Source organism: Tachysurus vachellii, chromosome 8 (genome assembly GCF_030014155.1).
Source record: "Tachysurus vachellii isolate PV-2020 chromosome 8, HZAU_Pvac_v1, whole genome shotgun sequence".
Lineage (NCBI taxonomy): Eukaryota > Metazoa > Chordata > Actinopteri > Siluriformes > Bagridae > Tachysurus > Tachysurus vachellii.
In genome coordinates this window covers 9,211,753-9,283,841 of record NC_083467.1, presented here as the reverse complement: position 1 = coordinate 9,283,841, position 72,089 = coordinate 9,211,753, and the positions used below count along the sequence as shown (strand labels likewise).

The window sequence follows — 72,089 nt, the reverse complement described above, 5'->3', positions numbered from 1 at the left end:
ACACCAAACTGGGGTGAACTGACCTGACCCAAAATGTTCCCAAAGTGATTCTTTTCCTATAATATCATATATAAATAAATATCATGTATAAAATCCCATGGTGTGTTATTCCAGTTATACCACAGCAAATTGCCAACGATTACAAGCACTTATGTTTAATATAATGGAAAGTCTGTGAGACAGGTAACTTCCTGTTATCACTTATTACAGCTATAAATAGTCGCTCATTCACCAGCTTCTGTTTTTTCCCCGTCTCTCGAAGTTAATAAGACTAAGAAATACAACACAGCTTGTAATGTCACTGATAAAAAAACAGAAACTCTCCTCACTAAATCTAAATAATAGTCTGTATGTGCAGTGATTGTTTTTTCTGTCTTCTATCTTACCAGTGCCCATTAGTCAGACACACTATTATGTAGCCAGAGGTGTGTGTGTGTGTGTGTGTGTGTGTGTGTGTGGTTGCGAGACCATTACACAAAATGGACATTATAACCTCAAAGTGGTTGTACCGTTGACCTAAAAAGAACACCATTACTGAACACTGCTATACAGACATAATATTGAAACAGGGAGTATTATGCTAGGCTGTAGAATTTTCTTTAAAACTCTTGATTCCATGCAGACCAGAATGAGTCAGAAAGATGAATGTCATTGATTAGCATGGCCTGTAAGACTATTAACGTGAGTACAGTATAGCGAGTGCCTCCATGTTCACTGTTCTTGTGAGAGTGACATCAGAGACATTCTGCTCCTTCTGGCCTCACTGATAATTAGCCTGAATGCATAGACTCCTCGCAGCCACACAAGTTTAGTCAGTCATCTTTAATCATGATTTTGCAGTAACGATTTGATTGAGCACACACATATTCAAATCAACAAAAGCAATCCAGGCAGAAAATTGAGATAAAGGAACTTAGTCTAAATTGGGGTCATAACAAGGTACAATTAGTATGATATAGCCCATTGCATCTGCCTTAATTGCATGTGTGTGGGAAATAATTGTTTGGAAATGGTCACAGTACCATCAAAACTGCAAACACGCGAGCTGTATAAATGTCGCTGAGGAAGTCAGAGTTTAAAATCCTAAGATTTATGAGAGTTTTTACTGAAGCGTTTTAGCTGTTGTTGCTCGTCCTCCTTAATATTCAGCGCGCTATGCATTCTGTGATGCTTTCATGCTCACCACAATTGTTCAGAGTGGTTATCTGAGTTACCCTTTCCGTCTGCTCAAGCCAGTCTGACCATTCTATGTTGACCTCTATTGGCAGAACTTCCTGGATGTTTTACTTTATTGCACCGTTCTGAGTAAACTAGAGAGATTGTCTTGTGTGAAAATCCCAAGAGATCAACAGTTATAGAAATACTCAAAAAAAAAAAAAAAAACCCTCTGTCACCAGCAATCATGGCAAAGTTTAAGTCAGTTAGATCACATTTTACACCAATCTGGTGGTTGATGTGAACATTATTTGTAGCTGCTGGCTCTATCTGCATGATTTTATGCATTGCACTGCTGCCACATGATCGACTGATTAGATAATTGCATATAAGTGACTTGTAATGTATGTCCTTGGTGCTGTGGTAGGGCCTGCTGAAGGTGGCTATTGATAATGCTCGTGCCCAGGAGAAGCAAGTGCAACTTGAGAAAACTGAGCTGAAGATGGAGCTGTTTAGGGAGAGGGAACTTCGAGAGACTTTGGAGAAGCAGCTGGCCATGGAACAGAAGAACAGAGGTACATATTTTCAGATTCACACACAAACAAATGCATGCATAAGGAGGCTGTGTGTGTATCTGTATCCAGATTTAAGTGGGCATGGCCAAAACTATGGAGTATATCATATATGAACACCATATGAATCTCAGTTCTTATCCTTGCTTGAACCTTGCACTATTTTCTAATTAATTTAATTGCTTTACTACAATGTAAGTATTCAAATATACTACAAACTTGTAATTTAAATATAATATATACAGTATATAAATGTCCCCACCCCTGACCAGGTAGTAACTAAAGATGAAGGATTGAACTTTGTTTGTCTTTGGCCTAAAAGCTTTATATCTGGCCACCTGCATGAAAATAAAAACCTTTAGACAACTTGACAACTTTTTTTGTCATAGTGAATCCCAGTCCCAATACCCATCTCTGTCAGCAGGGGTGTGAGGATAAAATAGACCCAAATGCAGGATAGCTAAAATAAACAGGGTTTATTAACTACAAAAATACAGAACAGGAACACAGACTCAAGACAAGACGACAACGACAGACAACAGAGGATTCCGCGCTGCTCAAGGCAATACGGCTCAACTAAATACTAATAACAATTAGACACACGAGGAAGAGGTGTGCAGAGGCGGGCAGGAAGAGACAAGGGCGGGGCAGACACATGAACACAGAACATCAACAAAAGCACATGGCCAAAGTCCGGGCTGAGTCTCTAGTCTAAACTAGTTTTAACCAGTTTAGAACACATTATCCGTTTGTTTCTAATAATGTATTCATATTCTGTTACATCCCTAATGCATATTAGGTATAATACACCCTAAAATATTCTGTCTTCTAATCACTTGGCTCTTGGCATTAGAGTTAGTTCCATTGTGCTTTACCATGACCGTAATTCATTACCATTTAATAAGAAACAAATATCAGGAGAGTATCAGACGTGAGACCTGACAATTCCATAACACCCTGCAAATCATGTTCATGTTACTGTCTTCCTGTGTATCTGAGCACGCAGGGCTCCTGCATGCTTGTGAGCACATTTCATATTAATGTAATTATAAATAAATATGTGGAAAGTGGTTCGTGTTGTAAACGTTTCTAAATGTAGCACATCATTTCTCAAGGGAGAACGACGACATTGTTCATGGTTCAGCTAATAAATTACAGCCATCCTTGATGAAAAAAAAAAAAAGAATGCTCTTTACATTCTACACTGCCTCAAGATATATCCTCAGCTTTACTCTCTATCTCTGTAGTAACACATCCAATTATAAGTATATACTATGATCTTCATGTTCTTTTGTACACAAAAATGCCACTGAGTGCAGCTTAATCCTCATGTCGGGTGCGTTCACTTACCATAATGAATCACATGGAATTTAATAAGGCAGTTTCTCATAAGCATCCTAGTAATTGTGCTGAAGCCCAGCAGCCGTCTGCTATTTTATAATGTCAGAGACTGCTATTCCTTCTTTCGAGAAAGTTTCGCTCTCATTGGCATTCTAACCCAGGTTAATCCAGGTTATCGCTGCCTCAATTATGTCGCTAATGACACAGTCCATTTTCACTCAACGAGAACATGGCGGCTCGCTCCCTCGACGTTCCTGCGAACAATACAGCCACGAATAAGTTCAGAATCCTAAGTTGTGCACTATACTGTATGTTGTACAACTGCAGCCACTGAGTACCTTTAACCGTACTATATATCTGTATGTGTGTCTTTAGCAATCATTCAGAAGCGTTTGAAGAAGGAGAAGAAAGCGAAGAGGAAACTGCAGGAGGCGCTGGAATATGAGTGTAAGCGGCGGGAACAGGCAGAGCAGTCTCTCAAACAGAGCTCGACTACAGAGAGTCTCCGGTCCCTGAATGGTGAGTCCTCACACCACGTTTCAGTGCCATCTGAACGGCTGCTACTTTATTTTGGCATTCATTGCTAATGAGCGACTTTGTTCAAGCTGAAAAGAAAAATTTATATTAGTGCAAGGCTCTGTAATGAAGTATAATAAGTGTGACAGGTTTAATGACAACTCAGTTTGGCCTATTATCCTAGTTTGGTGTGACATTTGCTTGGAGAAGGAAGCTGTTAACTGTAAATGTGTTTCTTTTTTAAAAAGGGCTTTTCATAAAAATGAGATCTGTTCATAGAAATTGAGCTACTAGCAGTGCTACATTGTGTAACAATAGGTTTAACAAGTAAAGGCTCTGCTTGATTATACCAAATTATACAAATAGGTTAAATGTACTGAAGAATTGTTGGAATAAAAGCTCTAACTCAAACCGTTACGTTTCTACTGTAATCGTCATGGCTCATTCATGTAAATGAGCAGATTTGAAATCTTAATATTCCCAGATGTCACCATCATCCTGATAGAAATATTTGTAGCACAATATTTTATGTAACTTCATCAACCTGACTGAATGATAGAAGGACTTCAAAACAAACGCTTTCTCGGCCATATAATCGTTTGACACATTAGTCCCAAATCTGGTTTGTTCTGACGTGATTGAGTGCTTGCTGTCAGAATCCCATGTGAGGATTGATTTTGACTTGTACTTGAGACGTGCTCTTGAAAGCATTATGGCTGTGTCCTCGACTCCAATATAGCTCAGTAAAGAGGCCACGATTTATGCACCATAAAAGACTCCTGATGTATCACAAAAGCATCACGTTTGAGGTCTTAGCTGAAGAACGAGACACAGGTTTGGTTTAACATGTGCAAAAAACCTGGCGCGCTGGTTTGTATTCACAACATCCCTCACCTAGTCAGTGGTTTAAACTCGTATTGTGCCATATGCAACGCCGCCTATATGCCCTCCATCCATCATGAGAAACGCTGTTCAAAAAACTTTCCTAATTAAGTGCAGATGTCATGGATGTTTAATCGTCATTATCCTTTCATTTTGCCAGACTCGTTGACCCAGGAGATAGAGACTGACCGCAGCAGTGGCAGAACAGATGCTGAAAGGACAATACAAGGTACATGTTTTTGAGGAGACAATAAATCTCTCTCTATGAGTCTTAGTTTCAGCCTGCTGTTCAAGCATGCAGCCTACCATCTGGGCCACAGCTCTCACAGTTCAAGAGGAAGGTCAAGATCACTGGGATTCATCAAGAGAACACTTTGTGTTAAAAAAAAAAAGAAAAGAAAAGAAAATCAGTTTCCCTTTCCCAGACAAATGTGTATGCTAATTGCATAAAGTATGCAGTAAAATGTCAGCATCATCCAAAAAAAAAAAAAAAAAGCCAATTTCATTGAGCTGTTCAACAATCACCAGTGACGCATTTAACTCCATTTTTATTTACTTACCAACACAAACACATGGGAATTTGGTGCATATTCAAATAAATACAACTTAAAAGTATTAAACTGGAATTAGTTCAAGGTCATACCATCTGAGGAATAAAAATAATATAGATTTTTTTTTTTTTTTTTTTTTAAAAAGCTACACAGCTTTTAGTGATGAAAAATAGATCAAATTTTTATCAATTCATTTCAGAAACTTATTCCTGGTCAGGGTTTTGATGGATCCAGACCCTATCCTGGGAACAATGGGTGTTAATATGGGTGTAATACATGATAGATGGGACACTAATTCATACCTAGGGGCAATTCAGGATAATCAGTCCACCTAGTGGCATGCTTTTAGCAGCTCAGAATCATCTTTCCAGTTAAATATAATTTATAGATTGTTGTCCAATTTTTGTTCAATTTATCAATTTTTTTGCAAAGTTAAAAAAAAGTCTAATTTTTTTGTTAAAGTTTTCCTGCTAAACATACAGAAGTATTAATAAATCTGATTTTCATCATACTCACATATGTATGTTTGTAAATTAACCAGCATGTTGATAGCACTGTTGATGTATATTTAGTGAGTCTCAAAGAACACGATAACAGACAGAGTGAGAGAAGTAAAAACAGCGAAACAGCGCCTGCTATTTAGCCTGTGCTTAATCTTCCGGTAATGAAACTCAGCCGCTGCAAAGCATCAGAGCATCAGTTACCATAGACACAGACTTAGACTGACTCTAGAGGCTGACACTTCCTCTTTTTATAGGGTTTTTATTTCATTTCCTAATTAAACGGTTGATCTTATTTGCCTAATACATGGATTTGTGTACATTCAAGTCGTTAATATAAAATGTCTGTAAAAGAGTGACTATAAAACTGTTTCTTAAAGTTGTGTATATAGTTAAAAATAATGTAATCGTACTATTTGGCCCAACTGAGGTTAAAGTCAGTGAACTCACATAAGACTTGTACACAATATAGCAATACATCATTTTTTCATCTCTAGCTTGATAACTGAGGCCCAGTAATAAAAGAGTACAGTATATGAACATGAATAAGCTTGAATTATAAATATGAGCACATTTGTAGCCTAGAACAAAAAACAGCCACTAAAAATAAAAGAGCGCAAAATAAAGATCGCTGCAATAATCCTGGCAGGAAGCTTGTGAAGTTTCTCGAGGTGAAAGCGAGAAACATAGAAGTGGAAGTGTGGAACTGTTTACAGTAGTGTTTGCTGTATAATTAAGTATTAATAATTACACTCAGTTAAGCTTTCCAGGAAGTGAAGTAAAGAAAACATTATCAACTGAATACTTTGGTCTTACATGCCATGCACAATGGCTGTAGTATTTCTTTAGTATTCCCAGTTTCCTTTTAGACCAAAGAAGTGTGTAAGGTGTAACTCAACTCAATACACAACTCAAGCCACAATCTCTGCTCCATGTGTCAGATGTCCATATTGCTTTTGAGTTGCACTGCAGTAATAAGGCATATCTTTAATCTTTAATCTTGTAGCGGAAGCTACGCCAGTAGATTTCTCTGGAACTTGGTAGGTTGGGCTCCTTCTGTTCCAAAGGTAGCCAGACAAATCTTTGTACTGTAAATAAAAATGACTTTTATTTATTTATTATTTATTTAACAGCGTACAGCTCATCAGACATATCTAAGTTCGAAACTAAACCCGTTCTTCCATGAACACGTGTAAGAGTCAGGCGTAAATTTATTTAGCAGAACAGTGTGTCAGAGAAAATGGAGATTGATGCTGCAGTGTAACTAATGACTAGCAGATGACATTTCTTCTAAAGAGGCATGGCAGACTGCATTATAGGCACACTTTTTTACGAGATGGATCAAAGTTATGCTCCGGGTGAATACAGCTTACCTTTCAAATTGTATATTCGTTTAATTGAGAATCATAAACCTTTTTTTTTTTTTTTTTTTTTTTTTTTTTTTAGGAGAATGTAAGGAAAGCACACAGACACATTTTTACCAGAGTTATAAAGCATGGTTTATCTGTAGTATTTGTGATTTTGGTCTCTTGCTACAGTGCTACAGAAGATATCTGAAAGTCTTCTTGAATAAAGCAGCAATCAGACCAAACATGAACTGACCATGAATAAAATTTACCCAATGGAAATTGATCAGACTGAACATGAAAGAAATGTTTTTCGCTGTACTCAAGGTCAAAGGATACAGGATTCACAATATACTTTCACTTTTTGGAAACTTTCCTACAAGTACAACTTTAGCTTAGTGAATGTTGACCTGCAAATTCTTTCTTCTTCTTTTGTTCTCCAATTGAAAACAAGAAGACATTAAAATAGTTATAGGAGCTGTTAATTAACACTCACACCAGACTTTCGCCTGCTATTTTTCTCTCTTGTTTGGCACATCTTTACAAAAAAAAAAATGTTAACCACATATATTTTCAGCATCACAATATCACACCTGCCAGAACGAATACAGTGTTGATGCATGCAACCCAAAATTATGTGATCTGTTATGCTACAAATAAACAAACAAATAAATAAATAAATAAATAAATAATTGAAATTGATATATTTTATCACTGTATTCCAGAAAATATGAAAACATGTGCTAAAATGTTCGTATCAGTAATACATCAGTTAGACCAGGTTTTGCTGTATAAGCCTTTTTTTTCTATCTGTTTGCTAAGATTTCCTTGTTAGCATTGTTGACACCTCTGCCTTTCTAATGTGACAGTATGTTTTGCCAGGCCACAAATGCAGTAGGTCTGGGAGAATAAATAATTTATATTAGTTATATGCAAATGAACTAATTAGCATACGTCTCATTTCAAAAACTAAACGGCAAGAGGATGTCAAACGAAGCCCTAATACTAAGTCTATTTGTGATGTTTTGTGTTGTACACAGTGAACTGTATGGATGTGGATTTCACCTTTTTAAGTGGTACATGCTAAAGCATTTAAACTCAAATAAGTGCACCCAGCAGAGGCATGAGAACAGCACCCTTATCACTGTGTCTGGTCTCAATTTCCCTTTGAAAATAGTCCGTGGAAATTGCTATGAAATGTGGGAAATGGCATTTTAATACCCAGTCACGAGTAAAAGCCCCATAACCCAGTTTGATTAGCCTACTTAAAAGATATTTTTGTGAAGGAAGGATTCAATGAAAGGAGTCTTTTAACCCCACTAAATCAAAGCTCACTGCACTGATAAGTGCAGCCTGAATACATTTTTTCTAGAACTTAAAGTCATGCACGTTATCATTTTCCCTTTTTTATGTTCAGGATTCATCATATTTATACTTAAATTGTTATATTTAGAAGGTGACCCGTTAAAGGCAAGTAATAAAACCCAAGGGTGGTGTTTTTAACAGAATAACATTTGCTTAATAATTTTGTGTGCCCTCTCGGGTAAAAACTTGGGTACATCTTGATTTAGTATTCAGTGGGAAATTAAAGTTCCCTCTTCCTGAAGAATCAGCTTTGATAAACGTGTGATGAATGTGTGTTTAACCAGAGTTGCATTTGTGTGGGGTGTCTGTTGTTTCTGCCACAGAGTCTCTGTATCTATAGTGCAAAAAAATATTTAAATAAGTATATGCATAGATAGATAGTATATATTAATATAGTACAGATAGATACAGCTGAACGGCCAATTTTAAGAGTGAAAAAAAAATTTTTGTTGGACGTTGTTATAAATGGGTTAGATTTTTTTTCACTCTTAAAGTTGGCCGTTCAGCTGTATCTCTCTCTACTATATTAATATATACTATCCATCTATGCATATACTTATTTAAATAAAAAAATAAGAAATAAAAAAAATATATGTTATATATATATATATATATATATATATATATATATATATATATATATATATATATATATATATAAACATATTTTTTTAAAATAAGTATATGCATAGATACCCATTTATAACAACGTCCAACAAAAATGCAAAAATATGTCCCATAATTTCAGAGAACTAATTATTTCTATTTGTCTTTTGTCACACCCTGTAATTCTGCTACATTAACATGGTCTAAAAAAAAAAAAAAAAAAATATATATATATATATATATATATATATATATATATATATATATATATATATTCACATTTTTTAATTTTTGTTGGACTTTGTTATAAATGGGTATCTATGCATATACTTATTTTAAAAAAATATGTTTTTTATATATAACATATATTTTTTTATTTCTTATTTTGTTATTTAAATAAGTATATGCATAGATAGATAGTATATATTAATATAGTATAGAGAGATACAGCTGAACGGCCAACTTTAAGAGTGAAAAAAAATCTAACCCATTTATAACAACGTCCAACAAAAATGCAAAAACGTGTCCCATAATTTCACCTCTTCACTGTTCGGAAAAAAAATAATAATGAGGGCATAATTTCAGAGAACTAATTATTTCTATTTGTCTTTTGTCACACTCTGTAATTCTGCTACATTAACGCGGTCTGTGTTTATTAATTGCTTTTCCAGCGTTTTGAATCCATTCCAAGAATAAGCTTGCCTGTTTTCCTTGGCCTTGTGCTTCTGGGAGAGCATCTTGCCACTAATTCCTAGCGATAACGCACATAATATCTACTCAGTATCTCTCCCGATTCTCGCTTCCTGCCTCTTGATGTGTGCTGCAAGTTTACACGACCCTGTGATTAGAGATAAAGTTCTTTGTTGCAAGATTAAACATCAAAACAGTTAAAGTGAAATTAAAATTAAATGAATGAGTGTCACTGAAGCAAAAAAGGCCATAATTAATGGTTCCCTTAATTGTCTTCATAAAATATTTGCATGGGCATAATTTGCATAATTTACATGTATTAATTAATCTTTCAAAGGCATTTTATGCTGAGAGAAGCCAAAAATTTCCTTTGTTTTATTTAGCATCTGATGAAATATTTATCCTCTTTAATGAACTTTTTCGTCTTGATTTGAATATAAAAATGCCAAAGTTTTAGCAGATTTTAATGAGGAGTTTCTTTTATAAAACAACATTCCAGCCATATGATTTTGTCCACTCGATCAGACAGACTTTTTTTTTGTTTTGTTTTGTTTTGTTTAATCTGTCGTATGCATCGTAGTTTACCTTCACACTGCTGAAACTAGTATTAAGTTAACTGATATATTGCAGTTAGTTCCCTGGGAAAATATTGTCCTCCCAGGCTGATATATTTCTTCAAAATATCATTTCTTCTTTTTTTATTCATGTTTTCTGACATGATTGTATTTACTATAATACTGTTATAGGTTTTCTTCAACGCCGTTAGTTATAAACCACATTTATTCATTAAAGCATGACATGAAGACACATCCTAGTAAAAACATTGCAAGTTTGCTGTTGCACGTAAGAGATTTTTCACTGTGTTTAATTTTTTCAGGATTGAGAGAATTAAAGCATAAAATATCACACTGATAGGCACCTCAAAACTTCCACAACAGTGCCCATTCCTTTTTTATTATTATTAAAACAAGCATATTTTTTATGTTATTTTTTTGTATCTTATTTCATGCCTGCAGCAGATATATTTCTACATTCTACTCCCATATTCATTCAGCTATATTTAATAAATTAATGGTCTAAAGCTTTAAGTCCAGAATGAATAAATGCTAAACAGTTCCCATTTATCCACAGCCCCTACTCCCACACCATCAGGGCTGTAGAGCGCAGCACAATTCACACAGTAATGACTTTTACAGTGCTAGTTGAATGGTGAGGGTCAGAGTGCACTACGTTAGAGACTCGGGTCTTCTTGCTGTAATTAGCCCTACTGTTTGTCTGTCTGTGTATCGTGGCTTTGTTGTTGCTCACACAGTACACCACATAGCCAGGCCACAATTAATCAAAGTTCACAGGGTTTCCGAGCTTATATTAATCAACCTTTCTTGTAGCGGACACCAGATTATTAGCGAGAAGCAGAAAAGTCAAAATGTTGGGATGATTTATGAGCGCATGGTTTACAGTCCGAAAACAGACGATTTTATTTGTGCAGCGCCCCGGCTCACGTTCTGTATTTTAACTTAACACGTTTTGTTTAAAATAGGTCACCCTTGAGGATATTTGAATGCTGTGTGAAACGCCTATTCTCGTTCCATAACGGCAAATGTTTTGTTCACTCTTGTGCTTTCTCAGTCTGTCACCGCTTTATGTATTTTGGGCCCTTTTTTCTGTTTTGAAACTGAATTATTTAGCTTACACTGCCAAAAACGAGGGAACGTTGCTCAAAGACAGAAACGGTGCGTCTCACGAACACGGGAAATGTTCGAGTAATAAACGTCAAACAAGCTCCTGAGCCATGCCTAACAGATGCTTTTACCAACAGAAGCAGTGAGCGGCCGCTGTTCACTCAGGCATGCGCCCGCTGCGAATGTTCCCTGCAAATGGACAATGCTCATTAGATTGCAGGTGCCGAGAGATAGCGGCTAAGAAGAACGGCTGCCTTTTTCAATAAACACCTTCTCCACCCAGGAAGTGTCATTTATAAACCATTTTACATCATGAGTGCAATATAACGGTCGCCTGAGCGTGTTCGGTGAAATGTCTTAAACATATATGACAGTGTAGAAAAGTCTTACTGCAGTGTAGGAATAGTGATTTTTGTGTAACACATCACCAGAGTCCTACTGTAGATCTGACAGACTTTTATGTGAAAAAAAAATTATATTAAAACTAAACGTTTAATTACATTTTGCTGTTATACAATTTGTCTATGTTCAAGTCTGGATCAATTCAATACAATTTTTTAATGTCTATTATTTGTATAGCAGTTTTACAGGGATATAAACTTTAACACTGAACACTAAAAATTCTAACAAATTGTACACTTTAACATTTAAATATGACATGAGGCTCAAGTATAATAAATATACAAATAGAAATATAGGGCTAACATTTATGAATTATACAGTATAGTAAGTTTAGATATTTCTTTGAGACAATGTCCATTGTTAAAAGCTCTATATAAATAAAATGGAACTGAATTAATTATGTTTTTTAATTAAAATTAATTCAATTGAAAAGGTTATTTTTTACTCAAACTATTTTAGTCTCATGTACAGTATAAATACTCCACCCACAGGCCACAGAGTGTCCAGTATATTTTGTACAATAGTCTAAAGTAGCTCTGAGGTTTGTGTTTGTAATATAGTTAGAGAAGCAGTATGAGGAAACATTGTGAGAGATATGATAGATAGATATTATGATAGTGAGGAGTCACCGTCTGTCAACACCACAGATTTGGTACATTACAGCATAATGAAGTTATAGTAGTGATAGAATGATATGATTGATATTATAGTCAATTATGCAGAGTTACAATGCAGAGTATAATGAGTTTTATCAGTAGTTTTACAACCCTCAAGTTCATCTTCAGCACTAAAATTACACTAAAATTCATAATAGTTATTCTGTTCTGCAGCTGATCTGTATTTCTGTATTAAATTTCTCTCCTAACTGTATAGTTATTTTTATATTTTTATGGCCCAGGCAGTTGAAATAATATTTCCATTGCAGGTCATACTCTCAGTCTAAATATTTAGAATAATATTTTATTGAAAAAAAAAAAAAAAAAAAAAATATATATATATATATATATATATATATATATATATATATACACACACACACACACACACACACACACACGGGCAGGAATTAAGGCAAACATGCTAACCATGTTCTAATACACTATATAATATATATTTAGTTTGCTAGTGATTTGATATATATATATATATATATATATATATATATATATATATATATATATCCCAACATCACACTCAGCAAACTAAAAATCATGATTTTATATAGTGTATTAGAACATGGTTAGCATGTTTGCCTTAATTCCTGCCCGTGTGTGTGTGTGTGTGTGTGTGTGTGTGTGTGTGTGGAGTTTCTTCCTGTACTTTGGGGTTCCCTCAGGCACTCAGATTCCCTTCCCCAGTCCAAAGACATGCTCTAAATTGTCTGTAGTGTGTGAACTGGTGTGTGAGTGTGTGTCCAATTGTGCCATGTGATGGATTGGCAGCGTTTCCAAGGAGTCCCCCACCTGGTGTCTCCCACCTTGAGGGACTTGGTGTAGGCTCTCAGTTTCTGCAGTCCTGCAGGATGGACAATGCTTTTTACTGAACAATGGCTTTTTACTGTTTTTACTGAGAATGAATAATTTACTCACTCATCTCTATTCTCTTTTCTGTTTCTGTATTTCTTTACCTACAGATGGAAGACTATTTTTGAAAACTACCGTGATGTACTGATGCGACGAAGCGGAGGACTTAGGAAAGCTTTCATATGAAGATTTGAGAGACGTCATATGAATTGTGCCCTCTCCAAGGGGCTTTTTAGTTACAAAAACAGGTCAATCTTATGACAGAGGCTCCATGGAAGTGACTGAGTTTGTCCCGCAGCCTAAAGGAGGGCCGAGGCAGAATGTAGAATTAGGGTTCTTCTTCTCCAGTATCAACAATATATCATGACAGATTATGGATGGGGTTAAACATGTCAGCTGTTCTGAAGGCAACAATTTGAGCACAGTAAACTGTACCATGAGGTACACATGGTGATTATATTTACAAAAGAAAAAAATCCACAGCACTGAAGATTTTTATACTGTATTTAAAACCAGCGAGAAAGCTTTGAAAAAGAAATTCAGATCCAGGGGTTTTTGTTTTGTAATGAAAAATGTTAAAACCTTAATGTCATATGTTAAAATTCCTAGCTTGGAGAAAAAAACAGCCTCTGAAAATGTGAATTTGAATATATGTTGATCGGTAGTAATGACTAATCTTTGCTTTAAATGTTTTCTAAATTAGAAAAAGAAAAAAATACAATCAATTTTCATTTTTATCATTGTTGTACATACATGAACAAGAATTAGGTTAACCTGCTCACTTTGTTATGTGTATATAAAGTTAAAAAAAAAAAAAAAAAAAAAAAAAAAAAGGAGGTATTGTGTATGCAGTAGATCTATTAGGAAAAACAATACCAACATTTATATTGACTTTATAGATTTGTTTCTGAGCCATTGTTCTTTCTGATAGCTGCCATTACGCTGAGGAAGCATGCAGGCATGTAAATGTTTGTCCTGAATTCCTGTTACTCAATAAATACTTAACTGTGCTGAACAACTACACATGTCTATGGCTTGTTTCTCTTACACATTTATACAGCTGACTAAAACAAAACAACGAGTACAAACCTGGATCCTTGTTAATGTTTAAAATGTCTACTTGTTTAAAATCTCTAATGGACATGAATGTTGTCCAAATGATGAGAAACCAAACCTTTGTTCAAGCCTTAGTTACTTTTATAAGAGAAGGTGGGCTTTCTCTGAAAATATTTTTGGAGAAGAATAGAACAACAATAGTGACGTGACGTGATATGCAGCTAAGTATGGTGACCCATACTCAGAATTTGTTCTCTGCGTTTAACCAATCCAAAGTGCACACACACAGCAGTGAACACACACACCATGAACACACACCCGGAGCAGTAATAATGTATGTGATGTATGTATCGCACCTCCAGCACTTGGGGATTGATTCCTATCTCTTATCCTCTGCATGGAGTACTGTATATATGTCCTCCCACTGCTTTTGGAGGGTTTCCTCCAGGTACTCTGGTTTCCTCACCCAGTCCAAAGACATGTTTTAGGCTGATTGGCATCTCTAAATTGTGTGAATGAGTTTGTGATAGTACCATGTGATAGACTGGCACCCAATCCAGGGTATACCCACCTTATGACCTGTGCCGTTGGGACAGACTCTGGGTTTCCTGAGACCCTGTGTTGGACCCTTTGTAGGACCCTTTGTAGGACCTTGTGACCCTGTGCATGTCCTGTGTAGGATAAAAGCTACAGTAAATGGATAGATGGAAATAGATATGATAAAGATAAAGTCGCTCCATTATTAAGGAGCTAAAAAAAATTCACAGCAGAATGCATGCTTTATAGCAAGCTTTTTAAAGTCACCACCATGAACTGTTGCCATGAATAACATACAGAGAGCACATTGCAGTTTTATTGTAGGGCTTTACTCAAGATGCCATTTTTTCTGAAGGTAATTTATAAATAATTCAAGTCTTTTTTTTTTAATACCATGCATTATTTATTGTCTTGATATTTAGTAATACCAGTGTCTCAATGAGAAACAGTGAGTTTTTGATAAAATGTGTGAGGCTAACCTATGCATCAGCAACATTAAAAATGATCCACAACCGGTAAAAAATCCAAACATACATCTGAGAGGTAGAACACAAACGTTGGTCTCTGACAGACTTTAACCTTTCATCATCAGAGGCAGGCTCCATGACTGATGTTAATTCAATTTAAATCAATTTTATTTGTATAGAGCTTTTAACAATGAATGTTGTCTAAAAGCAGCTTTACAGCCAATAAGAATGAGAAATATAGTACAAAAAGTTTATTACACAGAGATTAATATTAGACAAAAGTAGTATTTTCCCTTAATGAACAAGCCTGGAGTGACTGAGGTGACTGTGGTGAGGAAAAACTCCCTTAGATGGAAGAGGAAAAAACCTTAAGAGGAACCAGACTCTAAAGGGAACCCATCCTCATTTGGGTGACACTGGAGGGTGGGATTATGAGTAATGTCCTTTATACAGTACGACATGTTATTTTATGAAGAGACGCCATTCAAGGGATGACACACTGTACATTTAATCTACACATTTTGGAAATGTTGTAATGCTGAGCAGAAGGTCATGTGTTCAAATCCCTAGACTACTAAGCTGCACCCTTAACCCTCTCCTGCTCAGTTATATACATATAAATGTATGTTGCGCTGGATGTGGGTGTCTGCCAGGTACCATAAATGTAAAAGCATTCTCTGGGTTTTTTTTGTGTATCACTATTGTGTGATCAGTCCAAAAAAAATATCCTGGTTTAGAGTTTTCCCCTTTTTTATTTTGAAAGTTTTTAAAAGTTGTAATTCAAATACTATTTGTAGTTGTATTAACCTGCATTTCACAGGAAGTCTTGTAGGTCTCACATGGAGACGGTTTTATATCATTTTACCTCAAAACAAAAGATGTTTTCTCCCTACTGCATATGTCCTTTATTCCTCTGAGACAGCCTGAGCAGCTCCTACATTCTGTCTGATGAAACCATGTATCCTCATGACTAGGTTCCATCATCTTTCTTGCTTGAATTTCAAGTGTATGCAATGATGAAGTTTATAACAAAAGCCTTGCAAAATCACCTGCCAATTATAATCAACAAGGGATTTCAAGACATATACAGTAAGACATGCTGTAGGAAAAAAAAAGTGTTTGGTTGATGTGCTTAATTGAATTTATTAACAGGTGAAGTATAAATCATTCTCCTTCTCTAAGTAGACACGTATTAGTGACAAATCTGAAATCTTCTTAACTTTTCTCTGCACTTTCTGTCATTTATATTTATAAAGCAGGGGCTTTAATAAGGTCAGAGCCACATGCAGAACCTGAAATGTGGTTCCTACTGTTTGACACCATAATATAGACTCAGATGTTAGTTATATTATTCCTATGTGAACAGTGGGGGAAAATTCTATATATTATTCAAAATGAGCAAATGATATCTTCTAAACAGATACAGGATGTACACGGTTATCATTTGTTTCCTTGCCAAATAAGGTTCACAGGGCAATTTTGTGCACATGGTGTTTTTGTGTCATGGTGGGCATAAGCAAGTGGGATTAAAAAAGACCCAAATCCTATACATGTCTTTAGTTGAGAGCAGCTGAATTTTGAGAGAGAATTAGAGAAAATTTTTGAAACAGTGCTAGATTTCAAGGTTATAAAAAATATAGATAGATAGATAGATAGATAGATAGATAGATAGATAGATAGATAGATAGATAGATAGATAGACAAACAGACAGACAGACAGACAGATAGATAGATAGATAGATAGATAGATAGATAGATAGATAGATAGATAGATAGATAGATAGATAGATAGACAAATTCATAGATATACTGTATAGACAGACAGACAGACAGACAGATAGATAGATAGATAGATAGATAGATAGATAGATAGATAGATAGATAGATAGATAGATAGATAGATAGATAGACAAATTCATAGATATACTGTATAGACAGACAGACAGACAGATAGACAGACAGACAGACAGATAGATAGATAGATAGATAGATAGATAGATAGATAGATAGATAGATAGATAGATAGATAGATAGATAGATAGATAGATAGATAGATAGATAGATGTTTTTTCTTTTTTCCACAACATTTCCAGTAATGATATTTGTTAAATAAAATGTAAACATTTGATTACAAGAAGTTTTGTCTTTGGGCTACAAGTCTGTATTAAAACAGGATAAGGTTTCCCTTGGGTTTATACTGCAGTAAACTAAACTTGCGAAGATCGTAGTTGTTTACATCGCTGCTTTAAAAAATACAACATGGTAGTTCATGGCAAAAAATAAAAAAAGAAGTGTGTTAATATAGTGACAGAAAAACAAATCATATTTGCTGTACAGTATGTATAGTGTCATTATGAATAGATCTCTCTGTGCTTCAGCTTTAACATCAACAATTAAAGCCTTCAATTTATTGTAATCCAATGTAAATGAATAATTACTTGTGTATGCTAATGGAAGGGTGTAAATTTTTGCATGCAATGAAAGAAAAGTTGTGTATAATATTACATAAGCAGCCTGCGCATATTTTAATCTGAAGGGCAATCAAAATTGTTCATGGTTGAGTTGTAAAACACGTGTTATTGAACAATGACAATATCTAGTAGAATAAAACCATTCAAGCTTGGCATTGTGTGCATGCAGTAATACACCAGACAGTACTGAGAAATGATACCTTTCATTCTCTCTGCCTCAATAGGCACAATATTCCAAAGAAATAACTTCCTCTGAAAGACAGCTTTGTTACACCAGCGTCTGTTTTTTTTTTTTTTTTTTTTTTTTAATTTTCTGGCATGAATTTTCAGCTAATTCTAAATGATGGCTTTTGATTTATAACAAGGCTCAGACTTAAAGCTCATTAAAACACGGCAAGAAGTCAGAAGAGGAAGAAGAAGCTACACTTTATTTGTCACATTCACATTTACACAGTAAAATCCAAATTATTTTCTTCACATATCCCAGATTGTTAGGAAATTTTGGTACTTTTTTGTACTTTATTTACTCCTTGTTGTTTGTTTGTTAGTTTGTTTGTATGAAACTTTAAAAAAAGGGAATAAGAATCGATATTGTGTGCACAAACCTCTCCTGTAAGCACTTTTGATGGCAATGTGTTGACACTGCAGTACCTTTTCCTCCCATTTGCATAATTTTAAAAAGCATGGCTGTAACAGAGATGAATAATTGACTGATCGTTGCATAATTAAATACAGCATTGTATAAATTCAAGGTCTTGGATGTTTCAGGCTTTTTTTGATCTTGTTAAAAATAAGGTTAAAGTTTCAATCAACCTTGAAAAAAACGACATATATAGTGGCAATCAATAGATGACTGTAACCTCATATTGCCAAGTCTGACCCATCTCATGAGCATAAAATGTTTCTAGCTCAGGCATGTGAAACTTGAACTGAGAGGATTTTAGGCAATAATGAAGCCACAAAAGGACTGTCCATCACACTCTTATAGTTTCCGCCTTCTTCCCCTCTACATTGTTAAGTCTACAGTCGAGGCAGACTCAGTATTCATAACACAAGTCTCTTATATTTTTTACAGACTGTGCGTTTCTACACTTTAAGTCCTCTCAGACAGAAACCATAGCACACTGCTACATGTTCTGTTCTGCTCCAGCTGTGCAAATGGGTTTGACCCTGAAGCTAAAATTTTAATGCCAATGCTCATGCTGTAATAAATTCATTTCTGTTCTGAATCATGATTATGAGGCACAAACAGAAAAATATCCAGTGTACATTAGTCACAGCGTGTAATGCAAGTTCATGGGAAGTGTGTGCTTGGCTGCTCTTGGACCTTATAAAGACAATCATTTCACACAAGTGTTATATTTCCAGTCTTTAATTGATTCTGCTCTGTCTGCTTTTGTTTCAAGTCAGTACAGATGACTCTACAGATAAGACCTCTGATGTTCAGTGAGACCTTCAGCCAACATCTCATACAAGAGTTAAATATAACTGAATATAAAGTGAATAGAAGTGAACTCCCAGTCTCTTTCAGATTAGTCCTAGCTTTCAGTAAGTTCTCTCTCTGTTTCATCTAAATGATCACAAAGGAATATAAAAAAAGTGGTATGATTTAACCCTACAAACCCTAAAGTTCATTCTTTTCCAATATACATCTCTCTCTCTCTCACTCATTTTCTACCGCTTATCCGATTCCAATATACAACATGTACTAAAATGTTTCATTTCGCCAATCATAAAGCTAATTATTAAAGAATGATATTTTAACCTTTTTATAGATATATTTAATGTTGTGCAAAATCCATGAGACAAGATATTATACATTGATATGAACTGATACGAACAGATATTCACTTTAGGGTTCACTGTTTTAAAAATCTTTTAATTCTAGCTGTCCATATACCCATATCCAGAGCAACTTACATTATTTATCTCGTTTTTATACAAGGGTACAATTGAAGGTTAAGGGCTATGCACAAAGTAGACACTTTTTGGACCTGGGATTCAATCTCACAATTCCCATCAATGGTTCAACACCTTAACCACTAAGCTACCACATCTCCACTGTTTCTACATCCCTGACTGTTGCATAGTACTGACAGTTGAGACTCCTTTCAAAACTTCAAACTAAAACATGCTTTTAAAGACAAACATGGCTGCTCTGGACTATACATCTTATAGCCCAAGCACCTTGTCACGTTCACAAATTCCAGACTTCTAATCATGCACTCCTGTCATTAATCATCACTATATATTGGACTCTCTCTCTCTCTCTCTCTCTCTCTCTCTCTCTCTCTCTCTCTCTCTCTCTCTCTCTCGCTCTCTCTCTCTCTCTCATACACTTGCTGCAAAGTAAATGCTCAGTTTGTTTGTGTATCTGACTTTAAGCTTGCTATTTCTGTTAACTTTATTCTGGTTTTGACCTTGGTAGTTTCCTGGTGTTTGTGTTTTGACTTTTCCTGTATGGAGAAGGAAATTACCCACTGGTCAACTCATTGTCACTACCTGGTCAACTCATCGTGACCTCATCTTTTGTGGAAAGCCCAGAGGACATACCCCCATTTACTATGCCATGGCCTGACGGTAGATTTCAGTAAGGAGGAAGTCAGCAGGATTTACTAGTTGTGGTAACTGGGGATGTGGTTAAGGTTAAGGTGTTGGGCTACCAATCGGAAGGTTGTGAGTTCGATTCCTACATCCACCAAACTGCCACTGCTGGGCCCCTGAGCAAGGCCCTTAACCCTCAATTGCTCAGTTGTATAAAAATGAGATAAAATGTACAGTAAGTCACTCTGAATAAGGGCATCTGCTAAATGTTGTAAATGTAAATGGTAAAACCAAACCAAACTCAAATACTGGTACCATCAGCCTCTAGTCCCTGCAGCTCTCGAGCAATTCCAGGTAGGTTATCACCCCCTCTGGCCACAATGAATACTGTGTGGTGTTTTATGGACTATCTTTGGTCTTTTAGTGTCTTACAACTACATACTGAGGGACATGCTGGAGAAATACATCTTTGCTTACATCTACAACATCCTGATCTACTCCCCCTCCTACGAAACTCAAGTGTTTCACATCCGCCAGGTCCTCCAGCCTGTACCTCATTCAGCACCATCAACCCTGATGGAGTCACCTAAACCTGGGTAAAGACCTGAGCTTCTTTTCTGACTAATGCTCTGGTACTTCTAAATTCTAGGGTACACTGTCAGTGACTGGGGCCCTCAGTTCACCGCTCAAGTGTTGACCAGCTTTATGGAAAACTGGGATAAAGCTGCATGATAACATTTAAGGGGGAGGACCAGAAAATGCAGGTCAGCCTTCAAACTGAACTTTCCAGATCACAAAATGGCCCCACACACACACACACACACACACACACACACACACACACACATACAGACAGTAAATGCTCAATGCTTGTTTGTGCATCTTACTTTACCAAACCTAATATTTCTGTGATTGCTGTTATCATTTTGACCTTGTTAATTTCCTGGTTTTTGCCCAGTTCATTCTGTTTGATGGATGTTTCTTTGCATCGATCAATCGTATCCATATCAGCCTTCACACACGCATAGTTAGACACTATGTGTGTAAAAAAATGTTTATTTGGGGGTCTGCATACAAACTTCTGTGCATTTAAACCATTCAGAATGAAGAATGTACCAGCAATATACTGCATTTTTTATAATGACTTACTCTATAGAAAAAGTAATCCAGTGCCACTGAAACAACAGGACGTGCTTGATTTAATATTCTCTACATGGACTGCACTTTTCTAAAACTCCTCTTTTTCATCTGATCATCTTCCATATGAGCTGGCGTTAATGTTATTAGGTGGCGCTTTGTGAATTACACTTAATGGTTCAGCCTTGTGTGACATTCACCATACTATTAAACTGAATAACATGCAAAACTATCAAAGACTTTCCAAATGTCTGACTTTCTGTTCCTCATCTGAGCATCTTAGTGTCGGCGAGGAAGGAAATCGGTATGGCTTGATTGAACACAAGATAGACTTAATGTCATCTAATCAGAAAGACCATTATGTATTAGTGAGAGCACCAAACAGAATTATCTGACAAGGGGCAGGCCACATTATCTAAATTAACATTTTGCAAGCATGAACATGCCAGGCCGCAGTGGAAAATGAAAGGCTACAGGAGTGCGGCCTGCATTTAGACATTCGGGCAGTAATTATTAATTTATGCTTGTCTGTGGTCTTAATGAAAATGAAAGCCAGGAGAAGAGAACAGGGAGGGATAATGTGCCGTGAAATTGAGTTTCATTTGTTCAGGGGCCACCTTTTAACTTTTCCTTTCTTCCCAGGAAATGAAACCAACCAGAGTTCTTGTGTGTTTTTCCTCCCACCCCTCCACCCCCACCCCTTGTCATCTGGCCCAGACTCAGACAATCTTGACCTTTGCAGTATCTGTAAATATCCTGTCTCCTGCCATAATCTACTTTATAGAGCCAGAGTTCAATGATTACTATTGCTTCTTCAATAACCACTGAACATGTGAGCCCTTTGTGTTCTATTTAATGATCACACGGAGAACCGAGCCAGTTAAAGATTGGAGAATGTTGAGAACTGCACTAAAGAAGGGTTCAACAAGGGTGCAATCACACCTTGTACGAATATAATAGGTTATTTATCTTTTTAAAACTGGATACGCTGTGATCCCCAAATTGCATTAAATACATTGCTATAAAAATAAATTGTCACTGAGTCATTTCTTAGAAAGCAACCTCTTCACAGAAAAAAAGTGAAAATGGAGCATTGGATTTGTCTTCATTTCATGGCTCTGTCAGAAGGAAAGCATGGAAAGATATTCTGCAAGAAAACACACACACACGCACACACACAAAGCCGCATACACACCCGTACATGTGTACACACACATACACGCAAGCTATTAACCTTCCACCAGCTCATCAACTTTATTTTGCAATCTTCCTTCAGAACCATTAGAATACCCTGAAGAAATGACTTTCCAATTAAAGGGGATCCAGCAGAAGAACGCCTTTTTATCTCCAACTCCTGGTGTTCTTTATTCCAATCATTGAAATTGGAATTGATTTTTCAATTTAGCCACTGACTGCTATGGACACACCAAATAGGGAGCCCAAATAGAGTTGCATTTTGAAATATTTGTCATGGTATTGCATCCCTCATAAATTCACAATGGCTGTGCTCACCTTAATGTGTTTTCTATGATGCCAAAACAAATGATAGATTTTAGCTCAGTGTAGTAGAAGAAATTTGAATTGTTTTTTTTTTGCCCTCTTTGAAGGGTAGACTGGCCTTATTTAGCTTCGACAAGTATGAAATTAGGAACTTATAAAGTATATCAGTTAAAATAAATAACCACACACTGTGTATATCTTATGTGCTTCATGTGTTTCAAATGTGTTTCAGATAGTATTTCTTCATTCTAGGAGATCCTAAATTGTAAAGAAATCCTTATTGTCAACTAATATCAAATCAAAGTCCCAGTTAACTGTTTGACTGCTAAGACAAAGACTGTGTGTATGATTTTTACAGGCCTCAGATTCTGTGCACTCCTGCCTCTAACAAGCCCAGCCATCAGCACTGTAAGGTCCACATGCCTTGGTCTGGAGGAAACAGTTGTCTTCTTCAATTACTATCGGAATCAAATGTACTTGTTTTTCTCCAGCCGGGCCTGAGAAGTCCTCAGCTGCTTTATAATGAGCATTTATTGTTTCCCCAGCTACGGATACCACTTTTTATAGGGTCAGGTTCAAGGCGAAATGATTTTTTTCTGTGCTGTTCAACAGGAGCGTTTAGAGCAGAAAGGAGTAGGTCTCGACTGATGGTTCACTCTCAGCTTCATGACAGCTGTGCTAGCTTTTTTACCTCTCTCTGGGTCTACTGAGCTGTTTAATATAGTTGTGCTACAGGAATACAAGATTAATGGACACAAAGCATGGGTGGCACTTGTGAGGAGATGCAGGACAGACCAGGCCGGCAGCCATCTGTTTGTCTTACCATTAACAGCTCTGTTAATGGTGAACATGCAGACCAGACCACAGTACCTCGGTACCATCAGAGGAAACTGTGTGTTCTTCTGACAACATACAAGAGTACACTTCGAGGATCTTCACCTCTGTCCCTCTGAACAGTTTTTTTTCTGATCACTGTAAAAAAGGACATACCATATTTGTGTGAATATGGTATGAAGGGGTGTGGTTAAATGTGCTGCTGAGATTGAAGTACAGACTTTGCGCAGTGCAGCACAGCACCGTTTTCATAATGACACAAATGGATTTCGTGTACAAATTTTATATTGATTTTTAGTGCTGCAATAGAATTTTAATTTGAATGCCAACCGTCAAAAATCCCCAATCATTGTGTAGGCTAAATACACAGCGATCACTCTAATACAGAGTGAAAAGCATTAAAGAGTAAATGTGCTTGAAGTAAAATAGGAAACGTAGACAGAATGACACATTCACAACGATGTCACAGCAAAAGAGCAGATTCTTTCTCATCAGCATGGATTCCCAGGAAAGTGCTATAAAATATAAGATTCAGGCTATATTGTGCAGTCCATATGCTTGATACATCATTAATACATCATATAAGCTAGGTGTAATAGTTTAATTCCACAACACAGTATAACAAATACTAACTTTCTCAACGTTTTTTCTCAATCGATCTGAACTCTCATGGGTCACTGCATAGACTACTAATTGTCTGATTACATTACTGTATGCCTGGATATACTGTATATGCAGTTTACACTTCACTTAAGCCCAGGTAAAATTGAACAAGTGTGTTACAAGTGTGTGTCACAGCTATTTTGGATTTAAACGCTAATTAAAATAGAAATTCACATTCTGCACAAATACAGCTTTCAGCAGGAATTTGCCTTAATAGCCACAGCTGACTTAGTATTTTGGTGACATGGCAAATGTCTTATGGTAAAATAAGGATGACTACTTTAAATAGTCAACATGCACAGGACTGTTATAAGAAATAGGAAGACTATTAACTTTGTGCTTAAGTTCAGCAAAATATCGTCTTCTCCCCGGATCTGTACTAAGAGGGCTGAGAAAATGCCACCGCCTCTGCAAATTTTGAATGTCACAACCAGTTTTGTGCCACTCCACCCATTCCGATGCAGTGCATTCATTAATTTATGAGCACAAAAAATAGCAACTGGCAAACGCTAAAAAAGCTGGCTTGCGCCCAACCAAAATAGCAATATGCATTAACCATCAAATTACTCTTTTGTGTGCACTAAAATAGAACCCTCAGTCTCTTACTGCTTGTTTCTTTTTCGTTGTCTTCCTCCATATCGCTCCCCAATTGTATTTTTTACCTCTCAGTCAAGTGGGGCTGGTAAAAGTCCAGAACAGTTGCAGCATGTTTAGAGGGATGAAGCCACGAGTAAAGAGTGATTAAGACGTTCTCTTGAGGCAAAACAGATCATTCACATAGACAAGATGCCATGTAATCAAATTAAGCTGAAAATGTAGAAAAAAACCCTTCAGGTTCTTTATGCATTTGAAATGAAACAGAAATGTCCTCAGAACTTCATCAAATATTGGCCTCTGCTCAAATGTTGCACGGTATCTATCCCACTACTCGGTTGCGTGTGCCTGACAGGCTGTAATCAGTGTGAAGGTTTAATAGGCCTCAAAACTTTAGGGTTATTATTCGGAAATAACTGCCTCAGTCTTTGCTTTTGTGCTTATTCTCATTCTGCCAAACCGTCTAATGTTAAACAACAACCTTGTTTTTCTCTAACGGTGTCGACATCTGTAAAGCAAAATGAAGTTTCCTCTCTGAGTATCAATCTTGTAATTGAGCTCTCAGAGCTAGCTACGTGACATGCACACACAACCATGCTCTCTGCTCTCAGATCCCTAGACAGCATTCCCCTGTGCTGTCTTGCTGAAGAGCTGTTCTTTGCGTTCTCCTCCTCCAGCCACAGCACTCTCGCTCTTTAGGCTTCGACCTGGGACCCTAGTGGGGCAGCTATATGATTTGCCTTTCAATTATTCTGAATAACAGGGAATCTCTGTATAACAAACCATGACAAGGACATGCAGTCAAGTTGTAGATTGGCTTTTAATTGTTTTTCTCAGTGGTGATTTCAATAGGAGTAACTCAGAAGCAAGGGAAAAGAGCGTTAAGCTTCAGAGAGGTATAAATCAGCCTTGAGAAAGTGAGATATATGGAGTATCCATTTCATCTTAACACAGATGTCTTGTTGAGGCAGGAGTAGGGCGATATTTTCGAAATGTTAGCTTTTGCGTCTTATCTCAGATGTAATCCGAGCCCTTGTTCTGCCGTCGCGATCCAACGGATCATGTGGATAGTTAAGTGAGGTTAAATTAAATATTAACCTGATCTGATCATAGCCCCCTGTCTACACACTGCTGCACAATTAAAACCAGAACACCTAACACTCTTTCCCTGCTGGACGCAGTCAGGAACACGCTACTTTATGAACCAAGAATAAATCTTGGCCTAATCTATTGAGAACCTGACAAAAGGAGCCCAAAGTTTCAAGGCACTTAGCTGAGTAGTGTAGAAAAGGGTCTTACATTATTTATACCCTTTAATGGTGCCGCAATCCTTAGCGTGTGAATCAGCAACAACATAATGCGCTAAAACAGCCACAGCTGTAATCAAAGCCATACATTCTCATCCTTGTCCTCCTGTGCTAACTGGTGTGGGTCAGTGGGAGTCATCTTTGCATTGAGCACTTTCTTGATGAGAGATTCTACCTTTTAATAAAGATTAAGCATTTCGAGGTAGAGTGTGTTTTGCTGCCTAGATAAGATTTCTGAGTGCAAGCTACTGTGAGTAAATACTGGGACCATAGGGACTGCACAGAGCATTAACACTGTAGCTTTAACACTGTAAATAAGCACTAATGAAGGGTAAAAAGCAGTGCTTTTTTCCAGTTGCTTTCATGGAAAGTATTTGATGAAAAAAAGACAGTGGAAAGAATGTTTTCCCCTCACAATAACCAGGCATGGCAACACTATTGAGACCTAAGTAGAAGGTTAGATTTAATATTTGGATAGAAGAAGACAAGGACAGTGTAGTAAAAAGTAAAAAGTGACTAGCATACAGTAAGTAGGACCATCTCGGAGATACACAACGCTGTTCATTGGGCTCAGACCGGTTTGCTTACAAGCCGTGCAATTTACAAGAGGAAAGTGATGACTCTTTAGGGAACTGAGCCCGAAATACAACCAGGAGCTCAATGACATCTTAAATGTTCACCATTGAAAAGACAATTGTTAATCAGTCATAAAGCTCCCGTGTTAATCTGAAAAGGAAGTCTTTAAGAAAAGGAGTTCACAATCAGCCACTGTGATTAGAGCGAATTTTGTGATTGTATGCACATCTGTACTGTGCGATAATGCGTTAACAATGTGTATTTGACATTTACTGCTCCATCAGATTTTTATATATACTTACTCACCAGTTTATTAGGTATAGAAATCTAGTAACTAATAAACTGGCAGCCGAGTGTATGCTTCTCACTTTAATGCTCATGAACAGTAGAATTCCATTATAAATCCCACGGCGCTGTGAAGACATATAGCATCTGCGAAGCAAAGAAATAACACCGTTTCCATTCCATTTAACTCACTGCAGAAGCAGAGGAGCAATATCCTAGAGAACAAATACGACGTGGCCCTCTCTGATCATCACTTGATAGTGCGGTGACAAGCAAACTCTATTAAGCTGTCTTCAAATATGCAAAATGATATGATTTTACAATGATTACATATTCACTTCCCAGCTGGCTGGCTCCATGCAACTCCATTTGTCATTGACTATTGTGTCCAATTATATGATTAGCTTTGAACACTCCGGCACTTGGAGAGCTCTTGTGTGTTCCAGTGCACTGACTGATTCACAAACAAAGTCATTACAACACGTATTCACACATATCAAATAACAAACAGATGGCCATTGTGCGCGCCGCCTGATTTATTTGCAGCATGAGCTGCTGAAAAAATGCTAGTTTTTTGTCGGGCTTTGTTTAGTGCTGACTGGTTTTATATCCAGAGAGGAGCATCTGGCTGCCGAGGCGGTTAAATCAACTCAAATGAAAGACAATCTTGTTTTCATTAATTTTTCTATGACAAAAGCACTTGTTATGAAGATTCAAAATTATCCACAAAGCTTTGTGTTAATTCATCACGCATGCTGGGCTGCGGTGTCTGCATCAGGGAGTGTTTACCTCCTTTGAAGTACGTACAGTATGTCAACTAAGCTGTCTGTGGTGCATGCTGGGAAGTTTGCAAAACTATTCTGACTATTCAGCTATGACTGAAATCACACACTCAGCTGTTCAATATTTTCCAAATAGACTATACTACAGGGAGGCTGAACTACCTGCACTTGGTTTTTATCCTTTACAGCACATGCGCTACATGTTCAACTGTACGTTTTACGTTTTCTCGAGCTCTGTGACATGTTTTTTGGATCTTGCTTAACATATAGAGGTAACATACACTGATATAAACTGAGGAAGATGCTGGACTGAATTCAGCCAGTATTTAGTAATGAGCTAAACATAACGAACCATTATTTTATTACAAATGATCTAGTAACCTGTAAAAACATAATACAGAAGTGTTTAAATTAGTTTATAAACAATGCTTACTTTCTTGCTTAGTTGCAAAAAATCACCTCTCAACTTTAACTAAACATTATTTAAAAAATCATTAGGTAACAAGCTAACAGTAAGGTACAGCTTATTTTAAAATATAAGAATTTCAGGAATAAAAAAAGACATTGAGTGTAAAAAAATGTAAGCACCATAGCATTTTATCTAATCTACTGCTCTTCATGTGCATAATAAAATAGATCAATTTGGTCAAAATAAATAGAAAAATTTAAAGAGTAAAGTAAAAATCTAAATCTAAACGTTAATGCAAATACTATAGCTGGTTTAACTTATTTTTAATTTTGTTTATTTATTTTCCTTGTACCAATAGATCATTTTAACAACAAAAACTACAAAAAACTTAACCATGTTTTTTTTTTTTTTACTAAAGCAGCAATTATTTTCATTTTTACATCCATCTCTGATGATTATTATAGTAACTGACTATTAAAAAAAAAAAATAAAAAAATAAAAAAAAAAAAAAAAACACCTTGTAGTAGTAAGGCATCACACCACCGGTCACTGATAATTTTCCAATAACAGCAGGTCTCATCCTGTTTTACTGCAGCAGTTTGCAAGACTGACAGGTCGTTTGTTGTTTATCCATTTGTAATTACATCCAGTGATCTGTAAAGAAAGTTAGATCTAGTTATCATTTATACTATAGGAGATATAAACTTCTTTCCCTCACCAGTCTATTACTGTACTTATTTTCTCTTATTTTTTATGTCCAGAACTTACATTTTACCTCAATTTTTATATAACTATGTAATTGAGAGTTAAGGGCCCAACAGGGGATTCTTGGCGGACCTGTGATTTGATCTCACACCCACCCGATCAGTGGTCCAACACTTTAACCACATCACTATAAAAACTGCACAACAAAATCGCAGCATGATTCTAACAAACTCCTCTGTCCTAAAGTCTTTCCTTCTGCAGAAAACTAATAGAAACAGCTTTTAATTCTAACTGGCAGCTTGTAAAATACTAACACAAGAGTCTCTTTCCATAAATGTTAAACAAATGTTATACATCTATTTAGTCAAAGCTTGACCATATCTATGTTTTTATCTTGTCCCTAACAAATGCATCCTTTAATACTGCAGTATTATTTGGATTTAAGGGCATAATCCTTTGTACTTGAACTTCTGGTTAATTAAAGATATTAGAATGGGTACTTCAATATAAACCATGCAGAACAACTGACAGAGCTGCAGAAAAATGTTAAAGTAAATAATTCACCACCTTCTTGACCATGCGACAGCTCTTGCGTTTTGTATAGTTGAACATTGTTTAACATGTCCATCAGTGTGTAGAATGTAGGAATGGCACGAGAAGCAGCCTCAGTAGACTAGTTGTGCTTTATTCCACATGAGGGCTGAGTGGCAGACATGCTCCATAAACCACTTCCAGGCTTGCTTATCCTGTTAGTTTTTTTTTTCACACGTGTGAAAATGCTTTAGTATATCAAACCTCGTGTGAATATACCTAGATGAAGCCTGCGTTCCAGTAGTATTGAATGTGACAGATATATTTAATGTGGATGTTTAAAAGGAATTTAACCAAGCTCGAATTTCAATTCCCAGATGGTGATGTTAGCTGGTCTTTGCACTACTGAATGCACACAGATGTTTTTTTCAACATCAGAGAGCATTGAGTAAAGAAGACATCCTCTGACTAAGTCTATTTATTTGGTATATTCAGATTAATGGTTTAATGGTCTGTTTTTAAAATGGTTTTCAAATCATATGACCAATAATAATAATAATAATAATAATAATAATAATAATAATAATAATAATAATAATAATAAAAGCAAATTGGAATCTTGGAAATATTCATTGTTTTATTAATCTGAAAATGATCAACTTTTTTGTTTTGTCAGCCATCTCTCTCATCTCTATGGTCTTTAATGATCTCCATTTGGCTTCATTTGGTGCTTATAGCTATTCCCTGATGTCTGCTTAGTTTATGGGAGTTTTCCACACCTTCAATACATATTTCATCTGTGCTGACACAGATTAATGCATTGCTTAATTAGCAATAGCATTGCTGATAGCTCTCTGATAAAGTATGAGACACCTTTATCTGTTTCTATAGTGGATTAAATATCACACATGAACTCTACAGATATAGGATTTCAGCAGATGTTTTTGTAAACATAAATATAGTGCACACAACAGTACTATTATGGACAGAATTCTTTCTTCCTCAAAACACATCCCAAGTGTTACCATTAACTGATTTATAGGATCGGGAACATTCGAGCAGGAAAACGATCAGTCTGACTTCTGCCATCATTTGCTTCCACCTGCTGGTATGAATGAGGTATAACAACGCTGACTTTAGTAAAGACCTGTTCCGTGTAATAGCGCCCCTCTCTGGCAAACTAAACAATGTGCTGTCTATCAATTCACATGATGACAGAAATGCAACAAGATTTTCATTTGCATTATTATTTTACAGTGATCTTAATGGATTTGCAGCATTATAGGGTTTCAAAAACGTCTTTCCACATCACACACACACACAAACACACACACACAAACACACACACTCTCTCTCTCTCTCTCTCTCTCTCTCTCTCTCTCTCTCTCTCTCTCTCTCTCTCTCTCTCTCTCCAGAAAACAGCCTGAATGTACAAACGCTTTCATAAGGCCAGTGATGTTGTTCTGACTGTAGTATCAGAAAGAAGGATGTTATCTAAGCTACTGGCCCTCTCAGACGTCTTCCACCAACTCCATGATGTCCTGGATGTATAAAGGTGTACGTTCAGTCATAGACTCATTCAATCCACTAAATCCTCTCACTAAATGCTTCATCCATTCATCCATTCAATCCATCAGACTTTATAATTCCTCTGTACAACATATCTCATTGTTCAACAATGTACCTTAACATGTATAGTTATTTAAATCCTAGTTTTAGTTATATTTTTGTATATACTATCTTAGTTTATATAAGTCTCTATTTTATATTCTTATTTTGGTGACTTGGAGCTGCAGTGACAATTTCCCCCTGGGGATTAATAAAGTATTCTGATTCTGAATCTGATTAAAATTATTTGCATAGTCATTTTTGGCAGATAAGAGTGTGAAATTACAGATTATGAAAGGCGTCAAAAACGCTATAATTAAATGTTCAAAAAAGAATATCACTGTGCATTAGCATCCATACATCCATCCAATTTCTTAAGTGTTTATCCTAAACAGGGTTATATGGGAAGCTTAAAGTCTCTCCCAGGGCACACACTATCTCATACACACTCACATACTTCAGACACCTTAGAGATGCAATCAGCATACAACACAAACATGGAAGAAACCAAGGTACCTGGAGGAAGAACATGCACACACCCAGGGCAATCTATCCCGAAAGGCACTAACCTCTAGGCTACTGTACCCCCTGTACAGTTATCAGTTATTTTTTATTAGTGGAAAATTGTCAATATATGTTCTAAATGTTTTGTATAAATCTGTAAGCTATCTTATAAAAGCTATAAACATTCTGGACATGGTGAGATTCATTAATTAAAAAATCATTAATTAATCTATGCCCAGTGCTTGCCCAGTCCCATGGTACACTTGCCCAGACCAGGCTATAATAGTGGTAACTAACTAATAAAGTTTGACATTTTTGTACATTAATTAATACTAGACAAAATAAGCAAATGCTTGACTCCATGGGAAGGGCGACCGTATATAACTACACTCTTTATCTAATCCTAACTGCTTATGTTTTGACTGAGTCATGTTCTTTCATCACATGTACAGTACAGATGGTATCTCTTTTTCCCATAATGAAGTGCTTCACTTTCAGGGGACAGAATATTGTGTTAGCATTAAGTTATCCGTATTATATTTTGTCACCGTCATCCACATCCTGCTTTATTCCTGAGTCTGGAAGATCGTCTAGCCTTCATAATCAATATGCCTTGTAAAATAGTTCCAACAATCAGACCATGTCCTTTATGGTTCATTTATGTAGTGCAGCAGGTTGCAAGATTTGGAAAACATAAGCAGTGCAACAGCATCAAAATGCTTTTTACTATCAAGAAATATAAGAAGCAGATGGGGTTATATATGAAAACGAAATATTTTTATATTTTAATTCAATTTTTTTAAACAAAACTGTCTGAATCACTTTGTTCACTTCTCAACAAGTGATTATAATAAAGTGAGTTTTTTTTTTTTTTCTTTTTCAAATTTAACCCTGAAGACAACAAAAAATTCGAAAAAATAAACACATTTTGCGTTATATAGATTGTATATTTTGTACATTATGCATATTTTTGGAGTACAAAGATTTCCTTGATTCTTTCAAGCGATGGTCTAGCATGTGATTATTCATAGTTGTGGTGGTTCACCTTCATTTTACTTTCATGAGTGAACTGAAAGCAACATTTGCAGAACCCAACATGCCCACCATAGAAAGAGCCTTCGATTAGAAAAGTGCTAAACTATTGCAGCAAACAAAAGTGAAAGTCTCCAAGATTGCGTATGTTGCTCTTTTTTGAGACGATTTGCAATCATCATCTATTTGAAATATACTTTTCTCATGTGTTCAAACCATGTCATATTTATCAAATCATGGCACTAGTAAGGTTACTGAGAGAACGTACACTTCCTGTGTGTCGACTCTTTCTCCTCACACTTCTCAAATAGTTCCTGTAGAGGATGACACTTATCACTCTGTCCTGAAACTGCTTAGAAACTATGTAGTACAGTATAATGTCCAACACTGTACTCATGTTCATCAGAAAGGTGGTAAATGCACCCCAGGTGCTGTAGTCCTGGCCACTGTTCTCAAAAAGCAGGAGCACAAAGCAAACATGGAAGGGAACAAAGCACACCAGCACCTGCATGATCAGTGTGATAATAATACGGATGGATTTCTGCTTCACGTTAGGCTTGAGCTTGGATGTGCGCCCGTGCATCAGGTTTTCCACAATGATGATATAACAACCCACCATAATAAGCATTGGCACTAAGAAGAAGAAAGCTAGACGAGCGAAGTGGACTGAGTTGTCACGGCGCAGGTAGACAATGTCATGCATCTTCAGGCAGGTGGTGTGGTTGGAGAATTCGTCCGGATCTCCATCCAAGAAAAGAAGTGACGCGGCACCACCGAGGGTCATGATCCAGATTCCGATGCAAGACAGCAAGGCCTTGTGTACATTCTTGAGCTCCTTGCTATGCCGTGGCTGAACTATGGCTACATAGCGGTCAGCACTAATGAGGGCAAAGAGCCAGAGAGCCAGACTTGGATAGAGTACGGTTAATGCTGCATTGATTCTGCAGAACATATCACCAAACGGCCAATAGTCCATGCTGTAGTAGACCATTCGGAAAGGAAGCAGGACAATAAAGATGAGGTCCACCACAGCCACATTGATCATGTAAATGGTGACCGAACTCCTTCTTTTCGTAGTTAGAGCAAAGACCCAGATGGCTGTGAGATTGACCACCAATCCTACAGAGAATATGATGCTGTAGAACACCAGGCTGACTGTTTTGAATACTGGTGGGAGATCACCCTCAGAGGTGATGTCCAAAGATATGTTCTGTTTCATGATGAATAACCTGAAATGACAATAAACAGCTTAGGGAACAGTAAAAGAAAAAAGTAAAGAAACAGACAGAGTGGTCTATATTTATGTATGATGGTATATGATGTTTCCATGGTGTACTTGTTCAGTGGGAGGTCAGGCAATGACACATGTACATATATAGATGTATATATACAGTAAAAGCCACAAGATGACGGTGATTTTTCCTTTAAAACTAATGAACTACTGAAGAATTAGAGTTTTAACATGTCAAATAAACAAATGAACTCTAACATTTTAACACCTTATGTTATTCTATATCTGAGATTCTGCACTTTTCAGTCACTATATACATCTAGACAAATTAGTAATAGTAAAATTATAAACCGTTCATATAGAAGGTTATATTTTTTTCTTGGGTTTTAACTTGTCCACAGGTTGAGATGACACTCTGAAGGATTTGATCTCAGATGGATTTTCACATTTTACACAAACCTGTGGAGTTTATGCCTGTCATTAAAACAAAAGAGGAAAGGGGAATATACCAGATACTAAGAAATTCTGAAATTAGTGAAATTAGCTTGTTTCTCTGATAATATTGTTTATAATAAAAAGTAAAAAAAAAGAGTACACAATAAAAGCATTTTCTCAAAGTGGGCTCAGAGTTTTGGAACCCACTATAGAAATTTCCCCCCATGGAGAAATCATTACTCATGTGGAGAGGTGGAAATATTTACTACTGTACATTTCAGTAACATGAAGTTTAATCAAAACAAGAAAGCCTTCAGTGTAATTAAGCTTGGAAATTATTGTTCCAAGAGAAAGAATGTTTGAGATTGTCAAGAGGATTTTACTTTAAAATGCTGAAGTGAAACTTTTTGTTCTTTCTGGCTGACAAAGAGGTCTAAGATCCTTTACTGCAACACTAACATTATCACTGCTCTTTTTTTATACTTCCTCATCGATTCCTTTTCTCTTTTCTCCTCGGTTTTTTACTTTTTTAACATATAGCTAGAATTCCCTGTAAGAGTAGACTGTAAATACGTAAACATAATATGTACTGTATAATAATGTAATATGTATACATCTTTTTACGGTAAATTTAAATAGTTGAAAATCTCAGCTTGGTATAAAATTACAAATAATAACAGAATGTTGTAGTAGATAATCAAAAGTTTACATACCGCAGCGATCTACATCATTGTGTGCTCATAGGGGAACTGCATCTGGCTCATACAAACACTTGTGATGTGGTGTCAAACCATTTCACATCAAGCTTTGCTCGAATAGCTCACAGGAAGTCGTGTAGCTAATGACTTCATTTAAATGAACTCTTTTTTGGCTTTTGGTTAGGCATTTCCTGTATTGTATTTAGTGCTGGAGCAAGTGCACGCCCTTTCACCGTGGTTTGCTCTTGTTTCTTATTATGAATTTCACTGTGTAGATCTGGTGTGTTAGTGTTGTCTTGCTAGTCATGTGCAGCAAATGTGCTATGAGTTTCATGTCTGTGTTCTAGCGTTAATCTCTCTTTTTTTTTTTAAACAAACGATTATATTTTTGCTTTCATGATGCCAGACTGTTGATTCAGGAAATGGATCTGGATATAATTATGTGACTTAGAATCATTTATAGAATACATTTTAGCAAACCATTTCCATTATATTGTCTCAAAAACAAATTTATGGTTGTTTTAAACTCTCTGAAACAGTTGCTGCTGACTGATTTGTTCTTTGGAATGATAGAATATCTTTAGTAAAATAAATCCATATTTTAAAAGGCATAATTTTGGTTAATGCTTCTTGGACACAATTCCACGGGCTCAGACATTTAATTATACACATTCCCAGTCAATATAGTATGTCCCAGTCATTATAAAAATAATCTATAACATAAAATAGAATCATATAAACATAATCTGCCTATCTGCTTGATTTTGGAGGTATAAGGAACCCAGAGAATTAAGATGAAACCCATATTAACACACTAAACACCAAGCTCAGCCTCAAACCCGGGACCCTGGAGCTGTGAGGAAATAACACTGGCCACTACAACACGATGATGCACATTAAAGCATCAAATAGTCATTCTAAACTATACATTCTATACTGTTGTTTTTGTCCTTCAGCTGCCCCAGTTTAGAGTCATCACAGCAGATTATTCAGTCCACATATTTGAGTTTGGCACAAGTTTTACGCAGTATGCCCTTCCTGACCCAACTTACCCATTTGATCTGGGCTTAGGACCAGTAATAAAAGTTAACCCATCAGTGACAGGCTTTCCTGTCCACAATTTGAACCCAGGTGGTTCCAGTGAGAGTGTCGGATCCTGCTTCTGGACCTCCAAAAACTTCATTTTCTTCTTGCTTTTCTGCTTGGTAGCTAACCTTAAAAAACATGTCTGGGGCAGGAAGTGAGTTTTCAGGTGAAGCTCTGCATTGATGCTTGTGTTGTTTTCCTGTGATTCTGTCACCATTAAGGACGTGTTTTTTTTGTTTGTTTTTTTGGGGTTTTTTTGAGAAGAGTCCAAATTTAGCACGTTGTTTTCTAATAATCCATACTCCCACTATCTATACTCCAACCATCTACAAACTCATTCCATCTCAAACTTGAATTCATTATTGTTTAATGAAATACTTTTCACATGTGCCAGATTAGAGAGTGTGTGTGTGCCCTGTGATGGGTTGGCACTCCGTCCAGGGTGTATCCTGCCTTGATGCCCGATGACGCCTGAGATAGGCACAGGCTCCCCGTTACCCGAGGTAGTTCGGATAAGCAGTAGAAAATGAGAGAGAGATGTGCCAGATTACTTTTGTAGATTTTAATATATAAGATATCAATAATCTATTACAAAACTTACAACATTTTCATCTCATAGCAATATAAACCCAATATTATTTAAAATTCATGTTTAGTTAACAGCATAAAACAGTTTCTTGAATTCCTTTCTCTTTTTTAATGGACGTTTACACATGTTACACATGGAATACTGCCATTTTTTTTTTAGAGCCCTCAAGTGGGCACGTTTAAGAGGAACAAGGAACAGCCCATTTTTTGGCACAGCTGGAAAGCTTCCCTGCTTCATGAAGCATACAGTCGTATGCAAAGGTTTAAGACAATTGACAATTTCCATGATTTTAATTTATAAATATATGTGTGTTTGGATCAGCATTTCATTTTGATCTATTAAATAACTGAAGGACACAGTAATATTTCAGTAGTGAAATGAGGTTTATTGGATTAACAGAAAACAAAACAAAATTAAATAGGTGCATAAATTTGGGCACCCTTGCCATTTTGTTGATTTGAATACCTGTAACTACTTAGCACTGATTAACTGGAACACACAATTGGTTTTGGTGAGCTCATTAAACCTTGAACTTCATAGACAGGTGCATCCAAACATGAGAAAAGGTAAATGTCAGGGGTTCCTAAACTTTTGCATATGACTGTAGTTTAAATCCATTAGTGATTTCAAATTTCTGTCTGTCAGATATTTTATTTAATAACCTACCTATTGAGAAGCACAAAATGTTTTTATTACTTCGAACACTACTGTACCTGTATATGCTTCAGCCCGGTTTGTGCCAATATAAAATACTTTATAAATCTAAACCACTGATAAATACACACACAGCATCATATTGATCAGTTTGTGTTGTAGGGTTTATGTTATATTACCAAAGGTAGGTGAATGCTACACAATTGTGAATGCTTATACAATTGTAAGTTCAAAAGTGTACAGGATATTGTGCACCTACAGTAGGTGTAACCACTCACTCATTACCTGCTTGCTCTCTGCCACTTCATCTCCCTTCACAGCACAATCTCTCCGTTACAATTGCATATGGTTTAATAGATATTACATATAAAATTTGCAGAAGAGGATTTACAGCAAGAATAGAAACGGAATCCAGCCAGATATACTGTAGAAAGCCTCATTTGTTTGCTTAGCTATCTTTTTATTGGCTCTGTTGTGAGCTAAAACAAAGCATACAGTAGTAGTTTCATGTAGCCTTGCCTTTACCTCACAAACAAATTTCTGACCTATGAACCTCAGCAGCACAAAGAAATAAAATGACATATTTTAACACTAGCGTTAACTACAAAGACAGATGTAAGTGCGTGTGAAACAGTTGAGAGCTTTTGGCAGTTTGGTTTGATAGAACCATAAAGACAGCAGAACTGGTACCTGTAAATGACAACTAATTGGGGAAATTAGTTTTAAATCTGAAACACTTCAACATGATCAGTTTGAAGAAATGAAAGCATGCTTACTTTCCGTTCCTGGTCTAATTAGGTCTAAATAAGTAATTCTCTTTCAACAAAATTTTCATCCTCTTTTGTCTCCTTCCACAAACTTACTCTGATAATTATAGACAGATTGTAAGAAATGTCTTCCACACGCCACATGCAGAGCTTAATGTCATGATTTTGTCATTCTTAAAATATAATTGAAACGTACTGTATATCCACAGGTTTCGAGCACGGTCATGTGAAAAGACTTAAATGTAGAGTATACAGCACAAACTGATCAAGTTACATCACATCAACTATCCCTAACTTGACAGTCAGGTTAGTTTAAACTGCACACACTATTTTTGTTGTCATTGATGTTTATTTCAATTAAATATTATTAAATCTAATTCAAGTCAGTGGACTCCAATCGACCTGCATCTACTCCTTCTAAGATGGCAGAATAATTTATGTGTCTGGCTGAGCCTATTATGTCTAAGACCTTTTATATATGCATTAGTTCCCTGTCAGGAAAGGATAGCATGGAAAAAATGCAGAAATAAAGTGTCAATAGGGGATTTGTTAAAACAAAACTACAAAAACACAAACACAAGTATTCATAAAGATTCTAAGCCTGATCTCAGAGAGCTCCAAATTTAGCTAAGTGATTCAAGAACAATCTCAGCAACTCCGAGTAAGGAAAATAATCTTATAAAAAAATTATCTTAGAGAGGAGGTGGTACTAGGTATGACACAATGACACATTCTTTTGAAGACTGTGATCTATTAAAAAGCCTTCACTTTGTCTCTATGTTAAGATATTTCAGACTATATTGTGTTGGGATTATATATATATATATAGTATGATTGCTGAGTAGGATCCATATGCAGTAAAACAAAAATACTTCCAAATCCAATCCAAAAAAAGGTAGCAAAGAGGGTAAATCACAATGCAGGCTGGTAACAATGAAATCAGCCAGTGAATCCACTGAATTCCAGCGAGGGTTCCCTCTGGTGTCTAGCTTCCCTCACTAGCTTGTGCTGGTGTTACAGAACCCCTCCTCAAGGAACACCTCCTGGTGTTCTTTTCCTGTGATGGCTTCTGGGTCTGGGTGCAGGGCGGTTGGTGTGGGACTGGTGGAATTCCCTGGTAAGTGTAAGGTCCAAGATGTTGTGTACATTGACCCAGGATTGTTCCTCCAATCATATCCATCCCAGTCTATTAAATATTGAAGAGAGAGTCATGGATGGAGCTCACTAGGTACGCCTGAGTGCCATCAATTTCTAATGGTGGTGGGGGCTGCAAATGGTCATGCTCAGTGGAGGTACTGTACTAGGGTGAGAAAGTTTGAGGAGTGAGGTGTGTAAGGAAGAGAGATATAATAATTGTCTGGGGGCTCTAGGCGGTAAGTTACCTGGTTAATTTGCTTGAGCACTTTAAATGTCCGATATATCTTGAAGGTTAAGCTTATGGCAGGGCAGTTTTAGGTAAAGGTTCCTCGTGGATAGCCATACCATATATATTGCCTGATACGGCAGGTGGGAGCATCTCCTACGATTGGCCTGTATGCGCTATCGATGATTCGCACTCTGGAGGCATGCGTTGCTGCTCTAATAGGACCTCGTTGCTCCAGTGGAACCTGTCGTCTACTACCACTGGGACGTCCTATGACTCCACACAGACGATAGAAATAGGGCTGATAGCCTAGAATGCACTGGAAAGGTGTGAGGCTGGTGGAGGCTCGTATGAGAAAGTTTTGCGCATACTCCCCCATGGTAGAAACTCACTCCATCTCTGTTACTGACTGCAGTATGTTCGTAAGTATTGGCCCAGCTCTTGGTTTAACCTTTCCACTTGCCTGTTAGACTGTTGATGATAAATGGACATGAGGCTAACATTCATTCCCAATTTATTGCAGAATTGAATTGGACCCCCCTATCAGAGACGATGTCCTCAAGATGCAATAACACTGTAACACGTGTTTGAAAAGGGCTGTTGATAGACCTTACAGAGGGATTAGTTTGCAGGCCTTAGAGAATCAATCCACAGCCACGAGGATAGTGGTAAAGCTGTGGGAACAGGAAAGGTCTGTGACAAAGTCCACAGAGATGTGTGTCCAAGGGCAGTGTGGCACCTGGAAGGGTTCCAAGACTTTTCCAAGACGTACTGTAGAATTGGATGGCATTTGGGGGTTGGTGTTTCTTCCTGTTGTGCATAGCAAATTTCTTCTATCAAGTCCCACCGTATGGGTGAGATGATAATATTCAACATATGGCTGGTGGGAGGATTGGCTCAGGTTTCTTCTCAGGGTTCACCAGGTTATGGCAACGAGAGAGTGCATCAGCTATTCTGTTTTTTGTCCCTGGTCAGTAGGAAACCGTGAAATGGAAACATGTAAAGAACAGGGCCCACCATGCCTGACTGGGGTTACGTGTCTTAGCACTTTTTATGTATTCAAGGTTTTTATGATCTGCTATTACCTGAATTGGGTGGTGTGCCCCATCTAGCCAGTGTCTCTACTCGCTAAGTGCCTTCTTAATTGAAAGGAGTTCCCCACATCATAATTTGTCTCTGTAGGCTCGAGGAACAAACAGGAAGCCATATCTTGGATGAACGAGCAGCAGGCTTCTCTGCTTCACAGTAGAAGCATAGCTATTGTTGTTGATGGTTTTGGTGTTCCACCAGGGGGACCCAGATGTGTCCGAACTGCATGCGTTCCAGTGTTCTAAGATCCGGCAGTGGGCTGTTAGTGCGCTGGGTCATTCTAACTGCTTCTAATTTTTTCTGGTAATGCCATGCGTGCTGGATCATTCCTGGTGGTGGGCCACCAATGCATGCGTGGGATCCGCTGGATACACTTCAGTTGGCAAAGTATCCTGTAATGATTGCTGAGTATGATCCATATGAGTTAAAGCAAAATACTTTAATAAAAACAGGCAGACAATCTAAAAAAACTATAGCAAAGAGGGTAAATCACTAGGCAATCAAATATTTTGGCAACAAAGAAATCAGTCAGCAATGCAAACAATCCAACAAGGGTAAAACAGAGAAAAAGCGCAAAATCCAAAAACACAGAAACAGGGCATACACTGTAAAGTGAGATGAGAGCATAAACAAAGAGCTGGGTATGCAGAAAGGTTTGACGATACTTCACAGAGTACCGGGGCATTAGCGTGGTTTAAATGTTCGTAATACCGGAAGTATTTTCCATGAACTGGAAGTGGTTAGAATTCCAGCAAGGTGGCTAGCAAGTGCTCTATATATATATATATGTACATATAAATAAATAAATGTGTGGCATTTTAAGTTAACTTATCTTTAACTTGATTGATCACAAAAATAATCCCTACACAATCTTATATGTAACATCTCATTAACTCAACATCATCATTAAATATTTTATACATTTCTTCTCCTCCTTCTTCTCCTTTCAGCCATTTTCTCCTCTGCTAAAGAAACTCTTAAACCTCTTAAAAGTCCTCCTCCCTACTTGAACCCTTTTTGAGTATTATGAGTAGTCCGTGACATTCCCAAATATTTCAGTGTAGCATTCAGGGAATCAGAACAATCAATAAAGCAAATTTATTTAGGCTAAACAGCAAAAGCAAAACATTTGGTAAAGAGCTTGTCAACTTTGGTGCTTCTATTAGCAAATTAGTAAAAAATCAACTAAATTATCTCTTTCTGCCAAACTGGAATATTCTAGAATAATATTCCCGAGAACAAAATGCATTATTAGTTTATTATACGCTGCCTAAGGTTGTACAATGTAGAATATCTAGCTACCTAGTTGTATGTTTGTTAATACTATACAATTTCCAAATGGCCATCACTTGAAAAGGATCGTTTTTACTCTGTTATCAGTACAACCAGTTAATACTGAAATTAGTTTTTTTTTTCTATAAACCTACACTTAAAAAATTTATTGAATTTATTTGATTAAAATGTGCACATGGATGGATGGATGTAATTCAGAAGCTATACCATTGCACCCTGGAAATATGTGATTTGTGATTTTGACTGTGGCATGTTTACGGTGCCAGGTGGGTTTAAGTATTTCTGTAACTGCTTATTTCTGGGGATTTAAACATACTCCATTCTAGACTCTAGAGTTTACAATGATACAATAAAGAAAAAATGAATACATAGACAAAACCTGCCTTGTGTCAGCATTCCAAGCTGGTTGAGGTGGTGCAATGGTGTGAGGAATGTTTCTTGCCACACTTTAAGGTCATTAATATCAAGCAACGATCACAGACTTTTTGAGTAGTTTTGATGATGATGTGCATCCCTTCATGGCCACAATTTACTATCTTTTTATGGTTACTTCCAGCATGATAATGTGTCATGTTACAAAGTAAAAGTCAAACTTGTTTCATGAACATGTCAATGGTTCAGTGTTCTCTAATAGATGTGGTAGAATGAGAGAAAAATCTACAAGAACTGCGTAATGCAATCATGTCAACTTCGACCAGAATCTCAAAGCATTGTTTCCAGCATCTGCTGGAATCCATGCCATGAATAATTGAAGCTTTTCTGAGTGCAAAGGGAGGCCCAGGGTTAGTAGAGAGCTCCTAATATAGTACTCAGTGAGTGTATGTGCCTGTGCAGTTCAACATCATGTGTAAAATACATTGTGATCTTGCAAAAATATTCCTTGTTATTTTAAGGTCATAAGAAAAACAATTCATGGCCTTTGCGGGACTTCTGTAGAAAGCATAAATGGTTCTGTGCATTGTAGATAGCACTTCACTGTCTGAATTTAAATGTTCTATTTGTCATAACAAGTAACTGGGTTGATTTAAATCCAGATATTTACTTTTCAACAAATGTTTGGCAACGACAAACTGATTAGTAAATGCCACCACCCTTTTTACCCTCAACCGTTCCAAACCTAGCAGATTATGGTATAAACCTGGCAACCCTACAGTACCAGCACTGTGGTTTCCCCTGACAGAGGGGAGGGCTAGTTAGCATATGAACAAAACATTTAAGTTCTACATTTAAGATTAATATCTCTATTATATATGTATATGTATCATTTATATTTTGGACATACAGCAAAACCTAAATTACTTTACATCAAGTCACTATCTAACTGTATAAGAATGGTCACAAATGTTTAAAAAAAAAAATTTTATATTTAGTTCCCCATACAATACATGGCAAGAAAACAGCACAATGCTAAAAATATTGTACTAGGTTGTGTACAGAGCCATTAGGGACAAGAGTCTCTTGTAAAAGCAAATATACATTAAAATAGATGAACAAACTTCAGTGACAATTTTTCTTGAAAAATTGAAAAAACAATGAACAATGAAAAAACCTTTACATATATTTATAGGCCTCTATTGCATCGCTGTGTACATATTGTTTAGAAACAACACAATTTTTAAGAAAAGGTAAATACGTCTAAAAGGTCAGGTCAGGTATACAGTATGTTTAAAACCTATATGTTTCTGCTTTGTTTTTCTGTTTTTACAAAACACTTCCTCATGTACTTCTTGTTGTCTGTTTATTTATGTCATAAGGGGATTTCTGCCAAAAGGTTGTGGCAGAAAATCCCGGAACATCAGACCACCACCGAGAAGTCATCAAATCTTTTTTTGTCTTTTACATATTTATTGAGCTGATAATTTAATCTCATTGTATATATGTCTAGACATATTAACACACAGGAAGTGGTTTATCGGGTCTGGATTTTCATCATTAATAGTTTGTTAAATATCAGTAAAGCTATGAAGTGTTACAATGATTACAGTAGCTTTGGTGTAGTCTTACTGCAGCAGGTTATATGTGTTTTTATATATTTTATATGGTTTTACAGCTCTAGAAACAGAGTGAAAGGAAGCCAGTGATTGACCAGCCTTGGTAGTCGTAATCATATTAAGTGATTCATTTCCTACTACAAAAGTTCCCTGAAACTCACAGTCCTGAAATATAACCCATTAGCTGCTCTTTTTATGCTACTCTCATAACACACACACACACATACATATATATAATATATATATATGTACTGAGAACTTTTTTTTTTGTACTGAGAAGATATTTTTGCTATAAAAGTTATTGACAAGCAACAAAATATACAGTAACTGCTCAATTTATTAGGAATAACTGTACACTCCTGCAGTTATATAATCAGCTAACTTAATGCATACAGTAAAATCAGCAGGTCAAGTGCTTCAGCTCATATTCCAGTGAAACAACAGAATGAGGAATAAATGAGATCTCGGTGATTCTGACCATGGAATGGTTGTTAAAGCTATAGGGGCTGGTTTGAGTATTTCACAATCTGTTGCTCTCCTGGGATTTTTTGAAACACTTGATGCAGCTGGGATAGCAAAACCACATCAGGTTTCAGTCCTTTCTGTAAAGAACAGGAAGTTGAAGCAACAGTAGGCACATGCTCTCTGAAACTGGACAGCTGCAGAAACTTTTCCTGTATAAGTATGGTGAATATATACTGTATGTATATGGGTTTTACACCAAAACATGAAAAGCTTACAAAATTGTATCTGACTTTATCACACTAGGTGTTTAATATAATAAAACCACAGATAGAATCTTAATAACAATTTGTTTAACATAAACCAAGAGCTTGGTTTGCTGAACTGTACATATAGGTAAATGATAGTTTGTTATATATTAATTATATAATAAAATAAATCTAATAGAAATATATTATATTTGGTATATTATGTAACATTTATATGTTATATACAAAAATTATTATTGGTATTTTTAGTTTAATATCAGTTATATTAGAAAATATATTAGATTTAAAAAAAAAAAAAAAAAAACTATAATTATTCACCATTCTCTCACAATAATAATCTGTGCTAAGAACTGGTAAAGATCATTCATAATCATTCACACTCTCTCTCTCTCTCTCTCTCTCATTTACTCAGTCACTCACTCTCTCTCTCTCTCTTTCACACACAGTCACTCACTCAATCTCTCTCACACACACATTCTCTCTCTCTCTCCCTCTCTCTCTCTCTCTCTCTCTCTCTCTCACACACACACACACACACACACACACACCCACACTCAATCTCTATCTGCTTGTCTTTCCTGACATATAACAAAATAACTGAAAGTAATTATAACTGCACCTCTAACCCAACCTTTGTTGAACTGAGAAGCGTTTTCTCAGCTCGGGAAATACCGCAACTTTCACTTCCTCTAACTGGCAGTAGTTTAATGTCTGTCAGTATTATATATAAGTAGCTGGATTTTCATGCTGAGAAGCTTTGCTAATCACATAAAAAAGTTGATAATATTCAACTTTTTATTTCAATAGAAGATTTCCCTGACTGAATTAACTCACTATAACGAATGCTTATTTTAAGCTAAACCCAGGTACAAAAATACAACTAGAAAACAAGTTTTGATTATCTACACTTTTACATTGTACACTTTGCATTTCTGACACTGCAACTTTGCTGTGGTAAGATGTGTTATATTGCCCCCTTGAGGCACTTCCCTTGACATGCACTATGTCTACAGGTTCATAATGTACCATCATAATGTAGCCTGGTTTCATTTCATCAGGAAAGTAATTATGTAGTCTCAATCTGAATATGTGGCCTTTTTACACGTTATATAGTTGGAGGACTTTCATTCCTCATTCATATTTAGCAGTCACTTTATCATGGACCCTGCAGCTGTGGGGTGCTAAGCTACCAGCTTGTGCCACTCACTACTCCACCCACTCCAGCATATTCATTCCTCAGTCAACCGAAACTATTGCATATATCTGACAGAAGGTGGCGCTCTTAGTTTGGAGATGATTAAAAGATTATAGATTGGCTTTTTGCTAAAGTGAATCCTTTTATAGTAAAATTGTTCAAAATGAAATTGTCTTTAAACACTTTAATGAAACTTTTAGCTAATTATAGAAACCCAGCTAATTACAAAGGAAACACCAGGCTGACAAGTATAAAACATTTACACATTTATCACAAAATATTTACCACAGTGAGCTATTAGATATGATATGACCTGCTTGGTGGTTTCAGACATGCCATCATGTTTTGTTCTGTTCTTTTTGAAGTTAGTCCAAATGGTTTGTGTTTCTCACTCACTCACTATCATGCTGCTCCTTTCCTTCTGATAGACCCTACTGCTCATGTTGATTTTGTCAATGTCTCTGGAATATTCCTCTGGCGATGTCCGGACCATACTGGATAATGACATGCTCACTTGTCTCTTAAGCAGCTTCAGCACCTTCTTCTTGTAGCCCTTACAGGCAAAGAAGTAGATGAAAGGGTCCAGGCAGGAGTTGAGGTTCATAAAACTGACAGTGACATGCAGTGAGATCTGAAAGGCATGTAGTTCATCACAGTCTGGATGGTACTGAAGTTTTCGGATCATGTACTGGAGCAGGTCTATGTGATAGGGACTGTAGCAAACCACAAACACCAGGATGACACAACAGATCACACCAATGGCCTTGCGGCTAAGGCCCGACTTTTCAGTTAACTGGTTTGTCCTGGCCAGTTCGCGAAGTTTGGAGCACAGAGCAGAGTAGCAGAGCAAGATGGTTATCAAAGGAATGCCATAGCCCAGGAACACGGCTCCGATCAGCATAAAGGGCAAGCTATCAACTTGCTCAAAGTTGGGGTATTCCATGCATGTGATGTAGCCATCATGCTCCACATGGGTCATTGGCATGGAGAGAAGTGGGAGTGTTTGGGCCAGCACCAGTATCCACACACCAATGCAGATGTATCGAACATTGTGAATTTTACGGAAGCAGCTGAAGCGCAACGGGAGCACCACAGCAATGAAGCGGTCCACACTCAAGCAGGTCATGAAGTTTACTCCAGCATACATATTTATGTAGAACAGCAGAGCTGTGGCCTTACACAAGCCCTCACCCATTGGCCAGTGGAATCCCATGGCATAGTAAGCCACTCGCAGAGGAAGAGCGAGCGCGAAAAGGATGTCAGACACTACAAGGTTTGCAGAGTAAACCGTAGTGGAGTTGATCTTCTTCACATTGGGCCAGATGACATGCAGTGCCAAAACATTACCCAACAAACCAACAATGAATATGAAAGTGTAAATCAAAGGTAGGAGTACATGCGCCCAACCACGATGATCGTATAAGTTGGTGCAGTTGGCAACAACAGAGGTAGCCATGCTGCTGTTGTTTGGAGTTTCCATCATTGTCGTACAGTCTGCTTGTGGAACCAGATCTGGGGACGCAAATATAACATTGTAAAACATGCAGTCAACTTTCATCCATGGTAAAAGGAAGCTAAATTACTGAATTTGGATGGCAGGCTTTTTTTTTGTTTGTTTTCTTTTTACAGACGGTGCATAGTTTGGAGGAAGTCTACAGCACAATAGCAGTTCCGCATCACTCAGCACTGATTCATACAATGAGTGGTGGTCCAAATACAAACATGTGCATGCTGGTATGCTTAAGGTTAAGTGAAATGTGTTTCCTGTCTGCCTGCATGACTAGCAAAATCTCCGGTAAATCTAAGATTGTTATTAAAATTGAATAACAGATGTTGGTATACAAGAAAATCCTATGAGGCTGAATGGTATATGCATTTGCTTATGTCTAGAATACTTCCAGAATATAGACTGAACCTGTGAACATGGAAAAATATTTTTTTACAGAGAACATTCTTTTCACTGTAAATATAAAATTTTAGGTTTTTGTAAAAAAAAAAAAAAAAAAATATATATAGTTTTTTTGATAGAATGCTGTATCAGCAAAATATTAAAAAGAAAATGTATTAAGAGCTAGTATTGTTGAAAGAAAATTTTAATTTAATAAAAATTACATTTCTTGTGTTAAACTGCTATTATTATTATTATTATTACCATTATTATTATTATTATTATTATTATTATTATTATTATTATTATTATTATTATTATTATTATTATATAGTTTTATTAGTAGTAGTAGTATTATTAGTATTATCGTTGTTGTATAATGTAATAATACTAATAATACTACTACTACTAATAATAATAATAATAATAGGATATAACATGAACAGCACTAATATTACAGTAAGAAGTGAAGTGTACTCACCAAAACTTTGTGCCCTGACAAATGGTCAGTGTGTGTGTGTTATTTCTGTCGGCATTGCAGTGATGGGTGTTGCCTTGGCTAGCTCTGCCTGGACCACGTTTCTACTGAGCAAATGATCGGTGAAAAAGAGAACTTCCTTTCCAGTGTGGTACAGTAACTATGGTGACTGACATAATTTCCTGTTTGGAGGCCTGGCCTTTTTGTTCATGCTACCTTTTTTTACAGCATGTGTGTACTGTATGTGTGATATAGTTTAAGTGTGTAATGAGTAATATTAAAGAAAAAACAACTCTCTCTCTCTCTCTCTCTCTCTCTCTCTCTCTCTCTCTGTACATAAGTTTGCGTGTGTAGATAATTACTTTTTTAATCATAACCTAATAGAAAAGTATGTCTTTGCTTATAATTAAATGATCACCAATTAGTCTGAATTGTTTTAAAGCATTATTAGTGTCATGCTATTTGAACAACAAGCAAACGAATAACGTAGAATACAGAAGAAATTGTGCTAATAGTGATACTCATATGATAATGACTCATGAATCACTTATAAGAGGCAGTCAGAAAAAGAAGTAGTTGAGCATGGCGTACACCATGTGATATGAAGCATATATGAAGTTATGCAACAAGGGAATTACTGAGGCAGCAACATAAAAGTAAAGAATAATATAAAGAATTAATTAAAAAAGGTCCATTAAGATGGATATATTTTTTTTCATAGCTTCTTATGCCTTTTAATATTGATTATATTTTTGCTATTTTTAAATAATAATAATAATAATAATAATAATTATTATTATTATTATTATTATTATTATTATTATTATTATTATTATTATTATTATTATTATTATTATTATTTTAACTAAAATACGAACAGGACATGACATTCACCTTATTAGATATAGCTGGAAAAAATGAGAAGAATGTATTGCATGTCTCTTCATTGATGTTAATATCACAGTTCTGTGCAGATTAGTCATCCAAATGACACCAAAACCGATCTGAGAATAATGAGGTTATTGTGGAAATCTTCAAAACCTTTTTTGTACCTTTTGAATTTAAAGTAAGTGTATGGTGAAATGTATCACCTCTGACCTGAAACCTATGATTGAAATGGAGAGAGACAGCTGTAAAAATAACCAAATAATTTAGCTACCCTACAGGCGAAACCTGTTGATTTGCTTTCTCAGCCACATCAAATAGTTTCTAAGGTCGTTTGTGCCATCCTGTTTTTGAAGTAAAAGAGCAAGAGTAAGGTTCACGGATAAGGTTTTCAGCCATCTTCAGTACTGACAGTATATATATATATATATATATATATATATATATATATATATATATATATATATATATATATATATATATATATATATATATATATAATGTTTGACTTCCCTAATTATTATAATAATAATACTACTAATAATACTACTACTAATAATAATAATAATTATTATTATTATTATTATTGTTATTATTATTATTAGTAGTAGTAGTAGTATTATTATTCAAGCTGATTTGGGCACCAGATGACTTCAGTTCCTGGGGAACAAATCACCTACACACTTTAATCACTGCTACAGTAAGTGTCAGGAAACTTTAACATGTTTTAATAATGAACTTTTATACACTGTAGATTGTGTTAGAGATTATGTTAAGATTTCGACTTTAAGTTCGAGTTTTTTTTACGCTTGTGTACGCTTCATTGTGTAATGTAGTACTGGAGGGCCAATCATTTCATTTCACTGGGCAATATCCAGAGTGATAACAAAGTTGGCATGGACATTGATACTGATGGATGAGTTCATATAGTATACATATAAATGTACATGTATGGTTGAAGGATGGTGGGTTTTCTTGTGCTTGTAATAAATATTTCTCTGTATGTTGCCACTGGATGTTTGACTTTCCCCCGGGGTCAATAAAGTATCTATCTGTCTGTCTATCTATCTATCTATCTATCTATCTATCTATCTATCTATCTATCTATCTATCTATCTATCTATCTAAATTAATTAATTAATTCATTAATTAAATAACAAGTTGCCAAACACCATATTGTGCACCTATTTCAACTTAATGTTTTATAATAAAGTTATGATAAAGCCAATTATATCTAAGACCAAACAAACCTGGTTTTTCAGATCTACCCTAAGTATAAATAGAGGCATGAAAAAGATAAAAGATCTCTTTTAGTGGTCATTTGTTTCCCGTTTCTCCAGTCTGGCTTCTCAATCACCAAATCACTGAGAATAATTATGTGATTTGTATCTTGTGCAATACATACTGTACTGCTCTGGGGCTGATTTAGAAAGAACAGCATGGTGAGGTCTGTATCATAATGAATTATTCGACACAGGAAACATTAAAATGAGGGCACCGCTGGCAGCCATTTCATTTGTAACATCATTCTAAAACTGAGGACTAAGTGTTTGCGGAAAATGTTTAGTTTTTTTTGCTAGCAGAGGAAAACTTTTCGAAGTTTGCGTGTGCATCTGTGTGTGTTTGTGTTTGTAAATGAAAATAATAGCTGGCATATTCATGCTTCAGGAAAGTGGTTACAGGAAGCTGGCTTCATTACATTGGGGAAGTCGTGGCCTAATGCTTAGAGAGTCTGACTCTCAACCCTAAGGTTGTGGGTTCGAGTGTCGGGCCGGCCATGACTGAGGTTGAGGTGCCTTTGAGCAAGGCACCGAACCCCCCAACTGCTCCCTGGGCGCCGCAGCATGAATGGCTGCCCGCTGCTCTGGGTGTGTGTTCACGGTGTGTGTGTGTGTTCACTGCTGTGTGTGTGCACTTTGGATGGGTTAAAGTAGAGAACAGATTCTGAGTATGGGTCACTATACTGAGCTGTATGTCACGTCACATTCATTTTACATGCTGGGAAATGAAGTAAAAACCAGACGGATATTTGGTCCCTTTCAAAAGGTGTATCTCTTGAGGCCTCCTTCCTGTGTGATGTGGTTTGCAGTCCATACACAGTCAAGTAAAGACTACTATGATACAATACAGTATGTGTCACTGTGTTTGAGTAATGTGTGATGTGTGTATGTGTGTCTATACAGTATCTTACTGGGGACCAATGACTATCTGACATTTTTTTCTGGGGAAACGTGAGAAACCCAAAATATAAAAAAAGATCAGGGTTAAATTTAACTTTAGTAGCTTTAGTATTATTATTGCTTTTTATCATTTTTCAATAGTCTTAATTTTTGAATGATCTTTTTATTTATTAGATTTTCTTAATTGTTATTTTGCTTTTTTGTTATTTTTTATTTTATCTTCATTAACTTTGCTTGCTGCGTCTGTATATTGTGTAAAAATAAACTTACTTTATTTTTTGTTTAGTTCTATTTCCATAGACATGTCCATATTTCCATTATGTGCTGATCAGCTCCTATTCCTGCTTTGTTTGACTGATTTTGTTTTATTTAATCTGGAGTGCTTAATTATTTTATCCACTTTGTCTTTTTGATCTTTTTTATTATTATTCTTGTTGCTTTGTTTGTTGCTTTTGCATTCGGAAAGCACTTTGTTTAAAATGTTGGAATGGTTCTATAGAAATGGTATTCTAATGAAAAGCCTTGCAAAGATACGTAGTAAGACAAATGTGTGTGTGCGTGTGTGTGTGTGGTTTATTCTACGTGGTTTTAACAGCTTTTTGCAAGATTTTCGAGATGTGTAAACTTGTAAGAACTGTTTTACACCTTCCGTCCTGATAGCATCACCATGGTAAGCGAAGTGTTGATATAATAAACACATTCAGCAACAGATCAGTTACTGACTTTCACTATATGTTAAGGGTTTTTTTTTCAACTCTGTAATATAAGACATTCATTATCTCTTATGTTAATCGATGAAAAGTGAGACAACAAATGCCTCTGTGCACTCCAGCCCTGATTGTTTGGGGAACTAATTTTTTTTCTTTGTACTCACTCCCACATGGTGCTATCACGTGAATCTTTTATGTTCCACTCTGATTATTTTAGCAAAGAGCACAGTGGAAAAAGCATAAATAGTGACGATTTAAAGTAGTTGATTCAAGGAATAAATGACAGAAATTTTCCACTGTGCAAAAACTTTGAATTCTTTTAAATGTGGTTAATCAACCAAAACTGATTTTTTTTTTTTACCAGACCAACCTACTGAAATAAGCTTGCATTAGTTGTTACAGTAACAGTAGCAAACAGACTCAGAAAGAAAGATGGGTATGTGTTAGACCTAGAAACTTTATCACATGCATTTCTCTAGTTTTGACTGCAACTCTTTTCTTTGGCATTAAATACATCAGAAATTAACAGAACATTTTAGTGTGAACTTTTAGACCTTTTAGATGTAATTAAAAAATAATTAGTAATTGTGGTTGTTATAAATGTAGTGATAGTACAACAGGAACATACTGTTATTCAGTATGTTGCAAGCCGTAGTTATGCAGTGAAAGCGATGATCTATGGTCACGTGATGTCATTTCTAAGAATCAAAAACGGGAGATAAAAAATAGAGGCAGGAATCAAGGTCCTGTAACAATAGGATGTTGTAAGCTAAGGATTTCCTGTATGATATGCATTAAAACTGTGCAGCTGCTCATGCTAAAGAATCTGACAGATTTATATTTTGCCTTGAATTTCTGTGCATCTTAACAGGGATGTGCATCTGCTTATGCTACTCCTGGGCCATCCACTGGGTTGTGTTGAGCTTCTCAGTCTCCAATCTCTGATTTAGTGGAACATGTATTCATGTTAGCTGAGTTACATTTACCCTACAGTTACGTTTCTGCTTGTTTGACAAAAAGATTTTGCCTTTGCAACAACTACAGGCAACACCTCAGCAGGATGCAAAAGGCTGTGGCTCATTCTGCTGACTTCATAAACATCTGACATTTGAAAAAAGCCATAACATGAATTGATAACATACAATTCATATAGAGACTTCAATACAAGTATACACTGCATTGCTTGCTAGCATTAAATCTCCAGTTGACACGATTTAAAAACATAGTAAGTTTATGTTCGCTATGATTTTAGAGCAATTATAATTACAATGAGATGCCAGATGTTTTTATCTCTCAGATTCATATTTTCAGCACCTTATTCTATTGAGCAAACATTTTTTAGACACAGTATTTTTTTGCTGATTAAAAATAATTGCTTGAATGCATGCTCAGTATCTCAGACTGACACCAGTAGAATGTTCATTGATTAAAAGACACACGGCAACATTCTCTAGACACTGGGGCTGTTTGAAACCATAGCTGAACAAACCTAGCAACAAAGGACCAGTGTGACTGTAGCTTTTCTCTCCAGCCAAGTAAAAGGCACAGCTGATACAACTCATCAGTTATTTAAAGACAAAGACCAACTGATTCAACAACTGGAATCAGCTGTGCTTATGGAATGAACACTTACAGCCACACTGGAGCCTTGCAGACAAAATCTGATACCCTTTCATAAAGACCGCCTTGAGTGTGATTTCCAGGCAGCAATAGAGGGCCCTCTAGTGGCCCGAAGAAGTCAGTGAATAAACTGAGAAATAAAATAGTTCAAGTTTCCTTATAGCGTTGACAATAGCTTTATGTTTTTTATGGGTGTTTTTTGTTTGTTTGTTTTTTTGTTTTGTTGATATCAAAATATTTGTACCCACACATGGAGGACACATGGACACATGGAGGTCTTTTGACATACATTTTATTTTATTCTATTTTATTTAAAAAATAAAAATTTATTTGAGTTTTTAATTTACAGATTTTATTTCTTTTCTGTTCATTCTAAATACATGGTTTATTATTATGTATTCAATACAATTATTTTTACAAATTCAAGGGTTGTCTGTCTATCAACTTTACATCACAAAAGGTTTGCTACAGCTTTTCTTTTCTTTCTTTTTTTTTTGAACCACATGCAACATTCATTATTACATACAATACTCATTTTAAATATCACAAATCAGAGGCAGGCAGATTTAAGTGCAAGGTTTTTTTTTTATCTTCAAGGTTTTTTAAGTTCATGGCGGCAGAATTGGGGTCAAAAAAATGTCAAACGATTGAGCAAACTGAGAGATCTATGATAAAACAGGGTTTAAACCAGAGCAGCACATTCAGTAAGCATCAATTTTGCACACTTAAAGTATGTGCATGGTTGAGCTGTTTAAGTAGACAGAGTGGTTGAGGAATAAAAGGAAACAGTTGTGTTAGTATTCAGTTGATTTTGGCTGCACTGGAAGTGGATTTTCATTCCTGCAAAAGGCATTTTTATGGTAATGTAATATACTAACATGATAATATGATAATATGCATTGCGATAATGACCTAGCAAAGAAATGTTAACAATAACGTGACTCCAACATGATTATGTAGTGGCCTTTTATCCTTAAATATGCCCTCCAGGAAAACCCATGTTACTGAATTCTGGAAAACAGCCAAAAATAAACAGGGCTTAAATTGTTCTGCCACTGATACAACCTGACATTTATAAAACATTAACATATCTTATTCAAATGACTGTTTTATTTAGGCTTACTCAAAAATTTACAATGATAATTATGGAAAGATTCCCTTTATGTTACTGCTGTTAAAATAAGTTTTTTTATATGAAACATCATCTTTCGGAGCCTGGAAATCATGTTTCTAACAGAAACTGTTTAACTGTTTAACTACAAAAAGGCCCCATCTTTTGCACTAATTTTTTAAAGCTAAATGCCATCCTTTGACCCCTACCCTATACCATGGGTTGACAAATTTTTGATGAGCCTGGGGAAGGCCAAGTGCATGAGCATACCTGACTGGTGCAAGTAATAGGTGCAACTGCCCCTGTCTTTAGATATGCAACAGCTAAAAGCTTTTTTGACTGGTAACTGGCTTACTATTACCATTTTAACGTGATGACCATTGGCTTACATGGCACTGCCATGACCTTTAATTGATTGACAGAGCCGGTGCTGAGGGGGCTAGGGACTATGGTGCAGCATACATTAATGATGTGGTTATATACAACTCTTCCCATACCACCTTGAGGACATTTTCCAGCACATTCCCAGTAAGGGCTAGTAATCAATATGAAAGTGCTGACAGACCATACATACTGTAAGTCTGCACCAAAGAAGGTGTAGAGTGAAGCCTCAAAGACTTGAAAGAGACCACGTGCCAGAGTCCAGTACTTCATAGCCATGAATTGACTTCAATTTTAACTTGACCATCAAAATGGAGCTCTTTCATTTTTCATAGTGACTTTATCTGGCTAGTGTCCAGTCTCTGCTTAGATTAATTGTCTAGATCCCACTGCATGTAATAATTAAAGGCCTCCATACACAAAAATTATCTCCAAACTGATAATCATATAAAAAATCTTGGAGAAAATGGTTTCCAAAGAACTAGTATCTCAGCTGGAGGCTAATGACATCTTTAAAAAAGTCCTGTGTGGTTCTTGTAAATGGCACGGCACAGAGAATGCACTTCTTACACACATTTTAAATGATATTTTAATGCACGCTAATCAAGGGGAATGGGAGAGCATGGGGAGTGGGAGCATTTATCAGTGATTGCACTCAAAAGGTTCTCCTCTTTCCTATCAAATTGACTTTTTACTATCATCAAATAGTGGCAAGACTTCATTTATTGCTGATCTTAACTATGGGGTCCCCCAAGGGTCCATACTAGGCCTAATTTTATTTTGTCATAATATGCTTCCTTTAGGATTTATAATGCATTTCTGTAATATGTGCTTTCATTTTTATTACGATAAGACACAGTTGTATTAAGCAGTGTAATGTAACAATAAAAGCAGATAACTGATAACTGAATGCCTTGAGACCACTAAGAAATGGATTTCCTTAAGCTAAATACAAACAAAACCTACTGTAGGTCCTGGTATTGGTGCCATTAATTGGGGTAACTTTTTTTGGAGTTATTTGACCTCAAAACTAAACCCAGGGTTGGCTACCAATGTAAAGAAAATTTGCACATGTTAGACCAATTCAAAATTAAATTTCATGTCCCTGAAATAAATCCATTTTCATCACAACAATTTATGGCAAAACAATCTGCAAATAATTAGTACTCATTTTTAAACATCCAGCAATAATTCCTATCCCTATGTCCACACCTACGACATCTAAACAATAATATTAATTGCAAGTTCAAGGGCACATGATCTTAGCTATCTGAGCAGTATTACTCTTATGGATGGCTTGGGCAATTCAGTTTGTTTATGTCCTGTGCTATGTGGTTTTGTTTGTTTTATGTTCTCAAGTGTGTTTCCTTATCTCGCTTTGCACATGTTACTTATGTTTGGCTAATTACCTCCCCTATCTATACCTGTGTAAGTCCTTGTCTCTTGTTACATTGTTTTGTTCTCAGTTTTATGTTTTTGGTTTTCCACATGGTTTTCACATGGTTTCTGTTCCCCTGTATCCTGTTTTGTATTTTTGTCGCTTAGTATTTTCCCCCTAGTGTTCTCATGTGTCTGTTTTTTTATTTTGTTAATAAAACCCTGTCTTCCTCCTGTCCCTGCATTTGCGTCAGGATTCTGTTTCTACGGCAGCACCCGCATATGACAATTACTTAAGAGAGAGTAGGTGGCATTGTCATTTGAGCGCACACAAAGCTATTTTCAAGCATAAAGCAGTGAAAGTGAAAAGCAATTTCTGTGTAAGAATGCGTGTCTATTCTGAACTCACTCAGCAATAACATGATCACATTTGTTCTCAGGGCTACAATATTCCCTTTCTTTCAGAAACAGGACTTAATCATTAATTCATAAACTTAAAAGTCGCAACAACAGCCATTAGCAGCGCTACATTTCCTTTGTACGACAATTAAAAATGCATTTATGGCATTCGACAGACCCTCTTCTCCAGCCAACTTAGGGGACTGATGCAGTTTCATGATTGATTACAGATTTTTCGTCCTCACTTACAAGACCTGACATTGCGATTTCTCAGAAAAATACCTGACAAGACCTGTCAGATTGAAGTAATAATCATACAGTATTAACATATTTGGTGTCAGTGAAACGAGGTGCCTACTGTACTTTGGTGAAAAAAAATAGCGAAACAGTATTTACTAGAGAAAATACTAGGGTGGACCGAAGTGGGAACCGAAGTGGGAAGGGAATAAGGGCAATCACACGTGAACACAAACAAACAGGTTTTTTTTTGTCCAGATTTTTTTTTTTTTTTCTGGGAAAAAAAATATTCCAAAGGCCAGAAAAAATAATCCAGAGTAAAAGCTCCCTGATCTAAAAAAATGCCAGGCATGAGGTTTTCCTGCTGGGTCTGAGTCTGGCTAAGTCCTTCTGTCAGAAAACGGGGGTGTCTTCAGGTATAAAAAGACCCAAATGCAGGGATAATGCAAAAAATAGTGTTTTAATGAAGGGGAAAAAACAACAAATGGCTAGAAACACTTGGAACAGTAACAACAGAACACAGCAACAGGAACGCAAATACAACAAACAAGAGACAGGGACTCAGAAAAAAAACAGACCCAAGACAACTGGTGTAAATAAGGAGAACAATCACAGAAACATAAGGAACACAGACATGCAGAGGTGGGAACAGATAAGGAAATGGCCGCATGCACATGTGATACAAAAAAAAAGCAAAGGCACATGGCACAGACAAAAAAACTGCCAGAATGTCTCCCTAGTGTCCAGGTAGAGAATAGTTGAAGCCATTCCAGACACCTTCATTATGTGGATAGTTAAATTAAGATAATTGTTCTCATTTATGTACATTTCTGTCTAGCTTGAAGAAATGACATGTTTAAATGGCCATTATTTTGTAACATTGCAAAATTTCACAGTGAAGTGCATAGCCTTTAAAGAGAAGATTAGACAGAAACCATAGGGTGATTCACAGTACTCTAATTAATGTTCTCTTGATTATTTATCAGTTCTATGCATATACTACATTTTTTCATTCATTTATTCATCACTAACTAACTGCAGAAAGGCAAATCTGGTCTGGTTTTTTTAATAAAACATGCCCGTTTGAGAAGTTAAGTGATAATAGAAGCCTTTATTTTGTCACATTTACAATACAGAACAGCAAAATTCTTTCTTTGCATATCTCAACTTTGAAGGTTGGAGTCAGAGCACAGGGTCAGCCATGATACAACACACCTGGAGTAGAGAGGGTTAAGGGCCTAACAGTGGCAGCCCCATCCTTCTGTTCTCTACCTTGTGTGGCAAGTCCTTTGGTATAAACCTGGGTCCCCCATGTTCCTGGATAGAACATGGATGAATGGATGGGAGGATTGGTATAAGTTCTGAGCCATTTATCACAACATGGCCTGTTCTATGTATAATTCTTGCTCTCTTAGACTCTGTCACTTTGCCCATGATTAGTGTTTTAGATGCTTTTTAATTTTGGACTGTATTTCACCTAAGGTATTTGGAATTGTTTGCTGTGAGTTTCGTGTTGGTCACATGTGTTTGCTTGGCTGAGTATTTTAATTCAGTTTTGAATTATCTTTGAGTTAATACTTTAACTCCTTACTTTTTACAAAGTTTGAACACACTGGCAATAGCAATAGCATCTTAAGAGTAAAATAATTGCTTGAAATACCTTCTGATATCGCTAACATTTTATTTGTTTTCCTGAGCATCCGCTTCTAGCTGGTTAGCATCACTAGCCTGATAGCCCGGTTACCGCTAGTTCTCTTCACATTCTCACACCAATTATCTCTGTTGTACTTGCCCTATAACACCATGTTGCTTGTGTGTCTGCCTTTGAGTGCAGGTGAAGACACGTTCGAGCTGCACTCAGTGGAACTGGAGCTGGAGGCTAAGGAGAAGCAGATCCGTGACCTACAGGTGAAGCAGGCCCCGCTGTGGGAGCGGAAAGCCACACTGGAAGCTTCCCAGTCGGTCGCTCACCTGTTTCAGGTAAATCCCCGGCGTGAAATTAGTACTCCCTCCACCTCTACTCAGTGTATTTCTCTGTCCAGGCCCAGTACAACCAGGAAGCAGCCTGCCCAGGTGTGGTTCACTCCGGCACCAGGGAACCACGGACCCTGGGTGCAGCAGCAGTATAAAACATGTCCCGGGCCCTGGTCGAGATCCCCACCCAAAACCACTTTGCCCCCTTCACAAGATGGAATGCAACACTGTGATCATTGGAGACTTCATCGTCCGCAACATCCGTGCTACTGTGGCTAATGGTAAGGCTCGCACTCACTGCTTACCTGGTGCTCGTGTTTTTGATGTCACTGCACAGGTACCTGGGATCTTGAGCAAGCACACCGGAGCTGTGGTTCTTCATGCCGGCATGAACAACACCAGCCTGAGGCAGTCAGAGATCCTGAAGAGGGACTTCAATACCCTGGTGGAGACGGTTCGCAGCACATCACCCACGGCAAGGATCATCGTGTCTGGACCGCTTCCCACGTACCAGCGAGGAATCGAGAGGTTCAGAGAGGTAAACTTTTTTGCTTTAAATGAATGGTTACAATCATGGTGTCACGCTCAGAATTTACTCTTTATTGATAACTGGAATGTTTTCTGAGAGCGTCCTAGGCTATTCCGTGCTGATGGCCTGCACCCCAGCAGAGTTGGAGCGGAAATCCTCTTGGACCATATCTCCAGGGCGCTGCACACATTCTGACTGGTAAATTACAATTTAAATCTAAATTTTAATAGCCATCCTTCACCTCAATCATCACATTGATAAAAAAAGCACATATAGCTCATCTTATAGAAACTGTGTCTCTTCCCTGAGTAGTGAGATCAAAAAGTTAATGCATGAGAAGTTCTCTAAATAATCTTACCGCAGTTAGACCAGAAAAATGCCAAACAAATAAAAACAGTTCCTAAAGTTTGGGCTTATGAACATTAGATCACTTGCACCCAAAGCACTTATTGTAAATGAAATCATCTGAGACAATAGCCTTACAGCACTCTACCTTACTGAAACTTGGATTAAACCAAATGATTACATCAGTGGGGCACGGTGGCTTAGTGGTTAGTGGTGTATCCTGCCTTGATGCCCTATGACGCCTGAGGCTCCCCGTGACCCGAGGTAGTTTGGATAAGCGGTAGAAAATTAATGAATGATTACATCATTCTAAATGAGTCTACCCCATCAGGATATATCTATAAGCATGAGACTCGTCAGACTGGTCGTGGATCTTTAGTGATTTCCTCACTGTTACTCAGAGAATGGTGTAGATATAATTATTTTGAAGAGCTTGTTCTTAATGTTGTACTCTCGCACATGCACACGTAAAAATCACTGATGTCTCTTGCTCTAGCAACCATGTACTGTATAAACCCCCAGGGTATATAAAAGGGCAAATAAAGCATTAATTTTAGGAGATATTAACATTCGCATTGACGATACCAAAGATGCCTTAGGACTCACATTTATGGACCTACTAATCTCATTTGGGCTTAAACAAAACATCACTAGAGCAACTCATCCTCTTAATCATAAGAGCTATCTTTAGATTACGTCCCTGAATTTTTCAAGTTGGCAGTTATTAGGCTCCTCATTAAGAAACAGAATTTAGATCCCAACAAACTATCAAATTACAGACCTATTTCACATCTTTTGTTTATGTCTAAAATACTAGAAAAGGCTGACTCTGTTCAACTGAGCTCCTTCTTACAGGAAAACAATATCTTTGGAGAGTTTCAGTCAGATTTCAAGCCCCATCATAGCACAGAAACTGCCCTTTCACTAACGTAAAAGTTACAAATAACTTTGGACCAAGACTGCATGTCCCTATTAGTTCTACTTTACCTTAGTGCTGCATTCGACACTATAGATCACAACATTCTCCTAGATCGCTTACAAAATTACACAGGTATTCAGGGACAGGCTTTAAGTTGGCTTAGATCCTACTTGTCTGATCGACACCATTTTGTAGAATTAAATCGTGAATCCTCCAGTATATTGCCAGTTAATTACGTGGTCACTCAAGGATCAGTTCTAGGACCTCTGCTTTTCTCGATATACATGCTTCCATTAGGAACATCATTAGAAGACATGGGATTAGTTTCCACTGTTATGCTGATGATACACAGTTATATATCTCATCAAAACCAGATGAAATAGCTAAACTGTCCAAATTAACTGAGTGCATAAGAGAGATAAAAGATTGGATGAGATGTAATTTTCTGTTGTTAAACTCTGATAAGACAGAAATACTACTTATCGGTCCAAAAACCAATACACAGAAGCTCTCACAATTCAACTTGCATTTAGAGGGACATTACTAGTAGCTCAACAGTGAAAGACCTGGGTGTTATATTAGACAGCAACTTGTCTATTGAAAATCATATCGCCCATACTACAAAAACAGCCTTCTTTCACCTTAGAAATATTGCCAAGCTGAGAAACATCCTACCTGTATCTGATGCTGAGAAGCTAGTTCATGCATTCATGACCTCTAGACTGGACTATTGTAATGCATTACTAGGTGGTTGTCCTGCATCTTTAATAAATAGGCTACAGTTAGTCCAAAATGCAGCTGCCAGAGTTCTCACTAGGACAAGAAAGTATGACCATATAACCCCAATTTTATCATCTTTACACTGGCTACCTGTTAAGTTTAGAATTGATTACAAACTGCTGCTACTTACATACAAGGCTCTTAATGGTTTAGCTTCCATGTATCTAACTAGTCTTCTAACACGTTACAATCCTTCACACTCTCTGAGATCACAAAACTCAGGACCTCTGGTAGTTCCCGGAATATCTACGTTTACTAAAGGCGGTATTTTAAAGGAGCATTTTCGTATTTAGCTCCCAAACTTTGGAATAGTCTTCCTGTCAGTGATTGGGGCTCAGACACACTTTTCCAGTTTAAATGTAGATTAAAAACTCATCTCTTTAGTGAGGCGTACACATAATATGTCCCATAGTATTGTGCACTATTACATCAGACTTGCAAATATTATGAACAGCAGCTACGTTAATCCCTCTCCACTTCTTCTCTCTACCCATCCCGAGGCATCCAGAAATTGTACCAGCTCTGATTGTCTTCCGTGCGACAAAGACAATGAGACCGACTCTGTGAGAATCCTGAGGCATCTAGAGATCTACCAGCTCCAGTTAGACTCTGCGATACTAAAGAGGAGATGTGAACTCCATGTGGTCTTTTACATCAATACAACATTTGTCAGACTGTATATTTATAATCACACCCTCCAGTGTCACCCATATGAGGATGGGTTCCCCTTTACGTCTGGTTCCTCTCAAGGTTTCTTCCTTCCATTCTAGGGAGTATTTGACTGAGTCACCTCAGACTTGCTCATTGGGGATAAATACATACACATTTAAATATATCTAATATTAATCTTGAATTTTGTATTCTATTAATCTTTATATTATTTTTTATATTAACCTTTGTTCAATCTTGATGTTCTGTAAAGCCGTTTTGAGACAATGTCAATTGTAAAAAGTGCTATACAAATAAACCTGAATTGAATTGAATTAGGGACCTTTTTCCTGAAAGCTTTTACATAACCTTTAAATAAATTGCTATTGTGTTCCAGTGTGTTTGAAAATCAGTACTTGATTTTATATAACAGTACTTATGATTTTTGTGTTACAAAAAAAGATTCAAATGGAGTTAGGGGAGAAAAGAATATTCAATAATATGACATTTCTGACCCGCTGTGAGCCATCTTGACCATTCTGTCATAGTAATTCACAGTCATTTCTGTATCAGGGTATTGAGTCTGAAATTGTGTGAATTTTGTACCTGCGTCATAGATACATCTTACATTAGGCACCAAAAAAGTCTAACTATGGAGTAAGTGGAATAGTTCAAAGTGAATTTATTGTCATGATTGAACACTGATAGATTTACTTGCCTTATCTTGTATTTCCTGAGTATTGTTATTCAGTTGGGGTGGGGTTAGTTTGACTCTCACCTCCAGGGTTGAGGGTTCAATTTCTGCCTCCGCCCAGTGTGCACAGACATGTTACATGTTCTCCACATGATTTGGGTGTTTCCTCTGTGTACACCAGTTTCCTCCACAGTCCAAAGACATTATTGGCATCTCTAAATTGTTTATAGCGTGTGAATAGGTCTGTGAGTGTGTGTGCGATTGTGCCCTGCAGTTGGTTGCCACAGTGTTTCATGCCCAGATAAGCTCCAGGTTCCATGCTACAGAAATGGATGGATAGATGTTATGAGGTTGATGTGTTGATGTGTTCTGTTATCTTATAATAGAACATCAGTTAAGTAAGTAAGTACATTATTATTACAGCCATATAGAATCTGCAGTAAACAGTGATGAAATAATATTTCTCTGCAACCCAAGCTATAAATATACGTGCCTGACATACACAGTTTTGAGGTACATCAGTAAAGCACAATGGAATTTGCAAGCATGCACGAAGAGGGTAATGGAAAACATTACACAGGGATGATTACACCAGGGGCAGTAGAACATAAATACTCCAATCCCAAAATCATTTAACATGGAAACAGACATTAGAGTAAACACAACAAGATCCATAACTGCAACTTGAAATGAAATGAAAGGAAATTAAATGAGGTATAAAGTAGTATTATAGTAATGTCTGTGAACCTGAGTTGAATGAAGTGACAGTGCAGTACTGTGATTGTGAGTCACTGAATAAGTGAACAATAAATAACCACAGCCCAGATTAGAAGCTTTATTTTGTCACATATACATTTTTTTTTTTTGTCAGCATAGTGAAACTTAACCAACTTTGGAGGTTGGGTTCAGTGGTTAAAGGGTCATACATGTTACAGCACACATGGACAGTGAGGGATAAGAGCTTTTCTCAAGGGCTCAACAGTGGCAGTGCTGGGGCTTGAACCCTGATTTTCCATACAACAACCAGTTAGTTAGTTATATAATAACTATAGGTTGTCCCAGGAATCTCCTTATATAAAAGAAATGAACACTTCAAAAATTGCTAGCTTATATTATAGTTCTTTTTCAACTAGCCTATAAGAATGACTTTGACAATAGTATACTTATATTTAGTGTTAAATGATAGTAACTCTATTCAGTGTTGAGCGGTGTTAAATTTTTACTCCACACAGAGTTAAGAGTCATTTTATCTTATTATTATTATTATTATATTATTATTATAATTATATTATTCTCATGCCTGTATCACAAAGCTGGTTGCAATGAACTTTAACAGGAAAGATGGCAAGCATATTACACACAATACTGATGCCAATTTTCAAAAAGATTGGAAGTGTTGTGGACCTCTGGGAACATCTGCCGATGAAGACACTATTGTCAAGGTGTTGGCATACACAGTCCTCTACAAATACAGACTGTGGGGTACTCTGTACTGTATATAAGTAACGTTCTGTACCTGAAACATAGCAATGCTTTTCTGAGTTGTATTTTCTGTTTCAATGTGCACTTTTCACATTTGGTTGTGAGGTTACCCAAATAACCACAGCATTAAAGTACAACACTGAATGTTGTGCACCACAACCAAACTGTTATTATAGCATTAATATTTATTTTATGGTAACCAGTGTGCAGGCCAGCTCAATACTCCACAGCTGATCCTGTGAGGAATAATCAGGACATTCATGCCACTTTTTCAATGCTTAATAATCTTATTTTTCTGGGTAGGTTTTAGACTGTAATCTGTAATTATCTCTAAATTTATCTCTAAATCTTAACCTCACATTCCTTTTTTTAGGTTTGGCATATTTCTACTAGAACTGCACACCTATAAATAGTATTGTGGATGTATGAAATACAGAGCAGCATGTGTTTTGTGGTTATCATGCCATCCTGTCATAGAGCTGAGGTGAGAAAAAATATGACAGGAAGCAGAAACTCGGCTCCAGCACATAGTGCTAACACCTACATACCTCAGTCTTCAAACTGTAATATATATGCATGCCTGCTCCCTGCTCTCCTTGAAGTCTTTACTTTGTGCTTTGATGGATTTTATCAGTTTCTTAGTAATATTAACCGTTGCTCTCTCATGTTCTGCAAATCAAACAAAAAAGTACGCTCGCACATTTTGCAAAACAGTGGAATGATGCAAAACAGCAGAAATGTCAACAGAAGTGCTTTTTTCTTCTACAAGAAAATGTAGGTTGTTTTACCATGATATAAACTTATATGGATACTTAACAAAACAATGATTTAAATATCAGAATCACCATCACCAGTGAAATTGGATCTTATTTGGTACTGGTCAGTAGCTATAGTTTTCTTGTCTTTTTTTTATCTAATTTGCTGAAAAAATAGCCTAACTATGTGCAGAACCGATCCATTAAATAACACAATCAAAACATCAATCGTATCGAAAAGCTTATCTCCAGTAAAATGCTTCAACAACATGCAAGCTGTCAGTTTCACAAATTACTCTTATATGACATTAAAGACACATCCTGGGTGTGTAAATTTTTTTCAATTTTGTTCTTTTATTCATATTGTGATATTAGAACATAGATGGGGTTTTAAATTCACAAGCATTTACAAGGTGTAAAAGAAAAATAGCTGGAAAAAAGTTAAGCACTGGTTTGGAAAATATTACACATTCTAGTTTGCTGATCGCTGATCCATTTTCTGCATGAGGAGCAACCTTCATTGAGAAATTTGTGGAGGAGGGTTTATTCCTCCATGCCTCATAGTACTAGTTAAATCTGCGTTTTGATGTGCAGTTTCTGAAATGTCACTAAATGTTAATTATTCTTACAGTGGTAAAATGTCAAATGTATTATTTATAAGAAGGCAAAGGGAAAAAAAGCCTGAAGAAATTAAAAGATTGTTGGTTGCTGTTTCTTCACCGCATGATAAAAGACAGTAGGTTCAGCACCTCTCAAAGCAGGACTGATTTCTGCTGATGCAGTAAGTAGAGGTTGGAAATATTTGCGTAACTGTGCGTCTTTACTGTACTCAAGCATTACTTTAGGCATATATATATATATGCCTGTATTTCTCTCAATTCCCATGTCTAGTGTAAATACTTGGTACACTAATTCAATTACAATAATAATTCCATGGGAAAAAAAATATTTTATATTTTTTATTTAAAACATCAAAGTACTCATTTACAAAAATTGAAGGTCTCCAATGACGTCAGGCTCCTGCGTTGAATAAACATCAATGTCAATTCATTATCTGCTCTGACCTACTTAACATCACAGTTTCATCAGTTATTTTTTTGTTATTACAGTTAAAAGTAGCATTTTATTTTTGTGTTGCTGATATTTTAAGTGAACAGGATTTTGATTAATTCATACTTCCACCTCTGCTGCTAGGCATATAGATGAATATACATATTATATATTATATAAAATATATATAAACTGATTATACCGTGTTTTTCTTTTTGTTTGTATACTATTTACATTTTAAATCCTTGCAACATTTTCCAATAAAGTGTATTTGGAGAATTTTGCATTTTGTTTTAAATAACCCACTGAATACTAATTTGTTTAATAATTCACAAACCAACAGTGATCGATTAGCAGTCCCTTAGTCATAGTTTCTGAAGATAATAAGGATTCGTTTGTTCCTCAGTCTACTTACAGATTGAATCTTAACACTATGGCGATTTTGGTATTGTTGTGGAGTTTTCAAAACAAAGACAGAAAATTAAAGAAAACTGATCCTAGATTCACATAAGAACAGAATCAAAGTGAAATGATATTCGTTTGGATCATTTTTATCAGTTATCTGATAATAAATGGTTGATAGAATGTCATCAGTGTGTCAGTCCCTTACAAAACATATGTGGAATTCTTCATTCATAAGTCCTTTATCAAATATTTTTTCCCTTTAAATTGTTGGATTTCAGTAATTAAACATTGGATCTGGTTACTCAACAGGATGTTGCTCAAGTGTTGCTGGTGCTGTTATCAGGCATGCTCTTTGAGGAGAGTGTTGCAGGCATGTATCCTCTAAAAAGGCTCATTACTCTTTGCTTGTAAGTCTTAATTGCAAAAAAGTAGATGACTGGATCCAGGCAGCAGTTGATATTCATCATGGACACAGTGACCTGAAGAGACATTTTGAAGGTCTTCATTTCCTCACAAGAAGGCTTATGGAGAAGTCTGCGCACCATGAACTGCATGATATTGACGTGGTAGGGGCAGAAGCACAGCATGAAGCTCAGCAAAATCAGTAATATTATGTTCTTGGCCCTGCTGCTTTTTCCTGACTTGCCAGTCATAGGGTTCTCCTTGGCTGTCTTGGAAAGCTTGGAATTAATCTGGCTGTAGCATCCCAGGATAAGACCCAGGGGCAAACAGAACCCAACAAAACAAGCAAGCAAAAGCACATATGGGGTTATAGAAGAATCATCTAAGTTGGAGTACTCCATGCATGTTTGTTGACCTTGCCATTCTTTTATCATGCTTCTAAAGAGCATAGGAGATGTCTCTAGGAAAACGATTGCCCAGACCAGGATGCAAATTCCTCGCACTACCTTCAGACTCCTCAGTTTCGGACACCTGTGTGGATGCACCATGGCCAGGTAGCGATCAGCACTGATGCAGGTCATGAAAGCGATGCCTGTGTAGGTGTTTGAATAGAAAATAACAGCAGTGAGCCTGCAGAGAAGATCTCCAAAGGGCCAGTCAAAACCACGGATGTAGTAAGTGATTCGACCGGGAAGAGCAAGAGTAAAGAGGGTATCAGAGATGGCCAAGTTGATCAGGTACAGTGTGGTGGAGTTGAACTTCTTCTTCTTCTGGCTAGTAATGTACAGGACCAGGGTGTTGCCTGATATACTGACGACAAGCACAATGATGTAGAAGATGGGAAAGAGAATCCGAGCTGAATCCTTGTAGGTGAACACATTACAGGTTTCGTTGAAGATACTTTCATTTGATGGAGAATGAGTGGCCATTTCCTTGAAGGAAAAAAAAAACTTTCTGTAAAATTTTATTACAATACAATACAATTATATTGTATGGAATATTAAAGCTGATAAAAAAGCTGATATATATGTACGTTTTAAATTGTACTATTAAAACAATATGATTATCAAAAGACAATATGGTTAACTGTAATAACTTACAATATGAAAATCAAAAATTATAATTGAAAGCTTTAAACAGGAAAATTTACTTACTGTTAATTCAACAGGTTTGATGGATCGCAGCAACAGCAGATGTTCTTCTCTGTGCTTGTGGTTTGTGAAGAGAGTGGGAGCTGTGTTGGCAAAACTTGAGTGGCACACGCACCTACTCCACACTCCACTCATTGAAGACACAATGACAGAGAGGCAGTTCTTTTGCTTAAAACCTCTTGCGTGACAAAATTATGCTCAATTCCACTTTGCTTCATGACTTCAAACCGTTTTCTATAATGTGGTCATTGGGGCATACCCAGTGTAAATGTTACAGGTCTGATGGCTCTAATAGATTCGTCTAAAGTTAAATATGATTGTTTTTTAAATGTAATGCCCATGAAGTGTTATTATGCACCAAGTTTATTGATTTTGACAGTGTTTCACAAATATCTGGGTTTTTTTTTTTTTTTATTGAAAAAACCACAAACATCTGCCAAAGTTGACCTATTTAGACAGAGGATGTTGAGGTAAAGATGTGCTTGCACATTATCCACAGAGCAAAACATGAGAAAGATCAATATCTACGAATACACATCTCATACAGACAAATTAAGATTTTTTTTGTTTTGTTTTTTGTTTGGAAAGGAAGGCTATAAACGTACAACTTTTTACTTCATTTTAATGCTATGAAACCTAATCCGACTCGATGTAGAGTATAAAGGAAATGACTCTGGACAGATTTCAGTAGTAGAATGAAGTTGTGATAGCGTGTGTGGTTTCATCACTTCTCTATACTGTGTTGTGAGAAAACATCAAAAGACTAGACTACTGATAAGCATTGAACATGCCAGCATTTATTACGCAAATGTAAATGGCATTTAAATGCATTGGCTGACAAATTAAATGGTAAAATAATGCCTCTGATATGCTGTGTTTTGCTGTCATTGTTTGTATGGGTAGAAATGTTTCAACATATGATATATAAGGTGATCATTCACCTTATATATCATATGTTGAAACATTTCTACCCAGTCGGATTTTTAGGACGACAGTATCAGCTCTCAAACCCAATTGCACACCTATAAGCTTTTGAATCCACATGTTAGGGATTGTGCATAAGCATTAAAGAATAGTGGCCATCCCTCCAGTGTCTATTCCAACACATTACAAAGACAGACATTACTATGTTTTTGCCTTTAATGTGTAACTCGTCTATATTTGTAACATATTGTAGTAATGAAATATACCACTTGGCTGATGTAATCTGTCTGTATTCAATTGCTAACTATAAAAAAAAAAACACTGGTATTTCAGAGGTTCCAAAATTTCTACCAATACAAATCATACTGTAGCAAGCAAAAAAAGGAAAGGAAAAAAAAATTATAATGATGAAGGACAGATGAATTACTTGGTGTTAAGAAGTTGTGGATAATGTGATGTAGAACTGCACCTGGTGTGCAACTGAAAAGTTTAGATTTATAAGCAACCAGCCGAGAGTAGAATCTTACTTTTCACAATTGTTACACAATAAAAATGTAGTCTGAACCATGTCTATATTGTGTTGTATAACATCATAGACCTGGACATCAGTACATTTTTACATCAGTAGTTTTTTTTTTCATATATATATATATATATATATATATATATATATATATATATATATATATATATATATATATATATATATATATATATAATTTCTTGCCTCTCATATCTCCATAGAATGAGGTAAAAAAATCTTGAACCATATATGTACAGTATACAATGGCATTTAGATATGCACTGCAAATAAATCTTAAAGGGAAAGTCCCAGTTCCATGTGCATGCAGCCCAAGTTACAGTAGATACAGGTCTAGTCCAGTCCAGTGCTAGTCTATTGCATAGCTTTCTACCATCCTGGTTTGTTGTAATTGAAGTGGATGGCTTTAGACCAGCAAAAGGTCAATAATTGGCGTAAGTCACATGCAGTTATGACACGGCATACTTAGGTCACACCATGCAGGTCCTGTGTAGACACCATCACCTGCAAGTTAACACCCTGCAGATTTCATGCTCCATTAATTCACTGCACAGAGTTAAAGATCTCTCCACTGTAAGAACACTGCAAAAAAATGAAATGACACTGATGTTTTGCACACACAGTAGGGAACGTTTCCTTCTTTCTAACAGACCTTGAATGGTTCACTCAACAAAACTCAAGCTCTGAGTTTAGAATTTGAATACCTTATTATTACATTCATTGTCTGTGTAAGTGTTCATCGTTCCTTATGCTTCTCTGAGTACTTTTTTGTAATATTAGAAATAAATGAACAAGTAATAAATGGGAGAATTAGAAGCCATAGCGATTTTACTGGGTTTCCCAAGAGTACAAAAAGAACAGTGTAGTTCTCTAGGTGTGATTTACATCGCTTACCCTCTTATCATGCCTTCTGTGAAAAAGAGGGGAAATTACAGGGTGCCACAATGAAAAGTTGCTGGTATGTCATGCCATGCCTGAGAGTGTGTATACGGTGTTGATGGCTTTGTGATAGAAAAGGTTTTTGGATATTGAAAGTGACGACCCAGCATGAGACACACATGAAAGTCGCTTCTCAGAGATCTGACCTTTTTATTCTCATTCTTCAGAGGAGGGAGGTCAGAGTGAAACTGATTTGGAGGGAATTATACATAAGACACTGAAGCTAGAGCTCCATTAAAGATCCTTGATAGCATATCATATTTAAAAGAGCTTTCAGCAAAAACACTGCTTGAGTTTGGATCTTTGCTGAGGGGCGCTGACAAAAGTACTCCCAGAAAGCTCAATAGGTGACTTTAAACAATGTCATGATATATATTGTAAATCTATTCATTATTAAAACAAAATAAACGAACAGCCGCAGTTTTATTTGAGCATTTTCTATCAAATGTTAATGATGAGCTATTTAGCCTTTGCTTCTTTTGATACACATATTAGGTTTAGATTCAGATTTAGATGTATCACAGTTAACAATGGATATAAAAAATCTACACCTTCCTGTTAAAATGTCAGGTTTTTGTAATGTAAAATAATGAAGCCATGGAAGTACATCGTATATGAGCAATCAGATATCTGTTATCAAAAACAGGAAATATAAAAAAAAGTTATATATATATATAAAAAAACAGATTGCATAAATGTGAAGACTTAATAGGGGATGTGGGCATGTTCTGAGTGAACATCACATTCAACATCATGTTCAAAAGTAATTCTGATTAACCCAAAATAAAGATCATCTCCTTCTGTAGGATTTTACTGATATTTTCCTGATTTCAGTTTGTCGTGTAGACAAAAACAGAAATACTATAGATTCTTGTCATGGTTTTAGACTTTCATTAGAATGCCTGAAATCAGAGCCATGGTTGAGAAAAGTGCATGAAAAACACTTCAAAAACTTTCTCCTTGTCTGTTTTTTTTCTCAGAATGAGATCTCAGAGGGTTAAGCAACGGCATATGCTACAAAAAAGGCCTCAAGCCACAACTGCTGTACTACATAAGTGTATCTACACAATCTACACAATAAGATTATACTCTACCACACAGCATGACAAAAATGCATTTGCTTAGTGATTGAGTTTAGGTTTTGTTGTAATACTTTTTGAATATAATACTGTCTGTTGTGATGAGCCAGTATCTTCGGGATGGTAACAGCAAATCATTAAGTGTCACTTAATGTAAAGCTTTGTTATATTTATTTGTTTACAACGTTGTACAAATCTGTGTTCATGTGAAACAAACTAAAAATTAACTAAAACTGCAAAGGATGAAATAAACCTTTATTAAAAAAAAATGACGGCCTTATAGCCAAATAAGATGTTAGTTACTAGAAATGTCCACTAGGGGGAACTGAACACTACACTTGGTAAAATATAAACAAAATCTTAAGAGGAATCTGGAGGGATTCCCACTGCTATGCTGCATTGAAAAACTTG

At 36.4% G+C, this 72,089-nt stretch overlaps 4 protein-coding genes across 5 annotated transcripts in view; 1 reads left to right on the top strand and 3 right to left on the bottom strand.

Annotated features, from left to right (window-relative positions):
* Positions 1-14,152, top strand: part of dachd (dachshund d) — a 113,265-nt gene extending 99,113 nt beyond the window's left edge. For both annotated transcript variants that reach the window (XM_060876109.1, XM_060876108.1), the window contains exons 8-11: positions 1,583-1,730; positions 3,444-3,587; positions 4,627-4,695; positions 13,242-14,152. In XM_060876109.1, coding sequence (XP_060732092.1) covers positions 1,583-1,730; positions 3,444-3,587; positions 4,627-4,695; positions 13,242-13,279 — 399 coding nt within the window. In that variant the 3' untranslated portion in view covers positions 13,280-14,152. The remainder of the gene's footprint in view (positions 1-1,582; positions 1,731-3,443; positions 3,588-4,626; positions 4,696-13,241) is intronic.
* An 18,415-nt stretch (positions 14,153-32,567) lies between these two features.
* Positions 32,568-35,186, bottom strand: gpr18 (G protein-coupled receptor 18). Its single transcript, XM_060876107.1, has 2 exons — positions 35,053-35,186; positions 32,568-33,902 (listed from the first exon to the last, which is right to left on the bottom strand). The coding sequence occupies exon 2, from the start codon at positions 33,890-33,892 to the stop codon at positions 32,903-32,905; it is 990 nt and encodes a 329-aa protein (XP_060732090.1). The 5' UTR covers positions 33,893-33,902; positions 35,053-35,186; the 3' UTR covers positions 32,568-32,902.
* A 9,728-nt stretch (positions 35,187-44,914) lies between these two features.
* Positions 44,915-48,303, bottom strand: gpr183a (G protein-coupled receptor 183a). Its single transcript, XM_060876106.1, has 2 exons — positions 48,165-48,303; positions 44,915-47,307 (listed from the first exon to the last, which is right to left on the bottom strand). The coding sequence occupies exon 2, from the start codon at positions 47,276-47,278 to the stop codon at positions 46,184-46,186; it is 1,095 nt and encodes a 364-aa protein (XP_060732089.1). The 5' UTR covers positions 47,279-47,307; positions 48,165-48,303; the 3' UTR covers positions 44,915-46,183.
* An 18,296-nt stretch (positions 48,304-66,599) lies between these two features.
* On the bottom strand, positions 66,600-68,287 carry si:ch211-184m13.4 (uncharacterized protein LOC798560 homolog). Its single transcript, XM_060877268.1, has 2 exons — positions 68,199-68,287; positions 66,600-67,976 (listed from the first exon to the last, which is right to left on the bottom strand). Exon 2 carries the CDS (start codon positions 67,971-67,973, stop codon positions 66,960-66,962), a length of 1,014 nt encoding a protein of 337 aa, XP_060733251.1. The 5' UTR covers positions 67,974-67,976; positions 68,199-68,287; the 3' UTR covers positions 66,600-66,959.
* Positions 68,288-72,089: the final 3,802 nt, after the last annotated feature.

Bases quoted from the DNA above. Each gene is read 5' to 3' on its own strand.
- gpr183a (XM_060876106.1), bottom strand. From the start codon at position 47,278: ATGATGGAAACTCCAAACAACAGCAGCATGGCTACCTCTGTTGTTGCC.
- gpr18 (XM_060876107.1), bottom strand. From the start codon at position 33,892: ATGAAACAGAACATATCTTTGGACATCACCTCTGAGGGTGATCTCCCA.
- si:ch211-184m13.4 (XM_060877268.1), bottom strand. From the start codon at position 67,973: ATGGCCACTCATTCTCCATCAAATGAAAGTATCTTCAACGAAACCTGT.